The sequence below is a fragment of the Cryptomeria japonica genome, chromosome 8 (assembly GCF_030272615.1).
Source record: "Cryptomeria japonica chromosome 8, Sugi_1.0, whole genome shotgun sequence".
In the NCBI taxonomy this organism is placed as follows: domain Eukaryota; kingdom Viridiplantae; phylum Streptophyta; class Pinopsida; order Cupressales; family Cupressaceae; genus Cryptomeria; species Cryptomeria japonica.
Window position 1 is genome coordinate 256,894,771 of NC_081412.1, and position 72,089 is coordinate 256,966,859.

The 72,089-nt window shown below is 36.4% G+C and overlaps 1 protein-coding gene across 2 annotated transcripts; it reads left to right on the forward strand.

Annotated features, from left to right (window-relative positions):
• The first annotated feature begins 14,641 nt into the window (after positions 1-14,641).
• LOC131059981 (uncharacterized) lies at positions 14,642-52,199 on the forward strand. 2 transcript variants are annotated; one of them, XR_009110265.2, is made up of 6 exons: positions 14,642-16,766; positions 17,108-17,310; positions 17,732-17,825; positions 21,269-21,339; positions 51,165-51,222; positions 51,315-51,358. XR_009110265.2 is itself a non-coding variant. In XM_057993054.2 (6 exons), the coding sequence occupies exons 1-6, from the start codon at positions 15,228-15,230 to the stop codon at positions 51,695-51,697; spliced, it is 2,142 nt and encodes a 713-aa protein (XP_057849037.2). In that variant the 5' UTR covers positions 14,645-15,227; the 3' UTR covers positions 51,698-52,199. The 2 variants fall into 2 exon arrangements, 1 of the variants encoding a protein (XP_057849037.2); XM_057993054.2 differs by lacking the exon at positions 21,269-21,339 and adding an exon at positions 51,494-52,199 and having other exon boundaries at positions 14,645-16,766.
• The last annotated feature ends 19,890 nt before the right edge of the window (positions 52,200-72,089 follow it).

Consider the following 72,089-nt stretch of genomic DNA (forward strand, 5'->3'; position numbering starts at 1 on the left):
ATGTCGGTTCCACAAGGAGTCGTGACTCCTTTATGGACCATCATTGCTTTAAATACCTTGTTATTGATGGAAGCAAAGGTACAAGACAAAGACACATAGAAAATTGACAATCTGAAAAAGGTAATAGTCGTGGAACTAATAAACATGTGTGTATCATATTTTATAATTTGCAACTACTTGGATCAAAGGCAAGGTTAATGTGATAAATAAGAGCACTCAATATTGTTGAAATAATATACAACAGTCATATCCTTGCACGTACAATAGTTGACATCTTTGATAATAAGTATTATATTATAAAATAAAAGTTGTACCTATATATAATATGATCTACTTTAATACCCTTCCTCATCTTGTTTGGGGCATATGGAAAGAGAGAAAAAATAGAATTTTTAGAGACTCCGCATCATCAGTTAAGATCGTTTTCCACAAAATCCAGAGAGTTGTGAAGGAAAATTTCAATTGTCTTAATAGTGCCCAATTGAGAAATGAGGTTCAAAGTTGCACTAATTATGATTATAAGGTTGCAAATGCTTTGCAAATTCAAATGGATATTAACAGAGTTTTCAAGACAATAAGAAAGCAACGTGATGGTACTTGCTGGCATGATCCTCCTTCGGGTTGGGTAAAAATTAACTTTGATGGGGCAGTGAAGGGTAACCTGGGTCCTGCTAGGTGTGGGGAAGTGATCAGGGATAGTAGTGGCAATTGTATTTAGGCTATGGCACTCCCCTTGGGTTTCCAGACAAACCAAATTGTTGAAGCCATTGGAGATTATTAGGTCCTCTTAATTACTAAACAAATAAATTACACTAAGGCGTGGATTGAAGGGGATTCCAAAAATATAATTTAGTGCCTCAAAAAAGAAGTGAATCCTTCATGGAATATCGCTAATTGGATTGGCTTATCTCATAAAATTATTGACTCTTTTGATAAGTGTCAAATTTCCCATACTTATAGGGAAGGTAATAAAGTTGTGGACCATTTTGCCAACCTTGGAGTTAAAGCCCATGATAAAATTATTTGGCTAAAAGGAGACCATCTAGATGATGAAGTGAGGGGGCTAATAAGGCTGGATAGCCTAACCAACCGAGAAGTTAATCTGCCATGATTATCTCTAATTTGGACATGACTCATTTTGTAATGAGTATTAGTTGTGAGTGTTGTGCGAGGGACAAATCATAGGCATTGTGCATTTATTACTATTCTAGAGCCTTCTCCTCCCACATTTTCTTGGTGCGATTGTATTCTTATTGCATTCATTCTCAGTTTGGGGTCATTTCTTGTTTGAAAAACTCATGTGCTTCAAACATTTGCAGACTTCTTTTTGGGTATAGTGGTGGTTATCAAATGGGCGGGTATTTGAAACGAGTTGAGCCTATGGACTGTACCATGCTGAAAAACAATAAACTATATGGAGAATCCTAGAGAAAGGTGGTTTCACCGCCTACATGGAAAAATTGCATGGGCTTAATGCCAAGGTGACGAGAGGGTTTGTCAGAAATTACAATAAGGGGTCAGTTACCCTTCTTGTAAGGGAAATTGTAGTGAATGAGGACCTCATTGCTGTTGTCACTGGTCTCTCAACCGACGAGGCAAAGTTTTACAAAGACATAAAATTCTTTGAAAAAGGCGGTTAAGCTTTTCCCAGAAAGAGAAGGAGAAGAAAAACCTAGTAAGAGACAAGACAACTAGCTATAATACTGCGAAGATTAAGAACATTTGGGTTGATGTCCTGAAGGTTCTTATGGAGTATGTTACTCTCGATGGGCTATATACCAGAGCTTTTGCTTATCATTTTGTGCTCCTAAACCACTTTCAAAATAAGGTGAGAATTTATTTTCCCTTCTTTCTTGCGTCCTCACTAAATGCTAGTATCGTTGAACATAAGAAGGATTTTGTCGAAAACCCTGTCTTACATGAAGGTTTGATCCTTCTTATTTTTGAATATGTTAAATATTTACCACATGTGTCTTCCTCCCCCCTGAGGTTAATATCGACTCAGATGATTCTTAATCCTTGAAGGATGATTACCACATTGACACTGATGATGATGAATTTTCTCCCACTACATCTCCCCCTAAAACTAAAGGGAAAGTCATTGCTACCAAAAGCCCTAAATTTTAAAAACATTTCAGTTCCATCTCCCCTTCCCCTGTCTAGAATCTTCATATGGGTGCTAAGAATGTTGTCGTTTTGGTTGATAACCCTCAGAGCTAGGGTAATCTTCCCTCCCCTTTGACTTCTAGTGAATCTTATCTTGACCAAAACATGGAGAGTCGTCAGCCCTTTCCGAGTACCCTTGATCCCTCCTCTCATTTGCTCAATTTTGAGAAGGATATTGTGACTGATGTCTTGGCCTTAGCCAGAGATGGGGCAATTGATACCTTTAAGATATTTAAGTGGATTTTCTATGAGATAAATGATATCTAGCTAAAACAAAGAGATGACAACAGAAACCTAGAGATAGTTAAAGATAAGGTTAAGAAAATGGATAATGTGTAGGTTTCCACTGAGAATAGCCCCTGGTCTAACAAGGAGAAGGCCTCTGTCATCAATTGCCTTAAGACCACAATGGAAGCTTTTGATAACTTAAAAAAAGATTATGAAGTTAGGATGGCTACTCGGGAAGAGAAAATTGCGAAAATTAAGGAGTCCATCAAAGCTCTTGTTAAGACCAGTCGTGGTGTGATTGGTGCCACAGTGGAAAACTTTGAGAACATGATTTGCAGCCTTGAAGAGAAGTTCCAGTTGAAAGATGTGGTGGATGTGGAAACCAATAATGAACATGACATATCCACGGGCCCCAGTAAAAGGACAAGAGGCAATTTGAAGAGAAAGGCAACGAGACCTCCTCCTGACTTTTAGAAGCTTAAGAAGATCACCAACACTATGATTGAGATAAAAAAAGAGATGGAATAGTCTATGAAGCAGCTGGAGTAGTGTTGGTTTCCAGTTGTCCCTATGTTGGTTCTGGTTCTACTGGTGTTTATGTGTTCAATTTTATTTGATGGTATCTAGTTTTGTAATTTTGGTTTGTTTAGCTAATGCCCCTTTGATGTAATATTGTTTTTTGTTTTTCTATGGGGCTAGTTGGATCTTGTGGCCTTCCTTGGCTTAATGCCTTGTTAACTCTAGACTACTCTCTGCTTTTATATTAAAGGGTTTTGGGTCCCTTCAAAACCCATTTTTGCCTTAATCAAAAACAAAAAAATAATCCTGAATAAAGAATCAAAAACCAGACTGGCTAGACGACAATACAATATTAATTGGTTGGCGAAAAGAAATAAAATAAAATTAAAATAACAGTGTCGAGCCGAAATAAAATTTTCAAACCGTGGGAGGTGGAAGAGCCACCAATAAATACTAACAACAGAGATAAAGAAAAGAATTAAATAAATACTAATAACAACCATGAAGGAAAATAATTAAATATATTTTAACTGCAGAAAACGCAATCAACCAAATTCACGGTTACCCAAAAATTCACAGGAGATAATTCAAAGTAACTTAATCCATAGAAATTACAATCATCCCAAATCAATCGCTCATATAGAAAAAACAGAATTGATTGAAAATCACATAAATTTAAAATTATAAAATTAAAATTCACAGACATCACTTCTATAATCACAATTTATAATTAAAATTTTATAAATACTTTTACAGATTAAAATCTCCAGACAACAGATCTAAAATACAAAATTAAGATTATCAATTCAAAAACTCCCAACCACAAAATCATAAACAAAAAATTATAATACATTACTCCAGAAACTTAGAATCAAAATTTCCAAATCCAATCTCAGACAAAATAATCAATCCATAATTTTTCAGAAACAATTGCAGACATATTGAACTAGTTTTTTTTTTCTTTGAAAACAAATATAATTTCCTTTACTAAACTTCCAAGGAAAATCACAAACAAAATGCGATTTAATCCCCACCTCAGTTTGAAATCCGGGAAGAACTCTGTCAGGAAAACTTTGAATCATAGCTTCTACAATGCAATATCCGACAATCCCCAGGCAATCCAAAAATGCAAAACCCAAAACTCCAATCCTCTTCAAATTATTTTCCCCATAAATTTTCCCCCAAAAAACAAGAATTGAATCTTCTCTTTTCATCTGGAAATTTTCCTACAACTCCCAAAATTTCCTCATGGGAAATGGAAACTTCCCTCCCCCCATACATTACTTCACAATAATTTAATAATATATCTTTCTAAAATTTTATTAAGTTTATTTTATAATATTAAATTAACGCATATTTTAATTTATAACTTGATTTATTAATTGTTTATGTTTTTTTAATTAATTAATTAATTTAAAACATTAATGTTTATTTATTAATTAATTATCAAAGTAATATTATTCAAATACACACACACACATATTATTTAATACACACAAGTAAATGTATTTAAATGAACTCAATTCAAATTTAAATAAAACCTTATAATAAATTAATAATTAAAATTTGCCAAAACAATAAGACAATAAACCTATGCGCAACACAAAAACAGACACATACAACATACCAAGGGCATCGGATTATGGCCTATGTGGCATCCCAATAATGGTAGACACTAGACAATAGACATTGCTCTAATACCGAGCAAGGGCTAGGGTTTAAGAAATGAGCCATATGATATCTCCCGCAACTTCCATCGAGATCATGTAGGCACACTTAGACCCGTGAAACCAGGTGGAGTCGATGCCTCGTACCTACAACCTGCATAACACCAAACGTTTGCAAATACATATGAAAGGGATTCACAACATCACATCTCGCTCACAAGTGAGTGACATGACATCGTCCCATTCACCCCCATATAGTCATAGAAGAAATATAACATATATATATATATATATATATATATATATATATATATATATATATATATATATATATATATATATATATATATATATATATATATATATATATATATATATATATATATATATATATATATATATATATATATATATATATATAATCGAACATCATATTCATTTAACATGATCATGAAGTAAAGTTTAGCACAACACACATCATCATATTCCAAGATAGTAAATCACACCTACTAAATAACATGTAATCATGAATGAAATTCCTTAGCAGTGCGGGCAAGCTTCAACTCCTTGCTGCTTCCCTCCAAGGCATCCCGATGTACTTCCTTTCCTTGTTCAAACTATCTGGTGCTATGGGGGAAAAACTTGAGAAAATCCAAAGTACCTTCCTGTGGACAGGTATGGAGGAAAAAAGACGTCCCGCTCTGGTAAATTGGGACACTATTTGCTTACCTAAATCCATGGGAGGACTTGGTATCAGAAAGATAAATGCCTTGAAGAAGGCTTTAATTGCAAAAGTGGGATGGACCCTAGTTAAAGGTGAGGCGGACTGGTGTAACATTATCAGGGCCAAGTATCTAGAAAGGGAGCAATTCTATTGTAACTTGAATATGGGAGACCTTCCGCAAGGTTCTAAACTATGGAATAACATCCCGAAAAATAGATCGATTATTAGAGAAGGATTGAAATTGCATATTGGAAATGGTAGAAAGATTAGGTTCTGGGAAGACTCTTGGGTGGAAGACAAACCTCTGGCAAACACTCATTTTCGCCAAATTATGTATCACCTAAAGGAGCACCTGGGGGAATACATTGTGGATTATATGGAACCAGGAAGAGGAAGATGAAAGAACATTGCCCTGATCTTCTCTAATCGGCCCAACCTATTACCCATTGCTCTGGAGCTGCAGGATCTTATGTTGGAATGTAGAATTCCCCTAGCTCCCCGGGAAGACAGATTCATTTGGAAGGGGACCTAGTCAGAGGATTTCTTGGTCAAGTCTGCTCACAAATAGCTCCTGGGACCCACTGGCGATGTTGAGTGTTGGAGGAAGATATGGAACTCACAACTGATCCCTAAAGTCAACTTCTTTTGGTAGTCCCTAGTGCATGGAAAAATCTTAACTCATGACAATCTAAAAAAAGGAAGGGTTTCCAACTGTCCAATAGATGCATTCTTTGTAAAGCTGAAGAGGAAACAATTGACCACCTTTTCATCCATTGCCCCTTCGCTAGACACTTGTGGACCAGTACCCTTGAAAAATGTGGTTTGCAATGGGTTTTTCAGAATAGCATTAATCAGTTTGTTACTGGATGGACTCCCCCCTCCCACCACCCCCTGATCCTCCAATTATGGAGGCAGATCCCGTTGCACATCTGCTGGGGGGTCTGGAAAGAAAGAAACAACAAAATTTTCAAAGATGTTGAAGCCCCCTTGGATAGAGTCTTCTACAATTGCCTCAAAATGATTTTAGATAATATATCTGTGACTAAGTGGAAACCCACCCCCCCCCCCCAAATCCTCCTAATTTGATGGAGAAAAAAATTGCTGAACTTTGGAAGCTCCCCCAGGAGTTCGAAGTCTTTAATAATAGTGCAAAAATAAAAAGGAAAAAGACCAAATGGTTAGCCCCAAAACCCCATTGGTACAAACTGAACTTTGATGGGTCTGCCCAAAATGCCTGCCAAGCTGGTGGTGGAGTCATCCGTGACCACTTGGGGAATATTATTGTAGCTCACACAGGCAACCTAAATAACCATACCATCACTCAGGCCGAGGGAATGGCACTCCTATGGGGTCTGAGATTTGCCACATCCATTGGCATTAAACATCTGGAAATTGAAGGCAACTCACAGATCATTGTGGAAGTGGTGAGTGGTAGATCTACTGTCGGGTGGAAAGTGGATTCCATTTTGAGGGATGCTAGGATGCTTCTAGCTAACCTTGATGGCTTCACCATCCACCATGCCTTCAGAGAAGAGAATGTTGTTGCGGACTTTATGGCGGTGGTGGGAAGGTTGTAGAACAACTTACGATGTTGGAGGATCCTCAATTTGTTGCCAATAATCACCAAGGTGATCTTGGAGACTGAAAAAACCAAGTCCAATGATGAACCTGTATAACTATTACCAGATGAAGAGAGCCAATTTTCAAATTTTAAACTTAGAAGGGAAACCCGCCCATCATGGGTTCGGTTTACCACGTAACCATGGATGGCTTTGTTATCACCTTCAAAAGGGGTTTAATAATGATGATAGTACTGATATTGGGAATGGTAATTTCCTAATTATCATCCAGATGAAGTTTATTGGCGGCGATAAAGGCAACAGCTAGGATAGGTCAAATCACATTGGCTGGATTGAGGGTTCGCATGAGTATAGTAGATTTCATGATGCGATATCTACTTAGGCACAATTTGCAATAATCACACTATTTATTATATGATTTTATCTCAGGATTGGCTAAGTTTTTATCACAACTCTGCTCTTGCTCTAGTTCGACTTCGTGTTTCTGCTACCTTGTCTCTCCTCTGCTCTGCTAAGATGGAGGAAACAACCATGGGGGGTGACAAGATAAGAATGGAACCCGACAAAACTGGCGATTTTAAAGCTAAGCTGACGACGTGGTTTGTCTGTTTGGAAGGTGGGATCGACAAATTTATGGAAAGCATGAAAGGGAACGATGAGATATTTTCTAAGCAATTTGTGGCTTCCTGAGAGGATAGAAGGGTTACCATGGGGGGCATCTCCTTCAGAATAAATGAAGAAGTAATTCCTTAAGCGACGGATCTGTCTATGGAGAGGAGGAAATGGAAGAAACAAAGCCGCATTTCGAATACCACCAGCCTGAACCAGTTTTTTCGTGAAGGTGAAAACTTGGTGAAGAGGGCGGGCAAATTCAACCGGGAGGAGCTTCCGCCACCGTGGGATGAGCTCTGCTATATCATTATGAAATACTTCACTCTGGAGGGAAGGTATGGAATGTTTTACTATTACCACCTCCCGTTCCTCAACCACCTTAGAAACAAGGATTACATCTCCATTCCATTTTTCCTGCTTCATTCGCTGGATTCAAATGTTAAGGATATCGTCGAGGCCAAGAAAAAGGAAAAGACTTCCCCATTCTGAACCAAGGCCTCATCCTTCGTCTCTACAACTTCCACTTGGCCCTTTTCCCACCCCAAACTATCTCCATCCAGAATGTGGCTGAAAATCGTCCCCTAGCTATTGCTATCATTAAACTCGATATAAGCCCTCCTCAACTACCTGAAATTGGCTTTGCAGTAAGAAAAATAAAAAAATGCCCTTCTGAGGATGTTAGAACCCCTAAGAAAGTTAGAATCCAGGAGATTGATTCCGATATGGAAATTACAGATGAGGCCAACACCCCCCACCGTTCTGTGAGGCTGGCCTCCAAACCCCCTGAAAAATCACTAAGAGACCCCTCCTCTTCCCATGAAACTGGGAATTCCATCCCCTCTGATAATGTGGCCCTATTTCAGTCTACCTCGACCCCCCACTCTGTTAGCTTCACCCATGCCTCTGAAAGCCCTAAACATTCCATGAGTCCGGAAGCGGACCCCAAATCCCAAACAAATTCTCCCTCCCCGACTCTTAAGTTCGAGAAGATGATGGTGGTGGAGGAAGTGAGCAACATAAAGGAGGAAGAAGACAACAACCTAGCAGAGTTGGGTAAGAAAGTGGAGGGTTTGTTTGATAATGTGCAGGAAATCACCAGTAGAATGGAGGCAATGGAAAACAAGCTGCAGGACGTCTCCAGGTTTGCTTTGAACGTGATGCGTTTCTTGGCGACCACTTTGCGTCTCTTGCAGGAAAGTTCTACCAAAGGAAAAAGCAAGGAAGACAATGACTACAGGGCCCTTTTCAAATTCATCACCAAGGAATGGGCTAGGAAGCTCCTCCCCAAGAGGAGCCATGGAAAAAAGAAATACTCTGTTTCTATGTCTTTTTGTTCGGCCCTAGCAGCCTCCAGGCTAATAGTTTTAAACTCTATTTATATTTGAACTTATCTACCTGTTGCCTTGCGTGGCAAATGTTTAAAATGTTTATTAAGACTTTTATATATCTGTCGAACTTACGTAGAATGATCATAGTTTTTGATAGAGGAAAGTAAGAGGGCTGTAATTTTGCTGATGTTCTGTTGAAAATTGGCTTGCCATTGTTTCTTTGTTCTATTCCTGGGTTAGCCCCCTTGTTTTGGCTGCTTTTAATATCAAAAACATGTAATCATGAATGAATCAATATAAAATCCTAACATCATGATCATGTACTAAATATATCATCATCCACTTTAGGAGCATAACATCATAAAATATCTTAATAAAGAGGAAGTCAATCTTCAACTAGGAAGTCAAAAGCACACATGAGATTCATTAGCATCTAACATAACCATAATAAGAATGATTCCTGGAGGGGTATTACACCCCCTTTTATATAAGAAATCCTACCTTCATGCATTTCATAATTATTCCCTTCATGCATTTCATGATAATTCCCTTCATGCTTTTTATGACAATTCCCTTCATGCATTTCATGATTATTCTCTTCATCCATTTCATGCATGATTATTTCCTTCATGCATTTTATGCGTGATTATTCCCTTCATGCATTTTATGCATTATTATTCTCTTCATGCATGATTTTTCCCTTTATTATCACTTTATAATACAATATATCATTTTAAAGAAAACACACACACACACACACACGCACACACACACACACACACGCACATTTTTATATGTATAAGATATACATTTTATTATTATTGTTCTTTTTATTTTTATTTTATATATCTAAAGAAAATATTTGATTTTATATTTGTAAAGAAATCTTCCTAATAAATCTAATTCAACTTAAAAGAAATGTTTAAAATAGTGAGTGAAGTTTAGGGTTATGACATATGGATTGTTAGCATTTGGCATTATAACAGACAATGGAAGATTGTTGGCATTTCAACAAGGATATTGAGAAGGTTGTTGATGATTATGGATATAACTGATTAAGGATGTTTACTGTCTTAATATTATTATTTTGTCATTGATGTCAAGAAATTGATTTTCTAATTTAGTATGATGTTGCCATATCTTGAGAAGTATGATTTGAAGAGTATAAAGATGTCGGTAAAAGACACAGAAAGATTATGATGAATAAGAGGATGAATAAGGTATTCAATGGGCAACTATTACCAAGTCAGACAATGATGAGATCATGATGTTTAGATTGTTTTGACATCATACATATGTTGTAAATTGTAAGGTTAATACTATACTATGTTACCAAGCAAAGAACCTAGTCGGTAAACCCTAAGGTTATTGCTATCGGTTAATGAAGGCGGAATGTCTACTGAGTGAAGTTTAGTATTTATCGAGTTGTAACCGAGCTGTAACTGAATGCATTAAATGTTTACATGCGTTATTTAATGAAGGAAGCTGATGAGCTGGAACTGAATAAATGATTGGTATGCCATAAATATAGTTTGTTAAGAATCTATGGCAATGGAAGATCGACAGGAAGATCTACAGCTCAGATTGAACAGCAATACCCTAGCACAAGTTCCAAGAAATATATGCAAGTTCCAAGGCGAGGTAAAACATTTTTCAGATCGAAAGATGCATTGAACCTGGTCAAGCATGAAGATCTGATGGCTATGATTGATCATGGGAAATGTGATCAAGGAGATTAAGCGGTTAGCTAATTGTTTATAAATAGGGAACTGTTGATAAACAATGCATGTGGGCGAGTGTATGCACAGGGATGCTACATAGTGATTACTGAGCACATAAGCTTGAAGACCTGTTTGAATAACAGAGTATAGAAGCCCAACAGATGGACAAGATTAGTTCTATGTCTAGATTGTATTGAGCAAATAAGAATATGCTTTAGCATTTTAGATGTGAAGTTGCAGATAGATTTTATTACTGTTATTTTGTGAAAGTGACAGAAAATCTCTTAACTGAGTGGACTTAACAGTCTTATTTGTAAAACCCTCTAGCAAGGTGACATTTTGATTAAGTATTTGAAATCCTTTAACAAGGTCACTTCTAACAAGGTGAAGATCCTAACAGATCCGAGGGAAATCCCTTAACCGGGTCACATCTAGCAACGTGTTTGTAATCTTTAACAGGATTTGCTTTTAACCGAGCATACTCTAGAAGAGTATATTTCTTAGTGGGTCCGAAATCCCACAGTGGTTTTTCCCTATTTGGGTTTCCACGTTAAATCTGGTGTTATGAGGTTTATGATGTTTATATGCTTTTGAGTTTGTATGTTTAGCAATTTTGATTATATTACTGAAGTATATGTTACCGAGGTTGAATCTAATGTTTTTATGGAAGATTAAGTTTGTATGATTCACCCCCCCCCTCTCATCTTGTTGGCTATTGGATCTGTACTTACATTAAGTATCAGAACTATCATGGATGAGGTTCCTTTTGTTAGAATTCAATTGGCAATGGGAAAATTACACTATGGGGACATTCCTGTTACATGATGCCATATATGATATGGTTCATTAGTCTAAGGTATACTATATTAACCTTTTTGGCCATTTATACACACCAATACAAAGAGACAATAATGTTTGCAATGTGAAGTTAAAGAAACAAAGAAAGCACTGAGGGTTCCTTTACTTGTAGATGCTATCTCAACTTTATCTATGTGTCATGAGAATTAAGATTTAGATGAAGTGGTGGTGGTGTCTTTGTCTAGTATGGACGACTCTTGTGATAAATGTATATGGATAATGGAGGGGTTCTTGGGGCTTGTGTAATTTACCCCATCCCCCAACTATATTTAAGACTTGATATACTAGTTATTTTTCGTAGTTTTAGTCTTGTGGGTATGATAAGAATATTTTGGGATGCAATTAGAGTTATGCAATGACTTAATGATATGGAGGTGAATTAATATAGTTTCAATATTTAGTGTTGTTACAAACCTCTTAGTTCTAAAGGTTGTGATGAGGGTTAAATAGAACAATACAATTACAAGAGAGAGTTCACACATGAAAATATGAATCCTTTTATTGAAAATGATCATTGATTACATAAAAAAATATGAAACAAAATAGACGATGAAAAACCTTAATAGACTGCAATACATTAAAATTTCAATTCTCCTCCTCTAAAACATTTTGCCTCTTCTCAAATTCAAATTTAATCTTGCCTTTTTTCCTTCCTTCATGCTCACAACCTACCACACTCTAATATCTTTTCCATACTTTGGATATGACAAATATATGCCATAATGTAATACTTATCAACAAAAATATGTTAACTTCTTATCCATACAACTAATTGAGCTCATTTTTAAAACTATAGTTCTTAGAGTGTTCTATTGTTGAGAATGTTATATACCCCAAGCATTTGATTTAATCTTATTTGCTCAATTTTTGGACTCATTCCAATATTTTAAGCCTCAAAACTCAAAATTTTTTTTTTTTCGGAGATTTTTGAAAACTTAAATCTTTAATATCTTCACATCCAAACCTTACCTTGGCTTAAAACTCACCTACAATATTCATTTTTCAATTATAGGAAATATAAGTTCTTGAATATATCAAAAAGAAGATAAAATAAAATATTTATTTGGATGATCTCTCATCAATTTGATAATTTATTTTTTTGATGTTTTTGATTGTTCAAAGACCATAGACTTTATTATTGTGGTGATACTAATATATAGAAAGTAAAACCAATTTTATTTTTTCAACTTCTAATCCTTTCAAATTTTTTATCAAAAAATTAAAACAAATACTATATTATTTAATTTTAAAACCAAATAATAAATACTTCTTATCAATAAATTATTTATTTTTTAAATTAAAAAAATAGATAACTTTTCTTTCTTACAACCATGCACGCTATGTTAAAAACTTTTTAGCACATTTTTGTTATAACTTCCACACGAAACAGTTTTTAATATACATTTTAGGAATTAGTAGGCAATGCATTATAGTGTATTTATTAGGAATATGTAAGGGTCAATTTAGTAGGTAATGATGATAATTTATATTTCAAATTTCATACATGAACAGTAGTACCTTTCAATCTTGATGTTAAAGGGCTGCATATGGGGGTTTTTGAAGTTTTTGTTGTTTGACCAAAATGAAATAATTTGATAAGACCAAATGTTGCCTTAAGTTGACAACTGCAATTATACATATGTTTGTTTATTTATGGATTGACTACTATATATATATCTTTTGGTTGGTGATTACAGCACAAATTTAAATGGGTCAACACTATTAGAGTTAGTGTAAATATCGATGTTCCCAAGGATGTGAATATGAAGATAAATATATTGTATCATATTCAATAAAATAATTTGGAAGGAGATAGTTTTAATTTTATTTGAGAAAGTATGTCTTGGTAAAAAAGTTAGGTTTTTAATTAATATTTGTAGGAGAAAATTTGATATAGAAGAAAAGAATTTTAAAATGTCTTAAGATTGCAAAGTTTTATTCTTCTTATTATTGGGTTTTGTGGATGCGGATACTTTTTTTTATTTCTTTTCAATTTTTTATAGGGGAAGAGTACTATCGTTCATGTTTCAATAATAGTTCAAAATCTGATGTACGGTTTAGAATTTATGGGTGCACAAAGTTAGTTATAATGGATGGTACACTTCCTTTAGTAAAAAAGATAAAATGTGTTAGTTTCAAAATTTATGTGGTGCACATTTTTGGAACATAAAGAAATAAATTTCAAAATTTATGCTGTGCATATTTTTGGAACATAAAGAAATAAAATATCTTTATTTACAAAAATAAACCTAAAAATGAGAGGAATAAAATGATTAATTGATGTCATTAAAGAAGTGAAACATAATGTGATAAGAGAAAACTCTACTAAATATTCAAAAAGACATTTATGAGCATGCTATTGTTCTTCCTCCAACATTCAAACTTTGATTAACATAGTACACTTTATTTTAAATGAAAAACTAAAGAATATAATTGATAATTGTGAGGCCAATCTCTTTAAAGTTTAAAGTACAATGTATTAATTAGTATGGATATCAAACAAATAGAAAGATATAGACTTTGAATTATTTTATTTACTTTTAGAAAACTGATTTTATTTACATTTATTAAATAACGACCACATTTTTTCTTCTAAAATATTATCTATATTGATATGTGATATTTTAAACATAAGTTTATGAAATTATGCATCATCATTACAATTATAATAAATTAATTAAATCTTTTTATATTAACTTGAAAAATTGATAAATTGCCATTTTATTTAGAACATAGCCCTCTCAATAATTCTCTTCTTTAAAAGACATCAATTTCCACAATCCATAACATTTGAATGAATGGACAAATTTTAATAATGTTGAGGAGACCACTCTAAAAGATTAGAGAGCCAATGTTATCCCTTTTAAGTTTCTTTCTATTTCAATTTTTCTAGGGTGTGTTTTGATTGAGAAACTTGCTATTTTGTGAAGCTTTGTCTTCAGAGAGTACACAACTGAATACAAACATCTTATACACTGCACAATCTAGAACAAGTGTAGTTCTAACAAGTGTAGTTCAATTTCAACCATCCTTTTAGTACTTAATAGTTTCTTAGATCTCTCTGTCTACAATTTTATATCAATGTTGCAGATCACAATACATGATCTATCATGGAAACAAATAGAAAAGAAAAGATTAATTAATATTAATTTTTCCCTCATTAATTACCATTTGTGGTTTCAAGCATGGTATGGGGAAACAAATCAGAAATGGTTAAAAACAAATTGGTAAGCAGAGGCCCTAAGAGGAAGATGACGATATAAGGCACCAAGAATAATGACAATCCCATGCCGAGTCATGGAAGCACTAATAATCAGTAGTTTGTTTCTTCTCTGCCCCGTCGCCATCATTTCTTGTGCTGGAGCGCGGTCCCCATCCACAACGCACATCGCTCTTCCCCGTGTTTTGAATGCACTAAAGTCCAATACTGTCAATGTAAATCGCAACAAAAAGGGCGTCATGTGATCCGTAGCTGTGGGCTTTTAAGCAAATCGCGGCACCGTGGCCTACCCACCGCTGGAGAAGACAAGTTGTACATATACGCATTGTGTATCTGTCAGCGCATGCGCCCCTTCAATGCTTAATTTTGGGTCGGCCCGTTTTCCCTCTCTTTCTCTGCTGGTGTCGTTGCCAGCAAGTGGTCGGTGGGTCGAATCGTGGGCGGGGGCTGTCTTTTCTCTCCTTTTTTGAATCACCTTATTCGGATGTTTCTTTCCCAATTTTCCTCCTCTCAACTGTGAGTAAAAACAACTTCAATGTTTTTCTCAGTTGCTTGTATTTATGTTATTAATCTTGTAGGCGGGTAAGATTTTTTCACGTCATACATGGCTCGCGATTCTCAGAAAACGCTGCAGCTATTAGAAGAGCCCCCTGAAGAAAAACCCACATGCTCTGCCTCTCTGCAAATCGCAGAACTATCCCACAATAATGTGAATAATGATGAAACTAACAACGATAACCATAACAGCAGAAACAGTAAGGAAGCTCTTCATCAACAACCTAATGAAAGCAATGATAAGAAAGAGTCCAATGTGAAAACAACTGGAGAGAAGGTGAAACCAGGTTCCCCTGTTATTAACGAGTGTCGTAATCAGGAGGAGCCAATACCCAATTCATTCAAAACGGCAAATTCTCCCAATTCTGAACATGGTTACATGAAGAGCAGTCCTGAGGGTACTGTGCCATCCCCTCCTCTTGCAGTGCCCCTAGATTACCCTGGCAATTGGCATAGAGGTGGCAGTAATAGGGCGATGGTGTCCTGTCAGAATCAGGTCAATCACATTGCAATGGATCCCCCGCGATCACGGTTCCCCATTCCTGCATATCCAACAGGAAGTGGGTTAGGGCCATATGTTCCCTCTATAGAGTGGAAGGAGGATGGGGGGACGCCTTCAAGGTCTCGAGAAATTGGATGTGGAAGTGGAAACGTCAATGGAAGTGGCAGTCTCTTGTCACGAGAGCAACTCAGAATTGCTCAGGAAAATTCTAACAGGCAGGAGCCAGTGGGCATCCCTAGAGCAGTGTATGAGAGGTTCATGTTGAGTCCATACCGACAGGGTTTTGTTCAACTACAGGACAACGTTAGCAATCCTAGACCACTGCAGGCAGTGAGTGAGGCATCTCCACAATGGGTGAGATCTCATGTTATCAATATTGAGGAACTTATGCAATCGCCAAATACGCTCAGGAATCCGAGTCAAGTGACTGAAGTGAGAAAGAGGAAAGAGAGAGAGGTCACCAAGGTGCAGAAGGAAGAGCTTTGGCCGAATACAGCAGTAGATGCTTTGCTTAGAAAGTTTGAAGATCTTTGTTTTGACAAACACCGTGGTCAGCTTGGAAAGAAGCATTGGGATAGAATTGCTGCTGCAGTGAATGCTGTATGTGGCACTGACTATACTGGCATGCAATGCAAGTACAAATGGCATCGTCTCAAGAAAATGTACAACAAGGAAAAGCAACGCAATGAACCGTCTAAATGGGCTTTCTTTCGGCATGTAGAGCACATTGTTCAAAAATCATCAAAATCTCCAAATGTGCAGAATGATATTCAAAATGATTCAAATGAAGAAGAATGTCCAAATGATGTAGATACGACATGTGATGCAGCATCCAATGAGTCAAACCAAGAGGAACCTTCCATACAGACAAAATCAGCCTCCCCATTAAATGGAGCCAGGGAGGAAGACAAACGTCCTAAAAAGAAAAGGGTCCCTTTGAGGTCATTTGGACAAAAATTGGAAAGAAGCATGACACAATTGGCCAATGCAGTCACAAATATGGAGAAAGCTAGAACAGAGGAAATAAAAAAGCTCCTTGATACTCAACTTCATGTTGCATCAATTATGGTCCAAGGCATTAAAGAGGTAAGGCATGGTGGTTCACTTCGTATTTGTTGATTCATCACAAGTATTTTTGGCCAAATCCTTTTGTAAATTTGCTATCTTTTTAAATCTTTTCTGAATATCATTGAGTTGGAGCTGTGTTCTGGGAGAGTTTTTGTGATTCATGGAGCATATCTTTCATTGCAAAGTCTTGATTAGAGGATCTTCTCTCTCATCTGCACTCAGCGATCATAGAAGAAATGGGCTAAATGAGAGGGGCATTTAAACTCGAGTTTTTTGACTGTGGATTCTAGCATTTCACATTTTAGTTTCATTCTAAATCAAATGAAGAGGAAATAATTTGCTTCATGGTTATACTGCAGTTGAAACAGGGTGGTGGAATGTCTAGATGCAATGAACACATGGCCAAAGAGGGAGAGTTTGTGCCACACCAGCTTGAAGGATACAATGAGAGATTTGTTCCTCCCACAAATTTTGCCATGGTTGATAAGCGAGTTTACAGATCAAGTTTCCCAAACAGAAAAAACTTTCCATTTTTGGAGACCTTACATCTCAATTCTATCCTGTGAGTATTCTGGGAAAAAACTGCATATTCCTATTCTTGAAATCCCATTATTTTCTAAAACTACTGAGATGCGGTTTTTACACATAAGACAAGTGAAATGATCCACATTATCCTTGAATTTATGTTTAAGGTTCATGAGGGCTTTTAGTTTATACAGGTTGAGGTTTTGTGCAATCCAATAAAACTCCTTTAAATTGAGAGGAGAAGAGGAGACTACATATTATTAGTGCATTTTCTTTCCATGTCTGTTCATATGTCATTTCTGTCCTATGTCATTAATAAACTACTTTCCAAATCGTTGTAGTAATATTTTCTTTATTTTTTCTGAGATTTTGAAATATATTTGTGTTCCATGTATGCATCAATAAACAAATATATTCCAGAATTTTAATTGAATTGCTGGATATGTTGGGTATTCTAGTTGTCTTTGCCCTGAACCATATCCAGAAGAAAATTTGGACTTTCTACGAGCTCATGGGATTCGGCTATTTCATATTGGAATGGAGAGATACAAGGTCAGTTTTTCGTGTATCTACCTTTTGAGTTCATGCTTTTTGTGTTTAAGACGTGATATGTATACTTGAAAAGCATTTGAAAAGAAAATGAGATGAGCTTCGGAACCCAGATCATGATTATATGTAAGATTACCGAGTTGATAAAATTCTTTCTACACTTCTGATTCTCTGTTTTTACTAACAATCATATGTATAGTGATATTTTATGTGTATTTGAAAGCTTGGTGTCTTGTATGTGATAAATTTTAGCTCAGGAATTGTTTCTTCTACTAAGAGATGTAGCTTACATTTTTAAAAATATCAACCTAAGTTTGACTTAAATTTACTAGCTTCAGATAGAGATGTATCCACTCAGGATGTGATGAGAGAAGATAAAGGAACTATGAAGCAACTTTAAGGAAGACTTCATATTACAATTCAACAGATTCTAGTTTCTACCATCACGGAAGGAGTAAACTATGAAGTGGTCACATTCAAAGACAGTTAATATAAACATATTAACTTTGGCTGATGGTGTTTAATGATGGTGTGGTTGCAGAATGATTATATATATATGTGTGTGTGTGTGTGTGCGCGCGCGTATACATACATGTATATATGTATGTGTATATATATGTGTCAAATGATTCATGTACTTGGAGAATCTCCAAGTATTTACATTGGCATATGATTTTTTGATTAAGGACATAACTAGAGTCTAAATTTAATCTATATAAAAGCTAGTGAGGATTCTTTGTTGCCTAAAGAATTTGTCTGTAACAATACTTTTGTTAATGGACTGCTGATAGAGTTTTAGTCTCAAGCAGATAGTTCCATATTGGAACCTGTTTTTCAAATCTTCATATTGCGATCTAAATTTCTGTTCTAACTTTAGATGTTTCTGTGCCCATTCCTGATCTTATTAGTTCTTCAGTTGCTTTTTTTTTGGTATCAAGGAAGGTGAGATTGATAGGGTATTTGTGCTTGCTACTGAAGGAAGTAATGCAAAGTTGTAACATATACATATTCTATTGAAGGTAGCCATTTGTTTCAAGCCAATGCATAATCAGTCCAATGACAAACAGTCCTTGAATTAATCTCTTTACAATCTCAGTTTCTCTTTTCCAAGGGTGTCAAATGTAGTTCTAATAGATTGTAATGTTCTTTCTAAGCATGACTGACTGAACACCTTGCTGTCTACTTGACAACATACCTTCCCCTTGGATAGACAACCCTGTGAGTACTCGCCGAGTTGCTGAGTACTTGCGGATTTTTCAGCTGGGTGAGTAAGCACAAGTTTAACTCACGAGTCTCTGCAGACAAGCTGCAGAGGAAGAATCGCCAGATTTAAGACAAAAAACTAGTTGGGTTTCATGTGATTTGGAGGTAAAAAATTGTGGTGCAGGATTGAAACGTGTCAACATGGGTTAAACGTATTAAAACATGTATTTGACAAGGTTTTTTATGAATGTTTAAAACCTTGCATTCACCCCTCCAATAAACCCTGGTTTTTGCCGAGTTTTTGACAAGTCAAAAATTTTAGGCTTGCCAAGTACTCTCCAACTCTGAATCTGCACACTATTCCTGGTCTTATATATTTGAAAGCACATTCTAGGGATATGTCTGTAATTGTTGAAGCTTTAGATGAAAGAAAAGGGCATATTGAGATTAAATTAAAATTTTGGGCCTGAGTTGTTAATTTGCCTTTTTTCTCTCTCTTATGCAACTCAGGACTATACAACTAATTGATGGCATTTTACAACCATAAAATATGATACTTTTTGATTCTAATTGTGCCAGTATCTAAGCGGGTTTCTGTAAATGATCTTTTCGGCTACCTATGGATGAGTAGGTCCATTTTATCATCTCACTCTATTATATTCTGGGGAGAATGCCAATGGTGTATCCGATCACAAACCTCGCTTGATCCACTTCATGGGTTTAATCAGCTGAATCATTGATTGCATCAGCTTCCAACAAATATGCATCAATTCAATGAGTGAACCTGATCACATGCCTCTTCATATTGGACTCTGCAACTCAACAAGTGAGTGAAGAGAGATGTGACATGTGAATCTGCTGAACAAAAATATCTGAATGAAAGCTAAAATGCACTGTTTGATGAATGTGGAGAATTTTGTTGTTGCTGATATTGATGACAATTTTCATTTTTGTTCTCAGACCACTTAGGAATTTTTGTTAAGGGATACAAGGATATACTTTTGATCGAAATGAATTTTAAAGCAAGTTTGGCCGTTACTGCTTTTTGCTATGGCCTAATCCATGGGTCAACTGATTGAAAAATTGAAATCATTCCAATGGGATCCTGGGCTAGAAAGACCTAATGCCTCAAAGAGGTTCTTTTCACTGTGTCAAACTCACACTTGTTGCCTTGCAACTTCCTGTTAAGAATAAAGGTGTGGGCTATGTTTCAAGTGTGGTGGGTATCACTTTGGGACCTGGTTCAAAGTTAAAATAAATTAGAATAATTATTACAGAGATTTTAATGCATTAGAACATCCTCCAAATGTTGGTTGCAATATCCTGCATTTTGATCAAGAACTTCTTCAATTTCTTATCTCCCAACCTGAATTTAGGAACAATGCCACATGAAGTTGGTGTACTACTTGCATCCTAAGCTGTCTCATTGAAATTTGCTTCCAAATGTGGTGATTGTAATATTTGTGAAAAGGTCTGAACACAAAATGTTCCATAATTTTGGCATAGGTTTGAAAAATCTATACAGGTATGATCTATTTAAATTTCGTATCTCCAAATAAAACCAGTTATGAAACCAAACATTGAAATAAAAAGCAATGTAAAAACATCCAAGATTTGTGGTTTAATCATTTGCATTGATTATCACATGGTATCATTTTACCAAATCAATGCATTGTGATTGAGCATCAGATAATGTCATCATACATCACATCAAGTCATGAGGGTAAAATTTAGGATATTTTTTTTGCAAAATGAACTTTGAGACAAATACTAAAATAGGAAATGCAATCCGTATTCCTTTGGCTCACTTTGTACAGCATATAACTTACCCAAGAGCACCTAGGGCAATAAAGGGACTTGTTATGCTCACTGCTGTCGTATTCAATGCCATGTTGTGGTCATCTCGAAATTTAAGGCATAATGAAGAGGCTAAAACTGCAGTAAGGGAGAAATCCATGACTTTTTGGCTACATTCATTGTAGCATATAGAAAATTTCTGTGAACATGTACAAGACCTCCCAATTGTTCAAATAACTCTCTTTACTTAGAATGAATTTAGTTGGAGCTGCGCTAATTTCTTTTAGATTCTGATACACACAACTCCTAACTCAAAAGTTGATATGCAGAATGTTGTAATTTTGGTACTTGTCTTCTATAAATATTCCACTCTTATTTTAAAGAAACAGGTTCCCATTTGGCCACAATAGTGCTGATTATCACGTTTTTAAGTTGTTTTCCTTCAGTTGCTGACTGACAATTCATTGCAAGGGATGCTTCTAGATGCAACCTCTCAGCGGTTTCATAAAGGTCTCTGGTGAGTTCCTTGCCCCCTTCTGTTTTTTAAAACCAGATAGTCTAGACTTCAAACTACATGCTATTGCATGCAAAGGGCTATATATCATCTTTTGTCTTTGATATATTATTTTTCCATTTGTCATTGTAATAGTTCTCAACGCTGTTGAATGTACTTGCATTGCCTTCTATCATCTATGCAAATCATCCCAACAATTGGTTCACTCATTAATAAGGGTCTGGCAGCATTTCCCCAAAAATTTGTTGTGTAGATGACTTCTTTCATGTTATTGTCTTTAGAACTCTTTTACAACAAAAGATGTACCCGCTTGATGCTACAAATGATCTTTTCAGATCTTTCCTTCTGATCAGTCTTTCAAAGTGATGCAAAAGCGGAGAAGCATGTGTTCATAGCCCTCGACAATTTCTTGGATGCATGTATGTTATGAATACTCAGTGTAAGGGGATAATACGATGTTTGTGATTATTTTATTCAAAATTGTCTTGTCAAGGCAATGGCCGCACAAAGGATCCAATAAACTGTTATGAACATCGTCATGGTCATTTACCAACCCACTCAGTTTGAAGAATTTTTGCCTCAACTTGCATTGCATTATCTAAGTCAACTTGAAGCATATCTTCCTCCAACATTTAATAGTTTATTCAGTAATCTTGTTACTGGTCTTTGTGTTAATCTTCTTTGATAACCTCTTGAATCAAGTGTAATATCCTTTGTTCTAGTAGTGGAAACTAGATTATTTGTCAAGGCAATTGTATTAATGCAGCTATTTCTGGATTCGATTGTGTAAAGAATTTTTTTGCATCAACGTTTCGGATCACACTCCGTGATCCATCATCAGGATGAAAAAAGAGAGCTCAAGGATGATGATGGATCACGGAGTGTGATCTGAAACGTTGATGCAAAAAAATTCTTTACACAATTGAATCCAGAAATAGCTGCATTAATTTGATATGGATTGTGGAAGCTTGATATCATTAAGGCAATTGTACTTTGATTGTCCTAACCCAACAGAATTTCCTTTTGTGAGAGACCTAAGTCTTGAAGAATTCTTGTAAGCAAAAGAAACTCCTTAGCAGTTTGAGTACAACTTTTGAAGTTTGCTTTGGTGGAAGATAGGGATGTTAATTTTAGTACTTTCAGATTGAATAAAACTCAGAAAATTAGATTTAGATTGATTAATTTATTGTTTTCAGACTTTAAGCATAATAAAGGAAATGAAACGCTAAAGACAATGCACAGTTACCCTGGGAAAACCTCCTAGGAGGAAAAACCCAGCCAAAGGATCCTCAGATCTGATTTATGATTTAGAATTCAACAGGAAATTACACACTTATCTGGTTTTACAGCCACCATGAGAGAGGAATAATTAGGTTACAGTCCTCCTTATCTGATTACAGCCCTTTAATGGAGTCTTCAATGTTGGATGATGATCTGCTGTCTCTAAGGGAGTTCGCTGCCTTCAATGTAAGGTCTGCTGCTGTTTGATCAAGTTCGCACCCTCCTATTTGGGTCTGCTACAACATGTGAGGTTTGCTGTTTGCTGGTTGAAGTCTAATGCAATCCTTATGAAGTTCGCTGTCACTATATGGAAGTTCGCTGAATGCATAGGTATAAATTTCGCTCTTCACCAAAGATTATTTTGTCAACATGAAACTTGATTGTTTTAAATGAGAGGAAAGTGTTGCATTTATAGGTGACATATAGATCCCTAAACATGTCGGCCTCCTTTACTTTAAACCATTTTATTGCTTTCCTTTTAATTTACCTTGATGGGGTCGGCCCTATCAAGGAGGCGTGTTTATCTGAGTGTGTGGCGAGCAAACCTTAAGTGCCGTGTGGTGATGGGCCTAGCCCTATATGAAGGGGGCGGATTCCAATGTTGCCTAAGGCAATAGGAATCCGCTGGCCCTAATTACAACCAACAAGGGAAACAATTTTTTGCTTCTTTCTATTCCATAATAGTGTACCTAAATCCTAAGAAGAAACAATTTGATTTTCCATCATGGATGTCTATTAGATTTTGTGATGAACAAATTAACCTAGAACCTAATGTCTATGAATTAGCCACAAAAATAGAAAGAAGAATAATGCTATTCTATTTATAATTGATTGAGCAACTTAACAAACAGTAGATTACAAATATATAGGCCTCTTGGATGAGTGAGTTAGGATGACACATCCAAGAGGTCACGAGTTAACTCTCAATCATGTGATTAGTTAACTCAGTCAAGTAAGATGGGTGGCCCTTGATTGGAAAGAGATGGAATCTAATTATAAATCAAGGGTGACACATCTTTATTATCCGTCTAGGTGAGGGAAAATAAAATATCCTATCATCCTTAGTAATTTTGATAAATAGGGTTAGTACTTAGTGTTACACTTAGGACATGAACTATCCTAGGTAAAATATAATATTGCATCAACAACCCCCTTCAATGTAACTTAGGAGGAATATAAATAGGTCCTAACGACAAGCTCATGCTAGGTAAACATGTGCAAAGATAGCTCCCTATAGAAGATGGAGAAACTCTGAAAGAGAGAGAAAGACCAGGTAGATCCCCGAAATGTCTAGCCTCCTATGCTAAATATGGATGGATCCAATTGAATGTTGATGATCCGCTTTTGTTGATAGGCCCATAGGTACATACAAAAGGTTTTCCCAATCCATCAAGGAATAAGGGGAGCAAAAATAGGATCATAAACTCTGAAAAATGTTAACCAGTCTCCATGTTGGTTTTGAGTGGTGTCAATATTTGATTAGAGTATCAAGTACAGCTATAGAAAGTGAAATCTCAAAGGCATGTGGAGGATGAGATGGAATAAGTGCCAAAGAAGACGATGATGCAGCTGTTTGAGTACTATATGAATTAGCCACAAAACGAGAAATAAGAATAATGCTATTCTACTATAATTGAGTAAGAATAAGTTGAGTCACAATACAAAGAGTAAAATACAAATATATTTGCGTCTTGGATGGAAGAGTCAAGATGACACATGTTCAAATGGTCATCAGTTAACTCTTAATCAATAGATGTGTTAACTCCGTCAAGTGAGATGTAATGTCCCCTACTAGGTTTAGGCCTGTTTTAACCATAATTAGCCTATTTCTATGTGCTTATAACTTAAACTAATTGATTAGGAGACAATTCTATCTTAACATGAATCAAATCAGTGATATTCCATAGTTCAATCAATTAATTTATTAATAAGTAACTTGCTCATCTATCATACATCCATAATTCTTAATGCAAGTGTCAAACTTTATTACTACTTCAGCTTTAAGGAAGAAGAGGATGTGAATGTTACCAAAGTGCTTAGATACCAAATACAATAGGTTCCCTCAAAGTTTACAGATCCAAGCCCTTACACTATCTTGGGACCCTGCCCCTCAAGGTCTCGGGACACTGATCCCCACCGTCTCTTGGGAATAAACCTATTGTCTGCATTAGACTGCCCCTCTTTGGAAACATCTCAATTCCCAACTTCTTAAATACTGACAGTAGTAACAAGAATTATGTATAAACAAATTATTCTTACTGTTTATAAGCTCTTTCTGATTTACAATCTAATATTGTTATTTATCTGATTAAAACATTATAAATATATATTATATATTTTTATTTATTTTCAGATGTTATTATAATATATATTACTGCAGAGTAGTTTCCGGAAAATATTATAATAATTATAATTATTATATACATCATCAATATTTATGATACTATTAAATCCTCTACAATAACATCAGCAGGCTTCATATATCAAGCATACATATTAAGTGCATACCATGCATACTACCCAGAACAAGAATGTTACTGCCTGTAACTTAATATCAGTTCCGATCTAATTTTAATATTTATTGGTATTATTTGTTTTATATATTTCTATATCACTCCCCCTTCCCTGTCCAAAATGATTGGGAGCCTTCTTATACTATTATTTGCTAAAGACGTGTCCTTTTCTATCCAACCAATGTCTCCTTTCATTGGTACGTTGCATGACTTAAACAGATTTGTTAAAATTTAATAGGATCGTTGGGTTACTACAGATCGTCTTTTGCTAAGATCAGATTATTAATATGTAACTGATGTTAGTTGCTAATCAGATAATAATATTGTTGAATTAATATTACAATTAAATATTCATAATGGATAAATAGTCATAACCGTAATAATCATAGTAATCATAATGGTAATGAGTGTTTATAATCATAAGGAATAAATAATATTACTTAATACAGTATGTATACTGTCACATAATGATTGTGTTACGTCAGCAAGACAGATGGACAGTATCATATGGATATCATTAATAAACAAGAATATTAATAATGAATATTACTAAACAAGGATATTAATAATAATAAAAAATGGATAGTCTTATTAATTGTAAGTAATATTTAGATAATTGTAAATTGTGGATGATTCTTTTTATTGTGGATAGCCTTGTAAAATAATATATATTTAGTTAATGATAAATTGTGGATAATTCTTTAATAGTAATTTGGGAATAATAATAATCCTTTTAATAAAAAGAATATAATATACTGAAACGATTAAGGTAATAATGAGCATATATATATAAATAAATGAAATAATACAAGGGTCATTACACTTAGTTAAATCCTATTTCAAAATGGGGACATTACATGAGACAAATATGATCCTTGATTAGACAGAGGTGGCACCTAACTTTCATTAATAAAGAATTAATGACAGAGTAGTGGTACTTGACTTAAAATTAAGGGTGATACATGCCATAATGAGCTATTAAAGTGAGAAATAAAAAATATTGTTATCTTATGAAAATTTAATAATTAGGTGCAATATTATAGTTTGGACATAAACTATTCCAGGTTAAATATAACATTTCACCAAGAGGATCACTTCCTAGATTAGAGTCAATATATCCAGATAAAGTAAAATCACAATTTGAAACATAGTGAATTCTAATATTTGTGGTACCTTAAATATATTGTAAAATTCTTTAAATTTCTTTAAAGTGAGTTTGTTGAGGTTTAGACATAAATTTATACACCAAACCAACCCAACAAGCAATGTTATGAATAATATGAGTTAAGTAATTTAAACTACCAGCTATTTTTATGCAAAGTTGCATCGATGTCAACCAAAAGTTTGGTACCAACTTCATATGGGGTAGAAACAAGTTCAGCATTATCCATATGAAATCCAACTAAAAGATCATTGGCATGCTTCTCTTGCAAATGCCTGTTGCCAAATTTGTGTGCCAAGAAAATAATAAGGCAATCTTAAATATGTCATTTGAAAATTTTGACATAACTTAGATCTATTATCTGTAATCAAGGAAGGTTTACTAGAAATAATTAGATCCTCCGTATAATTAATAATAATGTGATTAGAAGTGATTTTGACATGAAGTTTGGATTGTTTTTACTTCTTGTAAATCACCTTCACAGAATTTATCCATATTTACTAGGGTATCCACTTCTTCCGGTTCTTGAGTTTTGATTTCACAAATCTGTCCTTGGTTCTGATTGGCATAGATTATGTCCTTCACAAGATGGCTAGTCTATTGTTTTCTTCCTTTATTTTGTGATTGATTAGTTTGGCTATTACTTTGACAGAATTTTGCTGCATTGCCTCTCCCGCATCCACAATCTCTGAAATCCTTACTTTGCCTTGGTAACTTCTTTTGGGCACAATATATCCTGTTTCATCCTTGATCCATTTAATTTTCCTTTATATACTTAATTGACAATAAGTTATAACATTTTTAGCAAGTCTGTGCATGCATGCTACCGTAAATATAATATTGAATCCTATTAGCTTGTCCTGAATTGAATTCCTGATATGATTTGATGCTAACAAGTATTTGGAAGTGATGTTAGGATGCACTGTTGTATGCTTATGATTCATAAATACATTCAAAGCCATTAGCTTCAGATTTCAATATTGTGGTTGGCATAAACTCATCCAAGACAGGTTCCTGTTTCTTTATCTAGATTCAGCAGTATCAGTATATACTAACGTTTGTCATATCCTGTTTAATTTGAAGTGTAAATTAGATGTACTATGAATTGTTCATTTATGGTAATTAGATTTCAATTTTCATTTTTCTAGTCATTGTTAACCATGCTGAGAGGCTTGAAGTAAACTAATCTTAAAGTGGCTTCTGATGTTTTGCCTGCATTTTTCACCATTCCTCATTTGTTGTTTTCTTATATGCACGGCATCATTAAGACACTATTTTATATATATCTGAAATGCTTGTGCAGATTTAAAATTTTGTTTTTTGTTTTTTATAAATTTTATACACTAACGTAATATGTTTTGATGGAGAACTAAGTTCAAAGATTTAACACGAATTTTGTATGGTAGTCATGTATAAAACATCATGCAAAGTTCAGAGACCTGACACAAATGGTAGTCATTTAAAATTCCTCATATGTAACTCATATGACAGCCTGGTTTAGACTTCATACAAATTTTATATGATAATCATGTGTAAAACATTGCATATGATAACCCATTCTATGCCAATTTCAGATTTATATGTTTCTGAGAATTAGCTCTATCTGCTGTGCAACTGTCTTGCTGCAGTCCATATAACAGCTGATTTCTGAGTCATTACACAAATATTATATTGTAGTCATGTTAAAAACCTCACGTGTTAGATTACCTACAGGTTCATATTTAATACATATTTTATATCGCAGTCATGTATAAAATATCTTATATAATAAATATACAATGCCAATGTCATAATATATATGTTTCTGGGAATCAATATATCTTCTCTGCAACTTTCTTTCTTAATATTCAGTAATTGTGATTCATAAGAAAGACAAGTTCAGAGACATTCCAAATTTTTATGTACCTAGTCATGTAAAAAAATATTTAATTCATATACAGCAAACTTCAAAGACTTTACACATTTTGAATGTTAGTCAAAAACACCTCAAATGTAACTGATATGACAACCAAGTTCAGAGTGCATACAAATTTCATATTGTAGCTGTATAAAACATCATATATGATAACCATTCTTTGCCGATCTCATATATATATGTTTCTGGAAACCAGCTTTATCTTCTGCACAGCTCTTTCTCAATATACAATAATTGTAAGTTCTGTTTACAATTATAGAAATGCTTTCTCATTATTTTGAGGAGAATCTTTGAAAAACTGTTGGAGTAAATTGATTTTCCAATCTTTAGACACCCCAAGATTTATTAAAGTGCCCGGAGGTTGGATCTTCATTACATTATTAATGATTCTCACATATTCCTGTGTCTGATGAGACTTGAACTCCGAGCAAATGGGGAGACATTCATATGGTCTAGTTGTTCTTTTATCTTTTATTAATCATTTTTTCAACAATTTGCAAAAATGGAATACCACAAGGAAGTTGTTATGAGAATATTTATGGTACTCTACAAAGTTATCGGGTACACCCGGAACCTGCCCCATACCGGGTACATCCAAGTATGGGCTCACTTGGGGTTACGCCTAGGCCCAAGGGATTCACAAAATTCCCTTATGAATTTGCATTCGATTGTCAATTCTGTAATTGTAATGATTTTGGCATTTAGCATTGATCAATGATGAAGTATTGTGTTGATGTGTTTTTTATGCACATGCGAACATAGAATAAAATACCCAAGAGTATCTTATCCTCTCTTGAACAAAATCTCTCAAATGCTGAAGATTAGCTTAAGGATCACTTGAGAAGACTCCAAGATTCATGAATGTAGGGTCACTACGTGTGGATAAGCTCTGTTGGTTGATATGATTATGCTGGAATCACAAGGGGACTTACATTTGAATGCTTGAATGTTTGATTCGTTGGAACTTAGATCATCTGATATTACAATATGGTGATGCTTTTGATCCTAAACTAGCTAGAGTTAAAAAAAATGGCAAAAGATGAGGGGTTGAGAGAGTCTATTTTAATCCTAAGAATGTAAGAACATAGATGAATGACTATATGGAACCCTATCAAGCGAGATCTCACTATCAACTTGAACAATTTGACACAAGCTCAGTGCAATCTTCTAAGAGGATTCCAAAGATGTTCGAATCAATTCCATCAAACATTGATCACCATTCAAGTTAATGCATAAGCAATGAGTGTAGAATGATTCGAAGTTAAGCTCATATCATTCCAGTTGACCACACAAGGCGCACTTACAATCAGCAAGAGGTTAGTGGTATGGACTAAGCGGATTCCACACAAATACATTCAACATTTTCCTCCACTCAGTCTAATAAACATGAAAGTAAATTGAGAAGCAAAGACCATGCGAGTTGTTGAAATAACGAATCAAATTCACCATAACTTCAATGAAATCAATTGTTCTTTACAACAAGGTTTGGCAACAATCTTTGCCTTCTCCTAATCTAATTTCTATTCTAATTGCTATTCTATTCTAATCACTATTAGCTAACTATTCGCTATTGCTGTTAACCTTTACAAATGAAGAGTTTGAGCTTTATATAGAGAGCTCATTTACAATGAACGACCAGGATTGAATCTCCATCAATGGCCAAGATTTTACAAACAAACCCTAATTAGGGTTTGTTACAACAAACTCTCCTTGGCCAATGAGAAAATTTCATTCAGTGAGCGTGGACCAATAGATATCAAGCGTAGGTACATCAGAGTTTGTGCATCCATGGGTGAGCTTGGTTCATTGAATCAAGACGGGTTGATATGGACTTCATTGATTGTTGGAAGGAATGATTGGGATGCCACCTCAATCTTGCACTTTGTAGACTTGATTTGATTCATCATCATGAAAGAGTGTTGAGAGATATCTCAATACTCATCATTATCCAGTTTGTTTAAAGTAATGATGATGATGATGAGAAACAAACTTTGATTAACTCTTTTGAAACTATTTGCTCCTTTAATCATGTTGGATATATGCTTGGTGATGATCATGATTGTTCCTCCCTTGTTCTTGATACATTTAATGAATGGTGCACCTGATTGAATGTAACTCTTCAATGTACTGACTTCGATTCTTGGATTCCTGAAGGGAATTCAAGATTGTAAAGCATTCCTCCATCATGTAGGTTATCTTTCCTTTATGTACCACAGCCTCGAGGTAGTTGAACGATCTTTCTTTATAGTCTGTGATATCCTCATGCTTCCATGATGTGGTGAGAGCCTTCAAACACTTTGAGATCTTCTCTTCCTTGATGTTCTTGTGTTTGCTGATGAATTCGCCTCTTGATCCTGCATAGTGGTTATAGGAAGTACGTGTCATGGTCAAGTCATCTTTTGATTGCTCATCTTGCCTCGAAGTAGTATCATCTTCCCTACATATCTGCAAAACAAAGCAAGTATAATATCAAACACATATGATTTATAATTTTTACATATTCCTATTTTGACTTGATCTCTTACTCTGATTTTATGTGTTTTTTCACTAAATCTGATCAAGAGGAGGTTAATAATAATCAATGAATTCACTGTGTGGAAGACAGATTTAATGTCTAAGGGTAAATCTGGGCTGTCTAATGATGAAATCTGCTGATTGATATGTCTCTCAGCTGGGTACATTCGCTCCCTCTCGCTGTATGATGAATTCGCCTTCCTAAAACATCAGATCTGTATCTTTAATGTCTAATTTCACCCTTGTTCTGCAGCAGCTCAGCTATGTTTTGATGAAATTCGCTCATTTATTGATAAAATTCGCTGCCTTGCTGACGAAATTCGCTAAGTCTGCTCTCAAATCCACACTTGGAGAGAAGAATATGTTTGAATTGGTGGCTAAAATGAATGTTTTGACCCTTCCTTTATAGGCGCTTTAGGGTTAAAGAGGTGTCTCTTCCCATAAGGCCGACTTGATTTAAAATAACAAATCACCTTTCCCATGCTGGCCGACTTCACCTCTTGCCAAAATGCTTGAATTTGAGGAATTTGCTCAAAACAGGGGGCAAGGTACATGATTTCAAAAAAATTGCTCCATGTCCTTAGCAAGGTACATGCCTTCATGAAAAAATTCGCTCCATGTCCTTGGCAAGGTACAGGGTCCAAGTAAGAAATTCGCTCCATGTCCTTGGAAGGACAAAACTCAAAATTCGCTCTGGGACCTTTGGAAGGACATGTCTTGAAATTTGTTCTAAGACCTTGACAAGGTACATGACCTTGTGAAGATTTTCGCTTTAGGACCTCTGGAAGGTACATGAAAAAGTTCGCTCTATGTCCTTTGGAAGGACAAGGTCAAGGTGAAAAAATTCGCTCTATGTCCTTTGGAAGGACAAGGTCAAGGTGAAAAATTTCGCTCTATGTCCTTTGGAAGGACAAGGTCGAGGTGAAAAATTTTGCTCTATGTCCTTTGGAAGGACAAGGTCAAGGTGAAAAAGTTCGCTCTATGTCCTTGCTGAGGTACATCATTTGGAGAAGGATTCGCTTTGGACCCTTCGCAAGGACAAGACTTAAAATTTGCTCCAGGACCTCTCCAAGGACATGGCTTGAAATTTGCCTTAGGACTTTCGGGAGGTACACGACCTTGTGAAGGAATTCGCTCTTGACCCTTGGCAAGGTACAGGAGCTAAATGCAAAAAAATCGCTCTAGAAGGTACGTGACTCCAAAATTCTCTTTCACTTGGTTGGTTTTGACCTTAAGTTTCCCAATCTTTCCAAATGAAAGCATCATCAATTCGACCCTTAAGAACACCTATAGAGGAAATTTGCTCTGTGACCTTTGGAAGGTACGTCACTTGGTGAAGAAATTTTGCTTTGGGACCTCAGCAAGGACAAGACATCAAAATTTCGCTCTAGGACCTCAGCAAGGTATGCAAGTCTATGTCTTTAGCAAGGTACGGGGTCAAGGTACTTGGGCGAATTTCACTCCAGCGAGGGAGCAAGATATGCATCCTTAGGAAAGACTCTTGACTTAGTCCTTTCACCTGACTTTGCTCAGTTTGTTCAATCCTCAAGTCTTTCACCCATAAATCATTCTTGCCACATGCTTGATGACTTACTTCGCTCCACCCAGGAGACCAACCGGACTGGACATGATGACCCTCTAGATACTTGAGAAACTCTATCCCTTGAATGCAAAGACTCTAACACAACCGAGAAAGCAAAAAAATGGGGATCCCCATTTGCAGTGGGGCGATGTGTGAATACCTCACAACATATTGTACTATCAAAGGTATTTAGTTTTACAATTCTGTATATTCTTTGAATTTTTTGTATGTATGTATATGTGTATATATATGTATATGTATATGTATGTATGTATATGCGTATATATATGTATATGTATGTAAATGTACTGTACCCAAGGAAAATAAATTGCCATTCTGGTGTACCTGTATCCTGTACACGAACTGTCAACTTAGGTACTCTAGATTGTTATACCACAGTCCTCTGTCTGCTATAAATGATTATTTTCATTTAACTCTTTAAAGCTCAGAATTGTTACAGCATTTTCCAATTTTTGTAATACTTTTAGAACTACTAGTGGTCGCACAATTTGTCATCTTTTTTGAAATTTTACTGGGACTACAGTCATAGCAAATAATAATATGGTAATATCTATTTGTATGAGATGTATGAAGTTTTGACACATAATTATTGGAAGTTGGCAAAGAAGTACCCAAGAAAAAATGCATCCTATGATGAAGCTCAATGAAAGAAAGAAGGAGAAATATATATAGGGGTCCCTGCTCAAAAAAATAAAAAACCATGACAAATGCTTAAAAACACCAGAACAAACGGATAAGAAGCTAGAGGAACAGTACAAAAACATATAATGCTAATAAAACTAAATCCAAAACAAACACCTGTCACCCTGGGAACAGGGCTACCACCCAAGAGCCAAAAAACTTCTTGCACTGATAAGCTGTTGTGCACTCAAAGCACCAGGCAGAGAACAAGCAGCATACCAAAAATAATAAACAACGGAATACCAGTTGTAGAGGAGCTCTAGCACTGAATTGCATTACACCAAAGACCTCTAAAATAACACCAGAAAACTGAACACCTACCCAACCAACACTAGCAAAACATTTACTGCCAACACCAGATGCTGAGGCACAAACCATGAGCCACTGGCAGAGTCAACACCTTATAATGCAAAACAAAGACATCAATACCATCAAAAAGCCATGAAGCAAAACAAATACCACAACTTACCACCACTGTCATTCCAACAACCAACCCTAGAAGAAGAGGTATCACTCTCCAATCAATACTTTCCTCCATGGTAGAATCACCAGGATAGATTGGGGAATTCAGGCAATTTGAAAGAATCTCCATCCTCTTCTTGGCACAAAAAACCGAATCACCACAAAAAGTAGGAAGTGTAGACGCTGGACATTTTGAGCCTGCCATTACAATGAATAATAATAAGGCCATGCAACACCTTTCTTAAGTCATGGCAGTAGGCACATTGACACTCACGTCCTTCTCCAACACACAAATGTTTGTTAAAAATTGGATCACAAATATCTTTTGCAATTATGTAATTCTAATTTTTACACGGGTGCTTATGAAAGGTTTGTTCAGGCACAGCCACTATTTAAACAGTATATAATGTTCTTTGGCATTGATATTGTATTGACCAATAACTGGAAAAAAGTTGCATTCAGCATTTGGGGTTCATCAATCTCCTAACAGATCCTGCTCATCTGTTCTCACTAGTTTATTTTTCTATAAAAGATTACAACTAGTTGCTCATTTTGTTTGTTTTGATGTCAAGCCCAAGCATAATGTAGCCAATCAATATGTTCAATCCTTTTTTCATAGTCTGCATGTTAAATGAGCTTGCCCATTTGCTATTGAAATTGATAAAGCAAACCCAGATTATTATACCATGGTTGCAAATATAAAATGCTATATGATATATTATTTCATTGTATTCGGGATGGATTTTACATTGATTGCTTTGGGTTTATAAAAGTATCTCCATTACAACACCTACAAACCTCCATATAGGAAATTTCTACAACATCATTATTTATTACTAACTTTTAAACTAACATCTATTTATTAATCTAACCTACCTATAAATGTAATATAGTAATCCCAATATTCCTCCTCTTATTACATCCATCCTTCCAAAGGATAGAACACTGCATAGACTGAGCACTACAGCACTCTCTGAAAATCTCATGAAGCAACTCCACTGAATCTCCAACTGACCCAGATAACATCAAACTGATTGCATCAATGGATGTTATGACCGTTGAACTTGCAAATCCTCTGTATCATGCGAGTGGACAAATCCCAACCTCCATGCACAATGAGAGAACAACTCTCCTTTGAGAGTTCACCCTTCTCTGAGAGTGTCCAAATCCCCCTTTGAGTGCATGCACAATGAGAGAACACTCTTCTCTGAGGGTACACCCTCCTTTGAGTGTCAATCCCTTCTCCAGTGCTGTATGGGAACCAAATCCCTTTAATAGTGTACACGAAGAACAAAAGAAAGAAATGTAGATACATTAATCACACTTCTTTCAATGATTACACACTATCTACAAAACTAGTAAATGTAGATACAGTCATATCAGCAAAAATCGTTTGGGGAAAAAATCGTCAAATCAAAAGTATAAGATTTTTTGGAAAAATCTGGGAAAAATCATGAAAAAATCAGATTTAAACAAAAGGTATATTTTTATTATATTATAATAAAATATATAATAATAATATATTATTATATTATCCCCCCTGTTTATGGGGCCCAACAAGTTGATTTGCCTTCCAACCCTAAGGAAGGACGTGAAGTGGCAGCCGCCAGATGATGGGTGGCACAAGGTCAACTTCAATGGCATTGCTCATGGCAACTCGGGTCAAGCTGACGCTGGTTGTGTGGTAAAGAATAGTGAAGGACAGATCTTGAGGATTGTGGGCACTTGCTTGGGCTGCGCTTTTAACAATGAAGTGAATTTCATGCTACCCTCCGTGGCCTTGTGAAGCCAAATGATGCAATGTGTGTGTGTCCACTTGGAACGTGATTCGCAGTTGGTAGTTAATGCAATCCGAATTAAGCAGACCCCAAATTGGAAGTTGGCGAGAATTCTCTGCCAAATTTTGGAGGAGATCGGTCACTTCATGGACGTCAGAGTGATGCATATCTACCGCGAAGGTAATGATATTGCAGATGAGATTGACAAATTGACGGTGAATTTGATGGATGAAGTACAGGCAGCCAATTCAATAATTGAATGGCATAGGAATGCTTGCCACCTCACCAAGGCACACTATTTGTAGTGGCAGTGTCTGATAATACTTATGACAGGTGGTGGCCGGTTGGACGAGCACTGATGGACTTCCTTACGCAAGTTAGTGGCCTTTTAAGAAAGAAGCAATTGGCTTTAGCTGCAATGTAACATGTGGTGCAGATGATGGACACCTCTATATGTTAGAGAGCGAAGAAAAGACAAATGGCCTTCTATGGCGATATTTCAGAAAGGAGGTTGATGGAAATTTTCAAATCACGGGCGCTTGTGGTTCTCCATGTCATCTGCATGGTGCTAGGGGATGCCTATTTGGTTGGCAATGGCCACTATAGAGTAAATTTAGATGTGGCGTTGATGTTTGTTGTAATGCTCTTTGATGTTGGGGAGTCTAAGAAAATGGTGGCAGTGTTGGCTAGGAAACTAATTCGGAGTAGGTGGTGTGGTGATTTGAAGGGATACCTTATCCGTGCTATCACTAGTTAGGGTCTGATGGAAGTATGAGGCCAAAGCTAGGCGAGGAAGATGATGATCCGTTGCAGGTGTTTGTGGTCTGGGGTGTTGTCATGAACGTAGTGGCAAGGCGTAACTAGGCAAGGATGAGTACTAAGGATGCGTGGAGGGTGTGGAGGTTGGTGACGAACTTCGGTGGGCAAATTCCCTAGTGGAAGAAGGTGAGGACGAGGCGACTATAGCAACGGATGATGAGGCAGGGTGAAGGTTGGTGATGGTATGGGCTTAGTTTTTTGGATTTGATTGTCATCCCTGGTTTTGGCTGTGACTACTATGGCGGGTAAAATGTAAATTCTAGTTTTAATGTTTAGTTTCTTTGGCATTTTGTGGTGTATGCGTGGATCAATTATCTTATGGGTGGGTATGGTTGTCATCTCAGTGATGGTTTATGGTCTGTTCTGTTTTTTGTGATTGCCCTGGGGGCTCATTTGGGTAGATAGGAAGGAATACGTTTGATCTGCCCATAATAGAGGCTATCTGCAATCAATGTAAATCTTTTCTGGAGATTAATATACAGGAGTGGCCTTGATAGTGCTGCATTAACCGATAAAAAAAAATACTATTATATTAATTTATAATAATATTAATGTATTATTAATAATTAATTGTATTTATTATATTAAATATATTATTGTATCATATTGTTATTTAATATAATAAATACAATTAATTATATTATATTACTAAAAAGGTCTGATAATATTAATTTGAGTAAGGACTACACAGTTCGAATTTGCTGGGCTTTATTCAATAAAAAATAAAATTAAAAAACATATGTTCCTCTCAATGGGCAATATCAAACCTAAAATGCTACGAAGTGAAAAATCCTCTTCCCACAACTTTGGAAAAACGCTTTCTTTCCGCTAAATGCTGAATTGAAAGGGGCACAAGCAACGAAATATCGATGGATTGGATTGAGGAAGAATCTTTCAACTGGACAAATGCCAAAAAAAATTAAAAAATTGAAGTTCAAAAAAGCCCTAATGAAAATTGCCGGAAACCCCTGCCAAAAATCACACAAAAATTCTGTAGCAAATCGGGGGTAGTGTTGTGTTGCACACACACACACCATCTTCGACAGGGACCCCCCTCTGTTTTTGCTTGCTTTGCTGGATTATTGCAACTGTCCTGCCTTGATGAAGGTTGCTAGCATGAGAGAGAGGTCAGATCAAAGTGCATTAACTGATGGAGAGTACATGATGGCTTGTGATGTTGTGATAGGTGTATAGAGAATCAAGGTGAAGTCCAAACATGAGGAGAATAAGGTGAATGCAAGCCCATAAGTCTGAATTTAAAAATCAAACCTCACCTTAGGCAAGAGTTCGGAGACGGGAGAGATTGTAAAAACTTCAACATACAAGGGTCAAGCTGCACCCTCTCCCCAAAATTTGGTAGTAGGAAGGACTTTAAGATCCTCAAATTTTTGCTAAGTCAATGTTTCTCTCCAAAACTTGGTGGTGGAATGCGAAACCAGAATAAGGGTTAATCCATAAAGCCTTCCAAACACCAAACTTCTGACCAGGATTCTCCAAACTCGGTACTTGCACAAAAAACAAGATTAAGCTTAATCCAAAAATCTTTCCTAGTACCAAGTTTCACCCCTTCATTCTCCAAATTCGGTGGTTGCACAAAAAGTGGGAATAAGTGATATTCCTAACAGGTTTCCTAGCACTGAATTTTGTCCTCAATCCCAAACTTGTTCCCAATGCCGAGTTTGAAGCCGAGTTTCGGGTCATGATTCCAAATCAGACTCTTGACACCAAATTTTGAGCAGACATTCCTAGTCTTATTCCTTCCAAGTCCAACTCTACAGCTTTATAAAGTTAACAATCTGATCTCCTTATGGCCATCTTCCCAAGGTCAACCATATTTCACAAGGCAAACATGCTGCAAGAATCTGAAATTCAGATCTAGGATGCAAATCAAGAATAAGCCTAATCCCTAAATGTTTCCTAGGACCGAATTTGCCCCTTAGGTTGGAGTTTTTCTCCCTCAAACTCGGTATTTGCAGTCCAATTAGGAACAAGCACTAATCCAAAAACCTGTCTTGGGACCGAGTTTTACCCTTAGTCCTAAAACTCCTCCTAGCTCCAAGTTTGACCCAGGGTTCTTGTTTGCTCTCTATAGTCCAAGTTTTGGTCTAGATCTCAGATCTAAGTTTCTTAATCAACTTCATAGGTCCGAGTTTTGAAAAGACTTTCAAATGTTTGAATTTGCCTTGAAAGGATCCCTTCTAAGGTCTGAATTGCCAAGCAAGACTGAGTTTCTGTAACATTCTAGAAATTTAAAAGAGATATCAATTCAAATAATCTAACCGTTGCAAAAATAGCCGTTAACATAAACATAGCAAGTAGGATTTTTTGTTTTGTTTTTGTTTTTATATTTAAAACAAGAACAAGAATAACGATAACTGAAAGATTAATTACATTGAACTAAAATTAAGCATACATGTAAGATTAAGAAATAAATAACTTTGCATGAAATTAAAACGAGATAGGGTTTAGAGAGTACTTTTCAACTGATGCTAATTTTTGAACTTCAAAACTCTGTCATGATACTGGTGAGGAGGGAAAGTATCATTAGAGTGCTTTTCCGCCCAACCACTAACTATCTAGTCCCTTGTGCCATATCCTTCTGGATTGGCCCGACCCTTCACAGGGAGGTAAAGGAAAAAGAGAACTCAATGCACTAGTATGGCGCTCTGACTAGAGGTGTATCTGGTACTAAAGATCAGACGAATGCATGCATTACGCAGCACCACCTTGGCCAAGGTTTAACACTGTAAGCACGAATTAACGAGCTATCAATGATCTCACCCTTCTCGGCAATAAGTTTAGGTCCACGAAGTTCAACTGAACTCCAAAGGGGAATTAAGACCCAACTTTGTGTATAGCGTACATTTGACACAGTTTTAGTACTCTGAAATATTATCATAATTTTCTTTCACATTCAAGATTGCATTGGTTTATGATGTTTCAACTGAGTCCCTAGCTTGGGAAACTTAGGGGCATAAGAGTCAGCAATTGTACGCACAATTCCTGAGTATGGAATAAAACTTGCCGAACATGTCTTTGCTATTCGACCTTTTGAGAGGGACCTCCCAGTAGTGATGCTAACTACATCCTGTACAATAGTGCTCTTCTACCCACTGCCTTCCTAGGCTAGGGTATAGGTTAATTCCTAACTCTAGAGAGGGTTATCTCAATTAGATAAATTTATCTTAGAGCTGTCCTGACTTTCAGTCTAAGGAAGATTTTGAATAATCTTGATTAAGGGCCCAAATTCTTCATTAAGTTGACTCGGGTATGAACACCCTTCCATTAAATGGTATAAGTTTGCACCACTATGCTGAATATGCCTACCAACACATGTTAAGATACGCTTACACATACACACGAGTACAAATACCTTCACATATCCGTCAAATAATACCAATTATAACCACACTGGTATATACTTGACGGTATATGTCAAAGTACGTGTGCAAGTGTGCATACGTACCCGCACCTTCACATGTACGATAGGTATTCTAGGGTGCCTTAGATTTAATTTAACAACTTAGCAATTGTCCCAACCTTTGTATCACAATAATCCCAAATTTCATGAAGGGCAGGGATTCCATGGTTAAGATTTTATTCCAATCTATAGTTCTACTGAAGAATATACGCAAATCTAACACATAGGCCTGCAGTTGTCATTACACAAATATTTCTACATTAGAGGTATATGTACTTGCGTAAAGGTGTATATTATAACTAAGACACACACCGGCTGATTATAACTTATTGGTTTTCCGGTTTAAGTCGACCGAATGGAGCCTTGCTGCACCTTGATACCTGGTTATGTTCTTATGATTTTCAGATTTTAGTTAGCTGAATGGTGTGAGTAAACATAACCTCCAGGCCTGCACACCAATATTTATATATTTATTCATAATGGCAGACCTTAAACATGCTGGTCTAGTGACAATGTAACCTTGCTGTTCACTCTGGATATGAGGATATTTTTTTTGTAGAAAAATAGAACAGTACTATGGAGGAATTTGGGTATAAGATGAGTCTACCACTATAATTCCAGATTTATAGCATCTGAAGGAATTAAAACACCTTACTGGTTTTCTGCATACAGTCTTCCAACCACTAAAATAATTTTCCCGACCTTTCATGATATATTCATACACATTGTTATATAGATACACATTAATATATATATATATATATATATATATATATATATATATATATATATATATATATATATATACACACACACACATATATGTATTCCAAATTTAAACAGGTATGAGAATCCCATACGTAATATCATCACCATTTAAATTTACCAAAAACAGAAGGTAAAAATTTGTATTATGCAGAAGTAAACAGATATACTACATATAAATTTTTCTTTAAGACAGCATAAGGGTTTATCCCTTCCCATTCAAGTATATTTTTCAGAATTCACATTACAGAAGGGAAAATAGTTCAGAATTTCATGAAATACTGAAGAATAAACTGCATTTAGTTTCTTTTCCTCTATTTTCCAAAAATTGAATGAAAAACGGAAAAGGAAATAGTCGAGTCAGTAGGGTAACCAGACCACATGACCTGGAGGAAGTAGAATCTCGTCAGAGGTTGTACTCTAACGCCCTTCTCACTCAAAGCCCTTGAAACTTGGTAATGGCTGAGCAGACAAATCACGGAATTGCAGAGCAAACCCTCTTTCTTTTGCTGTCCCGAAGAAGAACAATAAAAAAACGATAACCCCCTTCTCTTCCAAAATGGTTTAAGTATTGACTAACACGTGACTTTTCCTTGGTTCGCCCTAATACCAAGCGGAATTCTCAAACTGCCCAAGGAGTCATGTTAATCTCGTGCTCCATTCTCACGCCTTCAACATTTCTCGCTTCCAGCAAAAGCTTCTTCCTCACGCGTTAAACATTCTCGCACTCAAACATGCTTCCCGTGAAAATATATATTTGTTGCTTTTCTATTTTCTTTTCAAATGATATTGATATATATTAGGAAGTATTGATAATGCGTTAAACCCATTTCTTTTTACTTGCTTACTCTATTCTTTATCAAATCTCCCAATACTCGATAAATTCATAAGGCAAGATAGAGCGATGTAGAATGGTTTAATTAAAAACTTAAATCCCTCTCAATATGGCCATAATATATTTTAAGCCAATCACCTAGCAACTTTAGGAGGGACGAACTTCATATCTCCCCTTCACATAATCTTCACTTGATTATAGAGTTGCCAATTTAAAGTTGGCAAATGATAATTTATTTAATTTAAAAATAAACATTGCCATACAAATTATAAATTGATTAAATATACATATTTATTTATATTTATATATATTCCGACCCATATACCCTACGAATACCTGACTGTGGTAGTAGGTATACGACCATGTATACGTTCTCCCGTACCTAGGTATTCATAAAGGATATATATGTAACATATATATACATATACATAAATATATATATAATAAAAGTAACATTAGTCCCAGCCAACTTGATTAATAATTAATGAAATAATTAAATAATAATAATAATTAATAATTACCTCGAGAAGCGACAAACCCTAGGGTTATAAACCCTAAATTCTCTGCACTGACCTACTAGGTTACCTAGTGCACTGGCTAACAAGGTCTGACAAGATCAACATAGGTTTACCTGGCTTAGGTTAGGGTTTTCAAACGGCATTGAGTCCTTTCCTAACTTGCACCTCCTGACCTGATGATACTTTCCCTCCTTTCGTGGAGGACGACGGTCTCCTGCACACACTTGGCCCATGGAAATCAGTTAGATCCAAATCTTGCCTAGTCCTGACAATTAATAATTCATGACAAAAGTAAAATATGATATCATATTGTTAACTGCAATTTCATCAATTTAATCAATCAGAGTACATCAAATCATCATAGAAAGCATAATTATCATCATTCACATATGCATAGTCATCTGAACATATCCATTAATTAAAGCATGAAACTAGGCACATTATACATCTTACAAGTATATAAAAAATGCACTAGGTTTAACATGTATTAGGGCGTAAATACTGCACAAAAATCAACTAGGGCACAAGTGGGATGTAATAGTTTTAACAGTAGCATCAGATCTCCTAGGTGCCTCATTCCTTATCAGCATCCTAATCCTGAGTTTCTTGCGTAAGAATGATCCTCCACTCTCAAAATTCTGTATCTGCATCAAAAATCAAAATAAGGTCTTATTTCCAAAGACCTTCCAATCATTTAGTTTTTGCACAAACACCTCCAAATTTGGTATTGACATACAAAATAGGAATATGCCTTATTCCTAAAATCTTTCCCAGTACCGAATTCTCCCCCAAGCTGAGGTTTTCATTCTCTAACTCGGCATTTCCAGTCAAAGAAGGAATAAAGTATTAATCCCAAAGATTTTCCCAGCACCGAGTTTGGCCCTTAATCCTATGATTCTTCCAAGAACTGAGTTTGTGGTTGTTCCTTTTTTGTCGCCTACCACCAAATTTTGCAGATTGGTTCCAGGGTTTCATGGCCACGCTCTCAAAGTCTGAGTTGTGATCTAGATCAACATGAGGATCCTAGAACCTGTCTTAGATCCAAGTGGCACACAACAACCAATTCCTAACAGCATGTCAAGACAATGACTCTTCGAGGTCCAAATTTCCTCTAAGTAAGGCAAGATAGGTTGTATAAGTTGATGAATCTTTTGATGGATAGGAAGAAGGAGAGTGAATAATGATGCATGTTCAATTGGAAATAAGTGTGATGGTAATCAAGTGAGGAGGCTGAGTGATTGATTTTCATGAAAATGTGAATGATCCTTGAACTTACTTGTCTATGTAGGATGAGTCATTCAAAGGAGCCAAGACGAGAGACACCAAAGGAGAGCTAAGAAAGATGAATCGTTCAAAGGAGCCAATAACTTGGAGACTTCCAAGAGTGTCAGAAGGTTACCAGGACGAAAAGAGGAAATAGAAGATCAAAATCCTGGTGATGATGTCTTTCCAAAGGGGATTGAGATTAGCATGCTCACAGAAATGAAGAATTTTGCGAACACTTGGAAATATCAGCAGAGTTGTGCCAATGAAGAATCTGCTACAAAGCCAATGACAAGGTATGAAAATGAAATACCACTATCATAGTCCAAAGGGTGTCTTTTCCAAATTTCTGGAAAGCAGTGACAAGACACAAGAATGCTTCAGGAGACATACAAAAATAGAGAAGGAACAGCTGGGGATGGCTAGATTATGATTTGTTGTAATGGCAATTAGTTTGTTGTAAAATGACAACTTTTGGGCCCAATTTAATACAATATAAGAAAAGGCCAAAAGATAGTTATTTGTCCAGCTGCCAATTTTGTCTTTTGTGACTTTTGAATTTCATTACAATACTAGGATCACAAGAAGATGACCATGCACAGTAATCATAGGGTGTGCTCGATTAACCACGGGCTATGATTCAGATCATTGTTGCCCTCCCAACCATAGACGATATATACGGTTATCGTCTCCCCCGAGCACAAAATTATCTCTCTTTATATATATATCAAATATGAACAGCAAGATGCTTTCACAATGATCAAGTACATAGGCCAATGTGAATCGCTTCACTCCTTGAAGCTATATGCTCAGATCAATTTACAATGCACAGCTGTGTATGCAGTCCGCATTGCATTAATGTATCCAACCTATGAAGAATGCGTTCGATCAGCCAAGGAAGAATACGATCTGCCAAGTAGTGTATTCACTCTCCCAAGGAATGATTTTGCTGATGATAATTTAATTCGATCTGAGATATATGAAAGTCGATCTGCTGTGGATGATGAATGAACTTGCTGATGACAAACACAAACTGCATATAGGAAATCGTCCACACGATTGGAGTATATTCCATAAATTTACCAAATGAAAGAGGTAGCATCCCTCTTATACATGCCACGGTGACTCTTCATGAAGAGTCGGCTTCTTCAAGGGCAACGTGATCCTTCATCAAGGGGTGGTGGACAATATCAATGAGGAGACGTGTCTAACCATGGATGACGGGTGTATGTCTTAATCGATGCTTAGTTAAGGACTTAAAAACAAAACCGCTTCATAATGTATATTACCCGCTTTCTCTAGAGTATACACAGGTTCATGATTGTCTAAGGCTGATAAGTCAATTAGACAATCATGTTTGCTATGTCGGCCAAGGGAAGGTTCCGACCATAGCTATAACTTCAACACTCCCTCTTAGTTAGGGAGGAATCCTTCTAGATGTCTATAAGTCACATCACCTCATTGTGATGACTAACACAATGACCACGTGTATGAAAGAGGTTTATCATCTTATTGTGATAGCACGTCACCACATCATGATATCAACCATCGTGGCTTTTCGCATGGATGGTGAAGAATAGATATCACCTCACCGTGATATCAACCATCATGGCTTATCCATAGATATCACTTCACGCGATATCCACCATTATGGCTTATATATAGATATCTCCTCACGTAATATCCACCATTATGGCTTATCCATAGATATTACCTTACGTGATATCCTCCATTATGGCTTATCCATAGATATAACCTCACGAGATATCAACCATTATTGTGAGATCGTCACCTCACAATGATGGTAAGATGCACAAGTGTTCATCATTGTGAGATCGTCACCTGACAACAATATTCACCATGGCTCATCCAGAGGGTAAACACACAAGTACAAGAAGATCACCACAGACTCTCATGTGGTGTTGTCATGGCGTCACACACATGACATCCACCATGAACCATATCAGAGGGTGGAGATGAGGGCTTACACCTCAAGTCTCTCTCAAGGAGAAATGCATTAACAAGAGTTTACACTTTAAACATCTTTCGAAGATAAGAATACATTAGTATATATATAAACAAATCAATGAAGCTGAGACTCCATCTTGGCTAGGGCTTCACTCTCCACCATACCAAGTTTACCTCTGGCGAGAATGTCTGCTGTTTGCTCATCAATACTAATGTATCTCAATTGAATACCATTCCTTTCCACCATGTCTCTAACATAGTGATACTTGATCTCCACATGCTTCGTTCTGTCATGAAATACAAGATTGTCAGAAAGCTTTATGCAACTTTGATTATCACAATAGATAATTGTAGGTTCTAAGGATTGTCCAAATAATCCCGCAAGAAGCTTCCGAAGCCACACTGCTTCTCGTGCTCCCACACATGCTGCAATATACTTGGCTTCTATGGAGTTCAGTGCTATTGAAGACTGTTATCTGCAGCACCAAGAAATCATAGCTGAACCGAAACTGAAACAACAACCGGAGGTGCTCTTCCGATTAGTGACACATCCTACCCAATCGGAATCAGTATATCCATGCAACTTCAAGTTCATGTCAGAAGAATATCTCAGGCCATATCCAACTTTGCCACGTAAGTACCTCAGCACATGCTTTGCTGCAACCCAATGAATCTGTCTCGGTTCACACATGAACTGACTGAGAGTACTCACTGCAAAGTAGATATGTGGTCTGGTGTTGACCAAATATATCAGTGTTCTAATCAATTGACAATACATAGTGGGATCTACCAGATCTGAATCGGAAGCTGGCTTGCTCAACTTCTCCAGATTATATATCCATCAACGTAGACATGGACTTACAATCCATCATGCCAAATCTGTTCAGGATGACTATAGTGTACTCCCCCTGACTGAAGAAGATCTCATGCGGTCTCTGCCAAACTTCCAGTCCCAGGAGGTAGTGCATAAGGCCAAGATCTCAAATTTAGAGGCTAACTCCTTTTGACACTGAGTGATGAACTTCTCTACCCCAGTGAGAAATAAGTCATCAACATGAAGGACCAAAATCAATGCCTCTATCAACCACCTTTATGTTTACACCATCATTCTTGGTGAATCCCATGCTCATCGAGTATTCATCTATCGTGGAATATCACAACCTAGGTGACAACATAAAACCTTCCAGCCCGATCGCTATAGAAACCATCTCGACATGGTCCACTCCCTCTGAACAAATATGACCAAGATCTTCGGAAGTCAATTGAAGTAGATCCTCTAGCTGCTCCCTCTATCATAGAAGCATACCTTGCTCACATGCTCCCAATTATGGAAGACATATTGCTCCAAGAGACTCCCATGTCTTTGAGTATCTCAATTCATAACATCATTTGGCATGATCCACACATGGCTGAATGTGCTGGATTCAAGACCACTTCGGACCTACTGTCACAACTCGGCAAGGAACTCTTGACACTCTTGTCAAGTGCACAACTTTTGTAAGTGCACTCGTGCGCTTAGAAAGATCTGTAGCCATCTTTCTCAAGACAGGCAAGGCGACAAGTTTCCGATGTCATAGCTGTCATAAGCAGATATCAACGCTTGGGTTGAGCCTCCCGACAAGCTATATAGGCCTCCCTCTCGAATCATCAATCTCATAATATCGAGCTCTGCACAAATGCCTCGGCAGGATTCCTAATGCATCGTACTTTTTTTTCCTGCAAAACCCATTCCGAGGGCCAAGGAAATGAACAAGAGCATAACGAGGCAAATAACTCTTATAGTACATATAGGAATACAAATAAGAGGCTGACTACGACAAGCAAAAAACTCAAGAGATAATAACCAAGATAAATACTTATCTCATTAGCCAAGCTCCATCTGGCTTTGGATAAACTTGCAACCCTTGCAAGTAGCATAACAGCATGCCAGCCTTAACTACTAAGGTCTTCAAGTGTCCCCTACAATCACACATACACTTGTAATAATCTGCTGTTAAACATAGCTTATAACAAAAAAATGATAATGATAAATTAGATGTCTGAATTGTATGTAATCATAGCTAAGGGCTACAGGACTCAACCTTACACATGGGCAAATCTAGTGTCATGAACAAGAGGGCAACCATTAGTCCAATGCATACAATAGACAAATAACACGAGCATAAGCAATGCACCATATACTATCAGATAAATGTGGTAGTAGGGAGAAGACTTATCTGATCAGTTTGGTCCTATCATCCAATGAAGGTCTTGATCTTGTATTTCAGTTGCCATTGACAGATGCAAATATGCAAAGTTTCCAAGGCTGAAGATAGAAATGTCACTTCTATGAAGAGAATCATCAAAGTCTAGCTGGAAAGAAGTGGCCCCAACTTCCTTCTCATTATTCTTGGCATTGTCCTCGATTATAACCTGTATCCAAGAATCTCTCTCTACTCAATCTAAAGATGAACTCTATCCCCTGTCATATCATTCCACTCTTAAGCTCAAGCTCCTCCTCAAGACAGAGGGGATGCACTAACGGCGACAATGGCTCTTCAAGAACCTGGCTTTGATGACCATGCACAACAAGAAGATGACCATGCACAACAATCATAGTGTGTGCTCGATTAACCACGGGCTATGATTCAAATCATCGTTGCCCTCCCAACCATAGACGATATATACAATTATCGTCTCCACCGAGCACAAAATTATCTCTCTCTATATAAATATATCAAATATGAACAACAAGATGCTTTTACAATGATCAAGTACAAAGGCCAATGTGAATCGCTTCACTCCTTGAAGCTATATGCTCAAATCAATTTACAATGCACAGCTGTGTGTGCAGTCCGCACTGCATTAATGTATCCAACCTATGAAGAATGTGTTCGATCAGCAGAGGAAGAATACGATCTGCCAAGTAGTGCCTTCGCTCTCCCAAGGAATGATTTTGCTGATGATAATCTAATCTGATCTGAGATATATGAAAGTCGATCAGCTATGGAAGTCGATCTGCTGTGGATGATAAACGAACTTGCTGATGACAAACACGAACTGCATATAGGAAATCTTCCACACGATTGGAGTATATTCCAAAAATTCACCAAATGAAAGAGGTAGCATCCCTCTTATACACGCCACGGTGACTCTTCATGAAGAGTCTGCTTCTTCAAGGGCAACGTGATCCTTCATCAAGGGGTGGCAGACAATATCAATGCGGAGACGTGTCTAACCATGGGTGACGGGTGTGTGTCTTAACTAATGCTTAGTTAAGGACTTAAAAACAAAACCGCTTCATAATGTATATTACCCGCTTTCTCTAGAGTATACACGGGTTCATGATTGTCTAAGGCCGATAAGCCAATTAGACAATCATGTTTGCTATGTTGGCCAAGCGAAGGATCCGACCATAGCTATAACTTCAACAATGACAAAAGTTGTTTTGCTAGGCTATCATTTTGTCTTGTAGTGGGGGTAGTTGGAAAGTAGTTGAAAGTGATTGAAAGTTGTTGAGATCATTAACTAAAAGCTGTTAAGGTTTCTAGAGGGCAAATCTGGGCCATTGATTCAAAATGTAAAACGTTTAAAAGACCAGTGCCTCATTGTAAGGGGTTAGAAGTTAGAAAGTGGAACTTAGAATTAGGGTTAGAAGTGGCAGTAGCCAACAAGTAGAATTAGAGTAGAGTAGGAATTTGATTTTTGTAATAGCAGTTGTAGCAAATGAATAAAGCATTGAAGTATGGTGTTTTGCCAGTTGCCTTCACCTGTTTGCATGGTTTCTTTCATCAAAATTAGTTGAAGTTCAGTGATTTAATGGTGAAGTGTGAGGATATCTGATCATTTTCTGGTTCATACTTGGAGGTTTGTTGATTGTAAGTCTCTGTGCATGGTCTGAGCCTATTTTTGCTATTAGTTCAATTGTGGATGTTTGTTTTGATTCCACCAGAATTGGGTATCTAAATGAATGTTCATGATCTGAAAATCTTCATTTCTCTTTGAAGATCACACCATTTTTGTGGCATTGTGAGTTTATCTCTAGTTAAGCAGGAATCAGTCTTATGAGAAATCTGTCTATCTGTGGCGTCAACCATTACTATCATTGTCCCTAGTTTCTCTGAACCCTATGCATTTGCTCTTTCTTTTAATCAATTTGAGAAGTGAAGCATCAATTAGATTGCCATATCAAATGCATAAGTCCCTTTGTGATTATCAGCAAATCACATCATCACTGAGTTATCCTAAGCACAGTCAAGACTTGACACTAGAAACCTTGAGGTTATCTTGTTTGGACAGTCAGAGGGCATACAAGATTTCCTTATTCAAGAAAGAATAGGATATACTCTGTATATTTTATTCTAGGTTGATGGTAGTGCAAACTTCCCCATTAACAGGTAGAAACACTCATAAATTGCAATTAAACTTTAAAAAACTGGTGAAAATCAAAGGAAAACACATCAAAATCGACACTCCATAGAATTAGAGGGAAAAAAGTGTGTTTTTTAAAGGGAAAAAAATCGGGAATTTTTCTGATTGTGTTGTTTTGTGATTTTCCCAATTTTTTTCCAATTTGGATACACTAACTACACCTCTTCTAGTGATTACACCATCCATAAATAATGTCGAGAACTGGCAAGCCCCTTCTTGCTCCAAGGGACACAAATGTGATAGTGCTTCTAGAAAATGTACTATCTCAAAGTGAGAAGCTAGCTCGAAATGGTGAAATTCTTCCAACCTCTTGTGCCCTCCAGCCTCCTCTATGATCCTATTACACTTGATCCACCAAATGTCACATTATACTCACCAATAGCACGAACATGAGGTGACATGATAAAAATTTTCATTTTTAAGGTGTTGGTTTCCACTGAAAATTCACCTTATTACAATAAATTTCCTTGCACCTCCATTTACAAAAAAATATTCATAAAAAACACAAATTTGAAACCTTGATCTTCAAAAAGTATTCAATGACCAATCATATAATGTTTTCACTCCAAAATATTCATTGAACAAGCCTTTGTAAGTTTTGAGCCAATGACTTGAAACTTAAAAGTCATACACTGATTACGCTACAAACAATTACATGCTACCTTGCTGGACGCCCCTTACTTGTACCTGTTTATTATTAATGGATAAAAATATAAAACATAACCACACCTCAACTGGAACCCATGGCCATTCAACTATAATTTGTTGTTGTAATCAATTCTGCTGTAAATGTCACGTTAGTGATCACACAATACAAATTTAGGATGAAAAACAAAACTGCTGTATTATAGCAGAACTAGTAATACAGCAGCATACGACACTTACAAAGAGACTCTAAAGTCAATGCATTGCCATTATGCTGATGCTTCTATTTCTTCCTGGCACCTTTGTTGGTATGGTGATCTTTTCTGCCACTGAACAAATGACTGCACCTATGCCTTACCAGTGCGAGTGCTTCAAGAAATGGTCCACTGCTCAGCAATTTCCAGCAAGTAAAATATCATGAACTGGCCTTCCAGTGAATGGCATGGTCTTCTCACAACTGTGACCCAACGCTTCACCCAAATTTGTCTTTTTTGCTTGCTTACACCACAAAAGGAAGGATGTTATGCAAGTACTGCAGCATACAAACTAATGCCCTTTTGGCAGTGTTTACATTCAAACTTGCATGATCAATGTATTCAATGTTAGCGGTTTTGTGTAACTCTCTTTTCCTATGCAGGCAACATGAGATGTTTTGCATTTTGAGGTGATATTCAACAAACAGCATTTCTGCATCATTCTGGCATCTTTTTTTGATCCGAGCCTTTACTGCTTCAGATACAAATTATGCAAACTTTGATACCATATTAAAATTGATAGAGCAAAAGCACAGATTTTTATACCATGGTTGCAAATATAAAATACTATTGATATATTATTTCAATGGATCAGAGATGGATTTTAGATCGATTTCATTGGTTTTATTAAAGCATTCCCTTTACAACCAGCTACATAACTACCGAACACAACCTCCATATGGGAAATTCCCACAACTGACATTATTTATTACTAGCTATTAAACTAACACCTATTTATTTATATAATGTGTAGATGTAATATAATAATCCCAACATTTGTTTTGGCTTAGAAGTCATCACTTTGAAAGCTGTACACTTTATCACCACCACCATATTTTCTCAACAGCAGAACATTTTCACTCATACACTGAAGCTATTCATGGCAATTCTTTCTTGCCTCTTGCATGGTTTGGTCCTCCATCTATTATGTTTTAGAATTCTTGCATCTTGTAAAAAGTCGCCATTTTTTTATTGTAGAAATTTGTTTGGTAACCTGAAGCATTGTACTGTACTGTCACAGAATCCTTTTGTGGACATGCCTAATGATGCAATAGGGGAAGCCTTGAAGGTTTTGCTCGGTAATATTTGTTGAAGCATATGGTATTTAACTTTTTAATAACGTATATATATTCCATATGTGATTTCATTTTACTGTTTTATGGTGATTCAGATACAAGGAATCATCCAGTTCTAATTCACTGTGAAAAGGGAAAGGTATGGTAGCATTCTTTTATGAAATGCTTATACCTAGTTCACCCCTTTCTGCCACTCTTGCTCATCCTTATTTATTGATCTAATGTAATGCAACCAACCTTTAACACTCATTCTAAAATTTTGAAAATTGTGCAGCGGCGTACAAGTTGCTTAGTGGGATGCTTGCGCAAAGTACAGAACTGGTGCCTTGCATCAGTTTTTGAAGAGTATCAACGATTTGCTGGGATAAAGTCTGAGGTGTTAGACTTGCAATTTATTGAACAATTTGATGTGTCATTTGTGAAGGAATATGGTTATTCTTTGAACCATCCACATGCTTCTGAAGTTATGATTGCATAAGGAATACTAATTACTGAAGTAACAAGCTGTATTAGAATGGAGGGATCAAAGAAAAAAGGTTCCTTTTAAAATTGCACAAGACTTTTTAACAAGCCCTCTCTAAAGTGGAGGTTCGTTGTCCAGCTGATGTTATATATGACTACTGAGTTCTTATCTCATTATCCATTTCTTGGAAAGTTGGTTTGCTCCAACAATAGTGTATATGGAATTTTTTTCTACAAGCAGGAGTGGAGTGCTACCGCATGATTCAAAAGGGGAGTACAATGTTTATCAATCTTAACACAGGTAGTTTCGTTTATTTCTGTTCTCTTATATTTTAGACGACTTAAGATTATTTAACAGTGAGATACAACTCTTTTTTCCCAATCACGATTGTACTTGAATTTCTCTGTCAATTGCAGACCAGCTCATGTCTTCACTTCTTACAGAATACACAATGTGTGGAGTGAATTCTTGCAGCATAAATTTGCAATCGATATAATTGATAAAAGAAATTCAATCATGACGAGTATATGGGTTGCATGAGATGTGTAATAACTAGTATTGACAGGATGCAATTATTTTTGCTTGACAATATGGTTGTGAGGGCCAAGCCAAGCAGCTTTTCACATGACGAGTGCAGAGAGGAAAGGAAATGGAAGTGACAAAATGTTCTTTAAATTCGAAATTAATGGTACTTTCACACGTTCAAACAGAAAACAATCTTCGGAATCATCTAATGACCCCTTAATTTAATCACAATTGTCTTGCTTTTTCGAGTTTGCCTCTACTCTTACATAAATGTGAAAGGTTTACATTTGAGATAATGTAAAGGAAAACCACGAGAAAGTAATGAGTCACTTTGAGATTATCAGATAGTAACAAATATGAAAATTAAGTCTTTTAAATTATAATTTATTTGTATGTTAGATACCGGACTAACTGGATCCTGAAACAGACATGTAGGTGATTAACAACAATTCACTATACAAGTAACAAGAAGTTTGAAGGGTCTTCTAAAATATGGATGCAAAGCATTTAGAAATTTATATTGGTTTTCGAGTTTTCTCTCATTATGTTAACAAGAAATTTCAATATAATTGGGTTTTGTTGATGTGTTTTTTAGGCACATGTGAACACAAAATAAAATACCCAAAAGTATCTTATCCTCTCTTGATCAAAGTCTCCCAAATGCTGAAGATTCACATAAGGATCACTTGAGATAACTCCAAGGTTCTTCAATGTCAAGGCATGACGTGTGGATAAGCACAGTTGGTGGTTGTGATTGTTGTTCCTTCAAGGGGCCTTACGTTGTACATGAATGCTTAAATTGTTGGAACCTGATCATCTAATGTTGCAATCTTGTGATGTTTTTAACCCTAAACTAGTTTGAGTTGAAAAAAAAGGGCAAAAGGGAAAGGGTTGAGGAATTCTATTCTAAGGTTTAGAATGCAAGAAAAAGGGGGAATGATTTAATGGAATCTTATTGAGCAAGGTCTCACCATCAAATTGAACAATCTGACATCAGCTTAGTGTGATCTTCTTAGGTGCAATTCAAAGATGTTCAAATCATTATCATCAAACATTGATTATCATTCAAGTTAATTTATAAACAATTGAAGTTAAGCTCATACAATTCCAGTTGACTATACAAGGCACACTTACAATCAGCAAGATGCTACTGGTATGGATTAAATGGATTCCACGCAAAGATATGCAACAATCTCCTCCATTATCTCCATTTACAAGTCTAAATTACATTTCCTCCTCGTAATATATTCTAACTGCTTGCTAACTAGCATCCATCAACTATTCACTATTGACTCTTAACTTTTTAATAAACCTTTACAAATGAAGAGTTTGAGCCTTTTATAGAGAGCTCATTACAATGGGTGGCCAGGATTGTTTCAGATCAATGACCAAGATTTTACAATGAAACCCTAATTAGGGTTTTTTACAACAAACTTTATTCTGGCCAATGAAATAATTACAACATTTTGACACATGTCATCTTTGGAGCATTTGACCAATGCATAGTAGGGGTAGGTGCATTAGAATTTGTGCCCCCATGAGCGAGCTTGGTTCATTGAATCAAGACATGCTGATAGAGGACTTCTTCTGATTGGTGGAGTAGTGATTGGGATGCCACCTCAATCTACACTTGTAGACTTGATTCATCATCATGAATGAGTATTGAGCAATAATCTCTTGATACTCAACGTTATTCCATTAACTCAATGTGGTGATGATAATAGGAAGTATTGTCGACCTTCTACCCTTGCTTGCCTATCTTGCCTTGAGGTGATTGTACGATTTCTCCCTTTATGAAAGCTTTTGAATATCTTGAATTCCTTCTTGCGCAGTCACCTTCTTGGTATCATTGTGCTTGCCTTGTGTTGTGTTCCATCTCGATGTAGTCTTGAATGTGTTTCCTCACTCCTCGCTTTGATTCTCCACTTCGACCTGGAAAAGAAAACATTTTGAATCATATTGATGAAATAACAAAATTAACTGAATCAATACACTCCCTATCACACTAAAAGAAGAATTTCAGACTTTTTGAGTGCAAATGGAGGAGGTTCATTCTTGCAAGGGAGCAATGGAAGAGAAATTCGCTCCAATTAGGGAGCAAAGGGAATTCTCCAATAGTTAGCCCACTTAACTAAATTTCATCAATCTTACCTTCTTATGCCTTAATTTTATCATCTTTCTTATGTGAAATGCTTCAAGTGATCATCAAAAGTGCATAAGGGGGAATTTCACTCTTATGGAGGAGCAAATGAAGGTGATTTCTCTCTTGAGAAGGAGTAATGGAAGCACATTTTCGCTCCTAAAGGGGAGCAATGGAAATCATTACAATTTAGACACTTAGCTCAATTTTCATCCACTTGCCCTCCATTCATCAACTCATACCTTGTGATTTTGCTACCCATGCGTGTGATTGTGTCAAATTGACTTCAAGGAAGGCTCTAAAATCAACTTCGCTCCTGAAGGTGAGCAAAGGAAGGGAAATTCGCTCCAGATGAAGAGCAATGGAAGTGAAAATCGCTCCTAAAGCGGAGCAAAGGAATGACCTTAAATTCGATACTTAGCTTGATTTCCTCCATTTAACCTCCTCGCATCAACTCAATTGCATCAAATTACCTTCATGTGAGGTCTTAGGAGCAAATTCCCTCTCATGAAAGAGAAAAGGAAGAGTATTTCACTCCTGGGAGGGAGCAATGGAAGTGTTTTTCACTCCTAATCATGAACAAAGGAAATCACATTAAATCACTTCAAATTCACCATCTAGCTTGGTTTCACCAACTCATGTTTTAGGTTTTAATCCCTATGCACAAAAGGTCATCAAATAGTCCTCAATGGATGCCTTAGAAGTGAATTCGCTCTCATGAAGGAGCAAAGGAAGAGGAATTCGCTCCAATCGAGGAGCAATGGAAGCAACCCTCAAATTCACCACTTAGCTAGGTTTTATCAATCTCTCCTTTTTTTTTTATCAACTTAGATCTTGTGGTTTTGCTTTGGTAGTGTGTAGATATGTCAAATTGTCATTAAGGGAGGCTTTGGAAGCAAATTCGCTTTCATGAAAGAGCAAAGGAAGGCAAATTCACTCCTAATGAGGGGCAATGGAAGAGGATTTTGGTCCTAAGAAGGAGCAAAAGAATTAGATTTTGCTCTTGGAGGGGAGCAAAGGAAGGGACCTCCACACTTAGCTCAATTCAAGGTTGTTGATCAAGAATTGAATCCTTCGTTCAAACTAAGGCATCACATGATAACTAGAGGGAATTATATATGCCTTGGAAGGCTTGGAGAGGGATTTCACTCCTAAGAAGGAGCAAAGGAAGCAAAATTCACTCCTAGACTTGAGCAAAGGAAGTGGTCTCAAAAGTTTGCTCCAAATTGGGAGCAAAGGAAGTTCATTCTTCTTAACCACATCTCCCACCTCTTTATAAAGTGCAATCAGCCCACTTTGATAGCAAAGGAAGAAATTCGCTTCAAAACCCAAGCAAAGGAAATTCACTCTTGTGGAGAGGCAAAGGAAGAGGATTTCACTCCTAGGAGGGAGCAAAGGAAATTTTCATGTACTTAGTCAAATATTGTTCCTACAACTTCTCAATGAAGTATGATCGAATCACCCGGATGACGAAGGAAACTTTGCATAATTGGTGCAACTTCATTCAAGGGATTCCTCAATCTAATTCTCCTCGCGTATCTTGCTCAAATTGATGCCACTTGACCTGTTTTCAACCTAAGGAGGGAGAAATTAAGCAACCTGAGAAAGTGCACCCCTTCAAATGAATGGCTGATAGCAAAATACCCTACTACTACCAACAGCTAAGCTAAGACAACTAACCTAGAATGTGAAAAAGTGGGGGTCCCCATTTGCAGTGGGGCGATGTGTGAATATGTCACAACAAGTTCCAATTTGAATTATAATCCTATTTACAAGTAGCCATTAGTGAATGCAACTAAACTACATTAAGCAATTTAGGGTTGGCCCATAACCAATTCCCTAGTATCTAAAAGAAAAGAGATTGATATAGAGAATGCCAAAAACAACCTTAAAGATCATTAGTATAATCAAATATTAAAGGGAAGTGGCCTCTATTGGTCTGTTGGTTGTTGCTGGTGTGGGCTCCTTTGGCCTTGAGGCTTCTTCTCCTAATGCTCATGTTCTGCAACAATGGTCTGCTTTTGATGAATTTACTCCAGATGTTGTTATGCAACAACAGTTTGCTCCAGTTGCGGACATAAACGCTAAGGGGACCTCCCCACTTGATCCTTCTTACGATGTTCCTAATACTAGTAAATGCTTGGACAAGCAGAAAGAGAAGTCTTCCCCCTCACCCCAAACTCCTCTGAATCGAGTTTCAGATGTTTCTTCCCACTCTTGAGTTGAGTCCTTTTGGGTTTTTGCAGGTTTGGCATGCTTGTAACAGTAGTCTTCTGACTTGTTGTCTAAGGCTTGCCTGACTTGAGTTTGTGTAGGTTCAACACCCTTGTTTTGTTGCCTTTCTTTTTTTCGCCTTTGGGCTTTTTGTATATAGGGCTAGCACCCTTGTTTTGCTGCTTATTATAATAAAAAAAACAAATATCAAACCAAGGCCTCATGCATCTTTCAATCAATGATTGTAATAATAAATCTTAAAGCCAACTGCACCCATGCCAAACTATTAGCAATACAAGCACCACAATCTGACCACTCTAAACCACCAGTGAATTTTATTTAATATGGTGTTAGTTTCAAGGTTGATACATTGTGGAATTGGGATGGTCTGCAATATAGTAGCAAAAGTCTTTTGCGTAAAAAATCAGCAAACTAAAAGTGTAAGATTTTTTGGAAAAGCTGGGGATTTAAATGGGGAAAATTTGGATTTAAAATAACAATGAAAAATGTTGAAAAAGAGACAAACACTACTTGTTTTTGATTTGAAAGACATTTTCATAGCATAGAGATAAATAGAGAAAATAAATAAAAGAGTTTAGCCCATGAATTGTCCAAATAAAAAGTGTCTAAAATAGTAAAATGCAGAGTAGCATGTAAGCTTTGATACTAAATGATTCTTTGGTAAGTTTTGTATGAAGTTGATAAAGTTATTGCTAAGTTAACAATAAAATAGTTCATTAAATGACATGTGAGTAAACCTTTAGTTTTGTTGTAAGATGTGAGTGAATGGTAAAATTTTACTAAGAACGGTGCATTCCAAATTATCATTAATATTAAAAGAATGTTTAATCATAAAGACTTCACTATCATAGAAAAATTTGAAAAACTTTTAAAATATAGTAAAACCTCAAAAAGAGAGGAGAAAACATTCTATTATTGCAAAATTTTCAAGTCATAAACTTCAAAGAATATGTCATCCAAGTAAAAATGTAATCAATCGATGAAAGAGAAAACATGTTTCATAACAGGTAGAGCTAAATAGGCATGGATTATGCATTTTTAAAGATTCTAGGTACAAAACCAAGTCACATTCAAAATCTTTGCTATTAAACTAAGCCTTCAAATATAGTCAGAGTACTAACTCATATAAATTAGTAAAAGATAGACACAAAACACATGTAGGATAAATATGCATAATATTAGAATAAGCATACAAAATCACAATTATTAGGATTTTTATGTCAGTGCAATATTTTGAAAATATAAACATCAGGCGGATGATTTTATGCAACCGAGGGTTTTTGTACTACAACTTGAGAGAACGATAAATTGTTATGAAGACAAAGATGACCTACACATAATATTATCTCTTCACTTGTAGTAATGAGATTATGTAAAAAAAATATATAGCATTGTCATATTCATCAAGCAAAGCAATGATATGATACAAAGCCTAAATTAGTATTATACTCAAGCTATTTAGAAAAGAATATGGATTATTTATTTCCAGATAACTAATTTACAATGTTATCACTAAAGAAAGAGATAGAGAATCAAATGTTTTTTTTTGGACCAAATGACCAATCAATCTTCACAATAAAAATTTAGTATTGAAAAAAATTGAGATAAGAAGTTGATGCAGGAGCATCCCCGGTTCATTGCAATCTTGCATCAACCACAAAAATTTCCTTTCTGTTTTGTTTTTGTTTGCAGTTGCAATTTTCCTTTCTGTGTATCCCAGTTTTGGGTCACCGGATCCTGTGGAGTTGGATTCTACTTGAAGACTTGATCATCATTCTTGCTTCCTGACCGCATCGCATTTGGATCATTTTTTGGCAAGATATTGCTGCCGGTTTCCATGACAGTTTCCTATTACCGGTTGCTTGGACCTATTCTAGTGATCTACCAGAACCCCTTTTGAAGTTTGCGGAGCCTTGGGCGTTGATTTCGATGTTCCTTGGTGTGTGGCCGACCTTTTCCCGCAATCCACGTTTCATCCTTTGGATTTTCTAGAGGAATCTCTTGGTGGAGGCCGACCTTGTTATTTTCATGTTAAGTCTCGTTCTTCGGGTTTTGATCCCTTTTGGGTCGATTGGATCCTTTGGATCGATATATATATATATATCTATATATATATATATATATATATATATATATATATATATATATATATATATATATATATATATATATATATAATTACGCATTGGAATGTAATCAATCAAGAAGAGAATCAAGTAGCTAGACTGTGCGTAGAAAATAGATCATAAGATTCAAGGTCCCGGTTGTGACATATTCTACCAGGCCTATGAGTCAGTATGTTGTAACCCGATTGTTACCGGTTGGATGTAATCAAATTTCATGCAATAAAACAATCTGTTTTGCATTGCCTCAATCATATCTTTGTGTTTATGTTGTGTTTACTCTTGCTAACCAGTCCGGATTGATCTCTTTGAAGTCCCTCCTCATCGGTGACTGCTTCAAGTGGTATCAGAGCGAAGTTTCGTTCCGGAGGTTGCGTGTCCTGAAATTTTGTTGTAGGGTGGCAGACTGTGGATCTGACCTGCAGCTATAGAGGACTAGCGTGAGCAATGGCATGAAGAGGAGCTAGGAATGGTGGAGCGCGGGGATGCAGACCCTGTTGTGATGGAGATGTTGTGAGGTATAGCAGCCTGGTTAGAAGCCATGGAGATAGCCTAGAGAAGAGGCTGACATATTGAAGATGTAAGTGAAGATGAAGGAGAAGAAGCCTTGACAAAACAAGCAAACCTACTGGTGGTTGATCTGGATGAGGAAATGTTTTTTGAGGGTTTTGAGTAGGGCGAATACTAAACCTCATTTTACCGCACCATAATATGATGGGAAGTTAGATTTAGATGAATTGATGGATTGGATCTCGGAGATGGAGAAGTATTTCGATTTTGAAAACATTACAGAAGAGAGGAAGGTGAAATATGTCTATACTCGGTTGAAGGTCATGCATCTCTTTGGTGTAAGCATTTGCAAGTTGATAAACAAAGAAGAGATAAAGAGAAGATTAAGACATGTGATCGGATGATTGCTAAGTTGAAGTCAAAGTTTGTGCCAGTGAATTATCAAGTGGATTTGTTCCGGAAGTTGCAGAATTTGAGACAGAAGGAATCTAGTTTGAAGGAGTACACCGAAGCATTTTACAAGTTGAATATTAGATCCAGACATGTTGATGATGGAATTGAACAAGTTGTAAGATATTTGAATGGATTGTGGATGTCTATATAAGATGAATTGAGTTTGATCAAATTGGAGAGTGTTGAAGAGGCTTACCAGTATGCCCTAAAGGCAGAAGAGAAGTTAAACAAAAGACATGAGCAAAGGCAAAGAGGTAGAGGTGGAAGGTTTACCAGAGGAAGATTTCAAGGAAGAAGAGGATATACCGGAGGAAGAGGAACCAATACATATCAAAACAAGGACAAGGAAGTGAGCAAAGAAGATAATTCATACCGGAAGGATGATAGAAATTTCTACCGAAGGAGAGAATCAGATGGTTACCGGAATGAGAATTCTAGGAGACAAGACAAGAGGACATTCATAGGAACCTGTTTTACGTGTGGAGGAGAAGGAAATCATGCATTCGAGTGTAAGAAGACAAAAAATACCAGAAGAGCAGCAGTGGTGGAAGAAAACCCCACTGGATCAGACAATAAACCAGAAGATGGAGAACTGTTGATGACAAGGAGAGCTTTGTGTCATGCGGAGGAGATGAAGAGCCCTTGCAAAGAAGAATCTGTTCAAGACTAGATGTAAGGTATCTCGTAAGTGTTGTAAAGTTGTTATTGATAGTGGTAGTTCAGATAATCTTGTTTCAGAAGAGATGGTGAATAAGTCGAAATTGGAGAGATTGAAACACCCCAAGCCTTATCAAATAGAATGGATTTAGGATGAACATAAGTTGTTAGTAAGTGAGCAATGTTTGGTGAAATTGAAAATTGGGAATTATCATGATGAAGTCTTGTGTGATATTATGCCTATGGATATTTGCTATCTTTTGTTGGATAGACCTTAGCAGCTTGATAGACAAGCAGTACATGATGGGAGGAAGAATACATACACTATTGTGGCCAATGGGATGAAGAAAACCTTGTTGCCTTTGGAGGAACCTTTGAAGAATGAAGTTTGTACGAATGCTATAATCTGTTTAGTAGATGGAAGGAAATTCATGGATGGACTGAGACACGAGAAGGTGTGTTTTGACTTAATTCCTAAGAAGATTGAGAGACCAGAACCAGAAGGAGAACATCCGAAAGAGATAAGAGATTTATTGACAAAATATGAGGACATCATTTTAGATAATGTACCTGATGGATTGCCACCTGTGAGAAGTATTAGTCATTGCATGGACTTGGTTCCTGGAACTAGTTTGCTTAACAAAGTTGCACACCGGTTGACACCGACAAAAAATGAAGAACTGAATAGACAAGTGCATGAGCTGTTGAAGAAAGGTTTGATCAAGGAAAGTCTGAGCCCTTGTGTAGTACCAATAGTATTAGCACCTAAGAAGAATGGAGAATGGAGAATGTGTACCAATTTAAGAGCAATAAACAAGATCACTGTGAAATACCGGGTTCCTTTGCCTAGGATGGATGACATAATGGACTGTTTGAGTGGAGCAAAATACTTTACAAAGATAGATTTGAAGAGTGGATATCATCAGATCAGGATTAGAGAAGGTGATGAGTGGAAAACAACATTTAAGACAAATGAAGGACTGTATGAATGGTTGGTGATGCCCTTTGGATTGACTAATGCACCAAGTACTTTCATGAGGTTGATGAATGAGGTATTGAAGAAATTACTGGGTAAGTTTGTTATTGTGTATTTGGATGACATTTTGATTTGCAGTTAGACAAAAGAGGAGCATTTGTTGCAGTTAAGACAAGTTTTACAGAGGTTGAGAGAAGAAAAGTTGCTGATAAATATCAAGAAGTGTACTTTCATGAAGGATGAGTTAGTCTATTTGGGATTTGTGATATCTGAGGATGGTTTGAAGATGGACCATGAGAAAGTGAAAGCAATTGTTGAATGGCCTACACTGGAAAGCATTGGAGAGGTAAGATCATTTCATGGATTGGATAGTTTTTACAGGAAGTTTATTAGAAATTTCAGTACAGTTTGTAACCCTATGACTGAGACCATGAGAGGAGATCGGAAGGAATTCAAGTGGACCACCAGAGCAAACAAAAGTTTTGAACTGTTGAAGCAGAAAGTGACTGAGCAACATGTGTTGGCTTTCTGGATTTCAATTTAGTATTTCAACTGGATTGTGATGCAAGTGGAACAACAATAGGAGTAGTCTTGAGTCAAGATGGAAGAGCAATAGCCTATTATAGTGAGAAATTGAATGATGTTCGGATAAGATATTCAGTGTATGATGAGGAGTTTTATGTCATAGTTCAAGCCTTGTAGAAGTGGAGACATTACTTGTTGCCTAAGGAGTTTGTGTTGTATACAGATCATTAAGCTTTGTAGTTTTTGAACAATCAGAGTAAGTTGAATCAGAGACATATGAGATGGGTAGAATTCTTGCAGAGTTACACCTTTGTATTAAAGCATAGAAGTGGGAAATCTAACAAAGTTGTTGATGCATTGAGTAGGAGAATAAATTTGTTGATAGAGATGAGAATGACAATATTAGGATTTGAAGATTTGAAGACCTTGTATGATGAAGACCCGGGTTTTGGAGAACCTTGGAAAGCATGTAGAGAACCAGTTATGGTAAACATAAGAAAATGGTTGGATTATTTCATTCAGGATGGGATGTTATTCAGAGGAGTTCAGTTGTGCATACCTAAGAGTTCTACGGGGGAGAATCTGATAAAGGAGAAACATAGTGGAGGTTTAGTTGGACGTTTTGGCATTAACAAAACAATAGCATTGGTGAGTGAGCAATACTTTTGGCCCCAAATTCATAAGGATGTTAAGAGATATGTGCAGAGTTGTAGAGTTTGTCAAGTTGCAAAAGGTAGTAGTCAGAATGTGGGATTGTATAAACTTTTGACAGTGTCGGTAAGACCTTGGGAGGATATAAGCATGGATTTTGTACTTGGATTGCCTAAGACATCAAGAGGGAATGATTCTATATTTGTGGTAGTGGATAGATTCTCAAATATGGCTCATTTCATTCCTTGTAAGAAGACATCAGATGCATTGCATGTAGAAGACCTATTTTTCAAGGAAGTGGTGAGATTGCATGGATTAGCTAAGAGCATAGTTTTAGATAGAGATACTAAGTTTGTTGGCTATTTTTGGAGAACAATTTGGAAAAATATGAAGACGGATTTGAAGTTCAGTTCTACTTTTCATCCATAGACTAATGGACAGACATAAGTTATCAACCAGAGTTTGGGAAATTTGTTGAGATGTTTAGTGGGAGATAAAACTGGAGGTGGGATTTGATTCTTGCACAAGAAGAGTTTGCCTACAATAATTCAGTGAAGAAGTACCGAAAGAACACCTTTTGAAATTGTTACTAGAGTGCATCCTAGAGGGATATCGAAATTGAGAGACTTTAGCAATGAAGATCAGAGAAGTTCAAAAGCAGAAGACTTTGCAGATCACATGGCAGCATTGCATATTCAGGTTAAACAACATTTGGAAGACATGAACAACAAGTATAAGGAGAAGGCAAATGAGAAGAAGAGACATAAGGAATTTGAATTTGGTGATGAAGTGATGGTATATTTGAGAAAAGAGAGATTCCCGGTTGGAACTTATAATAAGTTGATGATGAAGAAGTTTGGACCTTGTAAGATTTTGAGGAAGTTCAGTTTTGGAAATGCATATGAAGTGGAGTTACTGAATAGTCTAAGTATTTCACCTATATTCAACATTGCAGATCTTCATGAGTATCATGAATCAGAATTCAGTGAGGACAGTGTTGCAAACTTGTAGAAACAGTTGCCCCGGAAGGAACCAGATCAGATTGAAGAGATTTTAGATTGTAGGATTGGGCATAGTAACTGAAGCAGTGAGTATAAGGAATATCTTGTGAAGTGGAAGTGGAAGGACAAACTGGTTGAAGATTTATTTTGGATTTCTCTTGAAGAGGTAGACCACCTTGGTTTCCCTCTCACCTCGGAAAAGTGAGAGGTTCACTTTTTCAATAACCTCGGATGTCTAATGCAGGAGCATCCCCGGTTCATTGCAATCTTGCATCGACCTAAAACATTTTCCTTTCTGTTTTGTTTCTGTTTGCAGTTTCAGTTTTCCTTTCTGTGTGTCTCGGTTTTGGCTCACCAGATCTTGTGGAGTTGGATTCTACTTGAAGACATGATCATCTTTCTTTCTTTCTAACCGCGTCTCATTTGGATCATTTTTTGGCAAGATATCGCTACCAGTTTCCATGACAATTTCCTATTACCGGTTGTTCCTTTGTTACCGGTTGCCTGGACCTATTCTAGTGATCTATCAGAATGCCTTCCAAAGTTTGCGGAGCCTTGGGTGTTGATTCCGATGTTCCTTGGCGTGTGGCTGACCTTTTCCCGTGATTCACGTTTCATCCTTTGGATTTTCCAGAGGAATCTCTTGGCGGAGGCCGACCTTGTTATTTTCATGTTAGGTCTTGTTCTTCGGGTTTTGATCCCTTTTGGGCTGACTCAATCCTTTGGATTGATATATATATTTGTAATTACGCATTGGAATGTAATCAATCAAGAATAGAATTAAGTAGGTAGACAATGTGTAGAAGATAGATCATAAGATTCAAGGTCCCGGTTGTGACTTATTCTACTAGGCATGTGAGCCGGTATGTTGTAACTTGATTGTTACCGGTTGGATGTAATCAAATTTCATGCAATAAAATAATCTATTCTGCATTTGCCTCCATCATATCTTTGTGTTTCCATTGTGTTTACTCTTGCTGACTGGTCCAGATTGATCTCTTTGAGGTCCCTCCTCACCGATGACTACTTCAGAAGTAGACACAAAATCAAACCATGATAAAGTAGACATAAAATATGAAGAAGACATAATGAGCTAAAATATAATCTTGGAATATAGAACATTCACTTGTCATAACTGTAAAACTCTCTTTGGATGGAAGCCTCACTGGAATAAATTAGATTTCACATTTATTTTATCTTGTTAACTTAATGTGGGGGAGGATGTTTGTCACCCCCATGATGATGAATCTTAGATGACAAACCAATCTGCTGCTAACTCACTCGAACTCGCACTAAGATGAGCTAGGAGATAACAAAACTAAAACTAGTACTTAAGTGGAAGTAATTGATGAATCAAAATACAGAGATAGAAAAATACAAGAAAATGAATTAACAAAACAATACAGAATCAAAAGAATATTATACCATAGAGGTAGGGAACTCTCGGGTTCTGGACGCTAGTGCAAGGTGTGGACTACAACGCGACGTGCTGTCATCTGTACGACTTGAGAACAAAAAAACTTCCATAAAGTCTTCTATAGCTTCTTTCCTGTTAGGATAACTGGTGGACAACTGAGAGGGAGGGGGGGTGAATCTGTTGTCAACAGATTATGTGAATGAAAGCACTTAAAATCTTTTATCGGAATATAAGAAAATAGATACCAGAATAACTGATAAAGCATTAAAGCATAATTGAAAACCAGAGAATCAATACCATGCAACTATAGCACATAACACCATGATTTGTACGTGTGAAACCAGGTAAAGGGAAAAAACACGGTGGGAAACCCTACCCACAGTCAGATGATACTTTTACAGAAAGTATATGATTACAATAGGGTTTGCACATGCAGAAAGGCATACTACCTAGAGCGCACTGCTCATCACAATGGAGTATCACTGACTACAAAAGAGGTCAAGCACCTCAAAATATCTGGACAACGATCTGGAAAGAAGAACTACCTGTGATAGCATAAAAAATGCCAGATTACAGTCCTGATTAAGCTCAATACCGGAGGTCTAAAACCTCGTACATAAACCCAACTTGATCACCTATGATCGACCAAATCCTCTGCACAAATGATTATTACATTATTTGCTCCTTGCCTATGATCTACAATGAGATCTTACATATATATATATATATATATATATATATATATATATATATATATATATATATATATATATATATATATATATACAAGCCTTGGACCTAAACAATTAGGTCGGCCACCCAAATGATAATTCAATAAATCGATTACATAATCCTGAAATAAAATCATAAACCATGTCAGCCTAAGGCCAAACAAATATCATCCAATCAATAAAACATCCCATAAGCGCATCAGAAGGATCCACCAACACATTTCATGAAACCGGTCCATAACCTAGATAACACCTAACCTAAATTAGATCCACACACGCCAAAGAAATGACACCAATCGTCAAGGCATGAACACAATCACCATTAACATCCTGAATCCCTTCTAGAAGCTGCACCAACACCACTTATGCATTATATCAAAGATCTTCAATAAATCTTTGTCGGTGAAACCCTTACCAGACCTACAAAGCAGACTTACTAGAGCATAAGATAGCATCTGATCATCAAGTCAATACCAACTGACTGAAACATACTTCAGAAGCATATGAACCATTCATACAAACTTATTCCATCATCCAGATCATACTAATGACAATCAACTGATAATCTTCCCAATCCAATCCTTCTACTGGAAGCTGGTAAACAACCATAACAGATAGTGTTGACATCAATGACAAAACATCAATGCAACACATAATCAATTCCTTCATATTTCCAACAATCTCCCCCTTTGGCATTGATGACAACACTAGATGTGAAAAACATCCAAGTGCCAAGAAATGCCAAACAAGTCTTCCCCTATGGAAGACAACCAACAATCTCCCATAAAATGATATAGCAATGAAGCTCTGAACCAAATTTGAATCAAAAGACCAAATACCACCAAACTCCCCCTGAGGAGTGTAATCAATCTAAAAAATAAATATCAATGGTTTTTCACATATATTCCTCCCCCTTTGACAACAATGCCAAAGATATGACATAGATATCAAACATAATATGAAAACTCTAAATCTCAAGGCTAGCTACTCCCCCTGAGTAGTAGCATTATTTCATCAATCCAGAGCAAAAGATAGCTCTGATAATGCATAATGGACTGATGCAGATCTGCATTACCAGAGGGGTAGAAACCCCCAATCTGTCTCTTAAATGCTCAAATAATTCTCGGGACAAAGGTTTAGTGATGATGTCTGCTATCTGTTCTTTAGTGTTCACATAAATCAATCTGAATTCTTTTGCTTCCACCTTTTCCTTCAAAAAGTTATACTTGATTGATATGTGCTTAGTCTTGGAGTGAAATACCAGAGTCTTTGATATGTCAATAGCTGCATAGTTATCACAAGGAATAACAACTGGATCATTACAACTCACTTGTATATCCTTCAACATCTGCTTCATCCACAGAACTTGAGTGTAATTAGTTGCGGCTGCAACATCTTCAACAGTAGATAAAGAAATGCATGACTACTTCTTGTTGATCCATGAAACCAATTTCTTCCCAAGAAAGAATGCTCCACCGGATGTGCTCTTCCAGTCATCAACATCACCTGCCCAATCTGCATTTGTATATGCACATAAAGTAAAGTCATCATCTTTAAGGTACCATAAACCATATTCAGTTGTTCCTTGAAAATACCAAAATATCCTTTTTATTGCACTTTCATGATTCTCTCTTGGATTACTTTGAAATCTTGATACAATACCGACTGCATTCATTATATCCGATCTAGTCTGAGTTAAATATAGCAAACCACCAATCATCGATTTATATCTTGTAGGATTTACTGGAGGGGATACAACTTTAATTGACAATTTTTCACTTGTAACCATAGGAGTACTAACCGGATTGGAATTTTCCACACCAAATTTCTTCAATAATTCCCTTAGATACTTAGTTTGATGGATAAAGATTCCTTTGTCAATCTGAGTAATCTACAAACCTAGAAAAAATCTTATTTCTCTAGTCATAGACATTTCAAATTCACTCTTCATATTATCAGAGAATTCCATGCACAATTTTTCTTCACCTCCAAAAATGATATCATCAACAAATACTTCAATAATCATAATATCATCATTAGTGATCTTATGGTATAGGTTACTGTCAGTGTTACCTTTTATAAAATAAAGCTTCAAAAGATACTTATCCAACCTTGCATACCAAGCTCTAGGAGCCTATTTTAATCCATATAGGGCTTTCCTTAATCTACAAACCATATTTTTATCATCTGTCAGTAAAAATCCATCAGGTTACTCAATAAAGACTTTCTCTTCAAGTTCTCCATTCAGAAATGCACACTTAACATCCATTTGATAGACCTTGTAGTTCTTATAGGCAGCATAAGCAAGAAATAGTCTAACAACTTCAATTATGGCTATTGGTGTAAAAGTTTCACCATAATCAATTCCTTCCTTCTAAGAATATCCTTTGCAGACCAATCTAGCCTTGTTTCTTACAACTTGTCCATCCTCATTTAGTTTGTTTCTAAAACCCATTTAGTTCCAATGACATTCTTATTTTTCAGGCCGGAGAACCAAAGTCCAAGTATTGTTCTTTTCTATTTGATCTGATTCATCTTCCATAGCTTCCATCCAACATTCATCTTTACAAGCTTCAATTACTGATGCCAGTTTAATCCGAGAAATGAAACATACCTCTTGATTTGCTAATATTCTTCTGGTCATAACTCCCTTGTTTTTGTCTCCAATGATCTGATTTTCAGAATGATTTAGCCTTACATACCTTGGTGTTTTCTGATTTTCAGGTTCTCTGTGTTGCTCTTCAGTTACAACTGAGTTTTTTGATGATGGCGAGGTAACTGGTTCAAAATTTTGTTCTGGTACAGACATTACTAGATCAATTATGATCATTTCCACTGCCAGTTCTCTGTCATAAGATTTAGCTTGGTCTTTGTGTTGCTCATCCACTTTCACATTAGCGCTCTCCACAATTCTCTGCAATCTTTTGTTATAACATCTATATTCTTTTCTCTTAGTTGAATAACCAAGCAATATTCCTTCATCACATCTAGGGTCAAACTTTCCAATGGAATCATCTCTTTTGATATAACACTTACTTCCAAAGATTCTGAAATACTTAAGAGTAGAGGAATGACCAAACCATAATTCATAAGGTGTCTTACCAATATCTTATTTGATATGAACTCGAAATGTATAAACCACTGTACTTACTACTTCTCTCTAGTAGATATGAGGCAAATTAGATTCCATCATCATGGTTCTGGCTGCATCCAAAATGGTTTCGTTCTTTCTTTCTACAATGTCATTCTGCTGAGGTGTCCGGGGTGTAGATAATTGTCTCCTAATGCCATTTTTCTCACAATAGTTATTGAATTCACCATATGTGAATTCACCACCTTGATTTGATCTTAAACACTTGATTTTCATCCCTATCTCTGTCTCAACCATAGCTTTAAAGATCTTGGATTTCTCAAAGGCTTCAAATTTCTCCCTTAGAAAAGCAACCCACATCATTCTAGAATAGTCATCCATGATTAACATGAAATATCTATCTCCTTGAAAGCTTCTTGTATTAGTAGGACCACATAGGTTAGTATGAATCAAATCAAGAATACCATAAGATTTATCAGGTATGCTTTTAAAAGAAGTTCTGATTTGCTTACCCATTCGACATTCCTTACATACTGGATTATGAGGCTTCACAATCTTAGGTAAATCTCTAAATGCCTTAGTTGAATTCATCTTTACAATGCAATCAAAATTTACATGACACAACCTTTTATGCCATAGCCAACTTTCATCAATATGTGTAATCAAACATGTTTTTTCACCAGAGTTCAAATGAAAGATGTTACCTTTTGTCTATGTACCAGTTGCAATCTCCAATCTTGATTTGCTAATGTTTTTGCACTTTCCATCCTTGAATTGTAATTGAAATCCTTTGTCTACCAACTGTCCTACACTCAAAAGATTATGCTTCATACCTTCAACATAATAGACATTTTTAGTGTTATGCTTACCATCCAATGAAATGGTTTCTCTTCCTTTGATCATGCATGCTTTGTTATTACCAAATCTGATTTGACCACAATCAAATTCTTGCAGGGTTGGAAAATTTCTTTTGTCTCCTCCATATGATGAGAACATCCACTGTCTATTACCCATTCATCTTTGTCTTCAACTTTTGCTGCAAGGGCCTTTTCCTCATTTTTTATAACAGGTTCCGGATCATCTTCCTTCATAGCATAAAATACCCAGTCTCTTCCATTGTCAGATCCACTAGCTGAATCTCCTACCGGTTCTTCCTCTGAGTCATCGTTTACTCCTTCCTCATTAGCATAGTAGCATGATTTGTTTTTGTTTCTCCTGTACTTATGCTTGATCTGATATTCAGGGTTAGGCTTAAAAGATCTTCTTGCTATTTTTTCCAATTTTGAATTCCTTTCAGGACATCTAGATGCAAAATGACCTATCTTATTACATGCAAAACATTTGAAAGGAGATTTTCCTTCATACTTACTTCCTATCGGACATTTAGGTATCCTTCTACCAAATAGGGCTTCAAGTTTCTCAAGCTCTTCATCTTCTCTCCTAATCTCTTCCAATTCCTTTGCATACAAAAATTTCCAATCTTGCTTGCAGGTTGATGATGTAGATGCCTTAAATGCAATATCAATCTTTGCAGCTCCTGGAGGACCAAATTCTTCAAGCTCAAAAGTGGATATCTTCCCAACAAGAGTATCTCTATTGACAGAATAATTAGGCATGGTTCTTATCTCATTAATTTCAGTTACCTTCATCTTGTATGCCGGTGTCAAAACCCTTAATACTTTTGAAACAATCTCTTCCTCGCTCAGAGATCCACCACAATATTGAATTCCTAATACAATTTCATTTACCCTTTCCATGAATGCAAAAATTATTTCATCTTCCTCCATCTTCAAGTTTTCATATCTTACCTGGTAACATTCAAGTTTTGCAATTTTAATAGTGGGATCACCTTCATTTAGAGTCTCCAACTTGTCCCATATAGCTTTTGCTGATGATTTATCTGATAATCGCATGATCTGCTGATTTGATAAGGCGCTTAAGAGGGCTTCTCTAGCTCTACAATCATTTTCAATGTTCTTTTCTAAGTTTGCCGATGTAGGATTGCCAGATGTCGGATCATGAGGAGTGTAACCTTTCTGAGTTATTTCCCAAATTTCCTTTCCAATGCATCTTAAATAAGTCTCCATCCAAATTTTCATACTCCATAGTTTGTTCCATCAATCCTAGGGCTATCCTTCTAATAAACAATAGCTGAACTATTAGTTGCCATAGGATCCTCCTCAAGTGGTTAGGCTTCTGCAAAAAAGGACCAGGCTCTGTGGTGCAGGAGCACCCTTCCTAACTCTTTCTCTTTCTTTGTTTTGTTGGTGTTATGCTTCTTATGAAGCCATTGTACATAAAATAATGAGCCATGTGCTCATAGGTCCTAGTTAGGGTCCTAGTGGAGATCTTAGGGGTCATGAGTCAAGATTATGATTTTCTTGAAAATGGAGGGTATGTGTGTCCTTGAAGTGTTTAGGGGTCCTTTATAACATGGTGGTGTCCTTAGATTGGCCCAATGTGGGTCTAGGAGTCATAAAAAGCAACATTGGGAAAGTTGCTCAAAAGTTGCAAAAGTTGCATGACAACTTTTAAAAGTTGTCAAGCAACTTTTCCACCATGATGTCAAGTTCTTTAGGTTAGTGTGGAAAACCCTAGTTTGGGCACATAGACCAAGGCAAAGGTAGTATAAGTACTTTCAAACCCTAAATTCATGGGTTGGATGTCAGACTGTGTACGGCCCTAGCAAAAAGATCAGACTGAGACTGTAAAACTGTTACCAGTTAGTTTGAATGAAGAAAACAAGCAAATTAATGGATTGAGATACGTCCAAAAATGTGTGGTTTGTCTTTCATGTTGTAGAAAATTTCATTTCAAGAAATTAGTTTAAGTTTTTACTTGCAGATTGAGTGAGTTTGTAAATAGTTTGTAAACTGTCTTCTTACTGTCCAGTTTTGGACAGGATTGTGTAAATGAAGTCTTAACTCCATTCCCCATTGTGGAACCACCATGAAACAATGGGGAATGGATGTGAAGACCTTTTACTATAGACCCAAGCAAGCAAGGCCCTTCAAAATGTAGGAAGGCCAAGAAAAGACCTACTCCTAGGCGAGACTGGACAGTGCCCGATTAGGAGAGGTTAGATTGCAGAGGTCTTGGAGAGAAAGGTTAGACATAGGGGAGTACATCCTTTGGAGGAGGTATAGAGGAGTGCTATAAGAATCATTGGTGTGAAGGAGGAGCCTCCACCAATCCAAACAAGGTGGCTAACACACAAAACCTTCACTGTGACCCAGGCAGACCACAAAACCCTCACAAAACCCTTAAAAACCCCCAAAATTCGCACTAGGCACTGTACGACCACTTGGAGGCCCAAAACCTAGAAAATCCTTGAGCCTTTGCCAATTGAATGATAGTCCATTTTGGGAGTTA

Coding starts and splice junctions, on each gene's coding strand:
- LOC131059981 (XM_057993054.2), top strand. CDS start 15,228: ATGGCTCGCGATTCTCAGAAAACGCTGCAGCTATTAGAAGAGCCCCCT. Junction 51,223..51,314: donor AGCCTTGAAGGTTTTGCTCG/GTAATATTTGTT, acceptor ATGGTGATTCAG/ATACAAGGAATCATCCAGTT. Junction 51,359..51,493: donor TTCACTGTGAAAAGGGAAAG/GTATGGTAGCAT, acceptor AAAATTGTGCAG/CGGCGTACAAGTTGCTTAGT.